The 72,089-nt window shown below is 43.9% G+C and overlaps 1 long non-coding RNA gene across 1 annotated transcript; it reads left to right on the top strand.

The window, feature by feature from the left end:
• Positions 1-14,194: 14,194 nt before the first annotated feature.
• Positions 14,195-50,738, top strand: LOC139032152 (uncharacterized). Its single transcript, XR_011484674.1, has 3 exons — positions 14,195-14,291; positions 21,641-21,717; positions 50,526-50,738. It is a non-coding gene; the product is annotated as an uncharacterized lncRNA (long non-coding RNA).
• The last annotated feature ends 21,351 nt before the right edge of the window (positions 50,739-72,089 follow it).

The raw sequence follows: 72,089 nt of genomic DNA, 5'->3' as shown, positions 1-72,089 counted from the left end.
CCTGGCCTCAAGGTCCCCTCACTGGCAGGTCTCCCCTTCCACCTCTGGATGCTGTCCTGCCCAGCTGAGCACCCATGTCTCCGATCAACTCTACTCTGAAGCCAGTGAACATGACCAAGGCCACAGTCAGCTACTGCCAGAAGACCCACGTGATGAGCACCATGGACCGGAGCTTCACGGACCAGAGCACCCTGCAGGAGGATGAGCGGCTGGGCCTCTCCTTCTTGGACGCCCATGGCTACAGCCCCCGGGGTGAGTGCCTGCCCCTTCCTCGTGGCCCCCAGGCGCTCCTGCCCCAGACTCGTGAGCCAACAGCACAGAGTCCCCATCAGCGGATTCTGTAACACCCCGAACCAACAGGACTAAGCATCCTGCTGGGTACCAGCACGGGCCCTGGGGATACAGAGAAGGCGCAGCTGGTGATCTGTACTGTGCACTGGAGAAGCTTGCAAAAGGCTCAACAAAGGGAAGAGGAATGCCAAGATCAAGTGTGACAACTGTCAAAGAGGAGATGTAAGGTGCTGCCGTTTGAACAAAGAGATCAGAGTGGGCTCACCTTTTACTGACTGTCCGCTGTGTGAGAGACAGAGGATCCAGGGGCTGAGAGGGACTGGGCTGCAGCTACACAGACCTGGATGTATCTCAGATGCCCCGAGCTGTGTGGCCCGGGGCAAATCACCTACCTTCTTTGAGTATCTGCTTCAGCCTCTGTAAAATGGGGTGGATATCACAGCGCTGAGAAAACTGGCACAGCGCATATAAATCCCTTGGTGCCAAGCCCATCCCAAAGGAAAAGCACAGGCATTATGTAGATGTGCTGGGCCCTGAGCTACTTGATAGGAGCTTGTCATATATTACTCCACTAACTCTCTTTGCTTTTATGATGTAGTATTTTATTTCTATAAAAATTCCCTATAGCAAATGTGTAAATTATGAAACATCATAATAAACTGCTGTGATTCAGAGCTTGGGAAGTAGGTTTCCAAGAGAGCTGAAGCTCTCGCCAAAAACATTCCCCTACTGTCTCTCAGAGGTGACCACTGTCCTGCATTTGGGGTTTAGCCTGTTCACTTTTTTTTTTTTTTTTGTAGTTTGACTACATATGTTTGTACCAGAAGCAAGGTGTCTTCTAGTTGTTCCCCATGGACCTTTATAAAAATGCTCTTGTTAGGTTTGAATTTTTTTGTGCCTTGATTGTTTTGCCCAAGATTGTTGCTATGCATAAATGTGTGGACCTGTGGTTCATTCGTTTTGCCAAGGTATGGTATTTCATTAAATGTATAAATCATAATTTGCGTATCCATCCTCTCTGTGGATAAGAGTTGTTTCTACCTTTTGTTTGGGGTTTTTTTTTTTTTTTGGTTGTTTTGTTTGCCTGTTCTTCTGCACAAAGCTTCTGAAAACATTTGTATGTCTCTTGATGCACCTGCACAGTAGATTCTCTGGGGTGTATCCTAGAGGGGAATTGCTGACTTGTGGAGTGTGTATTTGTTCAACTTTACAAGGCTGTGCCAAATGTTTTTCCAGAATGACTGTGGTTGTTTCCACTCCCAGCAGTGATGTGTCAGAGTTTCCATTGCTCTCCATCCAGGCCCAAATTTGTCAGGCTTCTAAATTTTTGCCAGAATAGTAGGAGTAAAATGGTGACTCTGTGTTCATAATTTTCATTTCCCTGATTACTAATGAAACTAAACATATTTTCAAATGATTATCGGCCTCCAGTTTTCTTCTGTGAAATGCTTATTTGTGTCTTTTATCTAATTTTCTACTCTTTGTTTGCTGCTATCCTAATGATTTTTAGGAGTTCTTTATCCACTTAGGTTAATAGCCATTTATTGATTCCATGTCGCAAATACTTCTCCCCATTTGAGACTTGTCTTTCCACTTACTTGTAGTCTCTGAGTGGACAGAAGGTCTTTTTTATAATTTAGACAAATTTTTCTGTCTTTCTATCTTTCAGTATGCACTTTTAGTGCTTTGGTGAAGAAATCCTCTCCTACCCAAGGTCATTTAAAAGTCTCTATTTTCTTCTGAAATATTTGAAGCTTTGCATTTCACATTCAAACCTTTATCCATCTGGAATTGATTTTTGTAGTGTTCTTAGATGGAATTTGATTTTCTTTTCCTGTATAGATCATCAATTCTTGTAGCATAGATCATTCCGGGCCTATAAGGACAATTTCATCATATGTTGACTTTCCACATGCATGTGGGTCTGTCCGTGAACACTCTGTTCTCTCCCAATGTGCTAGCACTAATCAGTGTGGCTTTATAAGTTTGATATATGAAATGCAAGTTCTCTGCGTTTGTTTCTCACATGTTTCTTGACAATTTTTCCCTTATTTTTTTTCCTTATGAAATTGTGTAATCAGCTTGTCAAGTTCCTTGAAATATGCCTTGGAATTTTGATTAGAATTTTATTAAATCTGTGGAACTGTTGTCTTTAGAACATTAAGTCTTCTCATTTATGGAGAGATATATCTCTTTACAGTTAGGTCTTGAACACCTTTCGATAATTTTCTCCAGAAACATTTTAAACTGTGAATTGTTATACACAGTCTTGCTTCTCTTATATTCCCAATTGTTATTGTAAGGGGTATCTTTTAAACTAGGAGTCCTAAATGTTGCTGGTAAATAAAAATATAAATGATGTTTCTGTGTTGACCTTATATCTCTACACTTTGTTTGAGTCTCTTGCTAATTTTTATAATTTGTCTGCATATTTATTTGGATTTACTATGAGTAGAGTCAAAACATCTTAGTTTGTTTCTTTTTTACTTATTCATTAGCCTTTCATTTCAAGCTCTTGTCTTATTGCACTGGCTCTGGTCAAGAGATTGGAACCTCCAATGCAATATTGAGTGAAAGAGGTGATAGGACCCATCTAGTCTGTCTTCCTGATTTTAAAGAAAATTCTACATTTCAACATATGCTGTAGGCTTTTGATAGAAACATTTTATCAGATTTTAAATGTTCCCTTCTATTTCTACTTAGCCAGGAATTATTTTGTTGATGCATGTTAAATTTCCCAGAGGCATATATTATTGATCTGTTATATGATAAAAATCAGGCTTACCTGGTGGTTCAGTGGTAAAGAACCTGCCTGTAATGCAGGAGACATGGGTTCAATCCCAGGGTTGGGAAGATCCCCTGGTGAAAGAAATAGCAACCTACTCCAGTATTCTTGCCTAGGAAATCCCATGGACAGAGGAGCTTGGTGGGATACAGTCCATGGGGTCACAAAAGAGTCAGACATGACTTAGCAACTAAACAACAACAATAATGATAAAAATAATTCACAGATTTTTCTAATGTTAATTGATACTTCTAATCCTGGAATAACTCAACTCAGTTATAATGTATTATTATGTTTTCAGTAACTTATTAGTATCTGGGATTCCCTGGTGATTCAGATGGCCTGCAATGCAGGAGACCCAGGATCAGTCCCTGGATCGAAAAGACACCCTGGAGAGGGGAATGGCAACCCAGTCTAGCATACTTGCCTGGAGAACCTCATGGACAAAGGAGCCTGGCAGGCTGCCGTCATGGGGTCGCAAAGAGTTGGACATGACTCAGCAACTAACACTTTAATAGGGTTTATGAATTTTACAGTTAAAATCATGAGAAGTATATGAATTTTAATCTTTCTTATAATACCCTTGTCCGATTTTTGGAATCAAGAGTATAACATTCTCAAAAAATTTATTAGGAACTGCCCCCCTTTTCCCAATTTCTGAAATTTTGGAATGGCATATTCTTGGAAAGTTTGGTGGAAGTCATCTGCAAAGCAATCCAGGCCTAGCAATTTTCTTTTTGGAAAGATTTTAAACTTATAAAATAATTTATTTAAATTAACACAAGGTTATGCAGACATTCTGTTTCTTCTTAGTTACTTTCAGCAACTTATTCTTTTCTAGGAAGATATCCATTTAATCTAAGTTTCACATGTATCGACACACACTAATTCACTCTATGGTGTTGTTATTTTTTTCAAACTCTCATTAAATCTTTCAGTAGCCTTTCACAATGGTTATTATCAACCCCTCATTTTACATGGGGGGAGAAAAAGGCTTGAGGAAAGGAAGTTACTTGCCCAGGCCACATGTCCTAAGAGTGACAGAGTCAGGGTTTAGAACTCGGTATTTCTAAGTTGCAAACACAGACCATTCCTACTACGATTTGGACAGACATCTGTGGGAAGGACAGCCATCACAGCTGAGAAATAGCTGCTCCAAGCATGCATGTGGCAAGTGAGAAAGACGTGGAGAGGCCTGGCTGGGCTGGGACAGGGCTGTGTTCTCAGGGGGTTGAGAAGGAGCCTAGGGGATGAGTGGCAAGGGGCAGCCTCGCTATAAATCTTGGTGAGGCGTTCAGAGAAGTAGGAGACGCAGGCTTTGCTTCCAGGAGTTCCAGCATCTCGCTGGAGAGACACGACTGTCTTCGGGGAGGCGAGACCAGGCTTGTTGCCACATGGGTGGTGTGAACAATTAACGCTATCAGGGTTCTGAGAAGGGATCCAGGGTGGTCAGGAAAGACTTTCCCAGTCAATTAGGATTTGAGCTGAGATCAGCAGGATTTGACTCACAATGAGGGGTAGAGGCACTGCATGTAGGCAGGATACAGAGCACAGCCAAACATATGGTAGCCGAGAAACCCAGGGATTTAGGCTGGAAAGAGCCTCAGCTCCTATATCTCCTTTCTCTATTTGCCACCCACTGCCCAGACTCGGTCTCTACCTTTTTTCCTCCCAGCAGTAGAGGCAAGGCTGTCTTCTCTGACATCTGCCCTGGCACAGGGCTCCATGCCCAGAAGGGCCTCATTCTTGGTTTACTGCCCTCTTATCATTGTTTCGAAATGCTTCATAATTTTATCTTGAACTTACATTTTATAAGAAAAGTTCACAGCGACAATGGAAGACATGAGTGAGCTGGGGAGATCCATGCTTAAACATGTGCCACTGACCCTTCCCTGTTTGCGTGAAGTATCCACAATGCCCCCTGAACACGGAATTCCACGGGACCTGCAATGAGTAAGTGGGCATTTAGCCACATGCAAGGTGAGTACAAGGTGCCCCTTCATACCCGCTAAGATGGCTATTATTTAAAAAATTAATGTTAAAAAGCAGAATAAACTGGGATGACCCAGAGGGATGGGATGGGGAGGGAGGTGGGAGAGGGGTTCAGGATGGGGAACACATGTAAATCCATGGCTGATTCATGTTAGTGTATGGCAAAAACCACTACAATATTGTAAAGTAATTAGCCTCCAACTAATAAAAAATAAATGAAAAAAAGTATGATGAAAAATAAGTTGGAAAAAAAAAAAGCAGCATAAAAGAAGAGTTGGTGAGGATATGGAGAAACTGGACCCCTTGCACATTACCGGTGTAAGAGTAAAATGGTGCAGACACTGTGCAAAAGAGTATGGCAGTTCCCAAAAAAAACTAAAATGGAATTACCATGTGATCCAGAAAGTTCACTTTTGAGTTCACTCAGAAGAATAGAAAGTGGGGACTTGAACAGATGTTTGTACAAGCATACCTTGCTTTATTGCACTTCACAGATATCGCATTTTTCACAACCCTGTGTCTACCAAGTCTGTTGGCACCGTTTTTCCAACAGCATTTGCTCACTTTGTATATCTATGTCACATTTTGGTAATTCTCATGACATTTCAAGATTCTTCATTATTACTACTTTTGCGATGGTGACCATGATCAGTGATCTTTGATGTTATTACTACAACTCCCTGAAGGCTCAGATGATGGTTAGCATATTTTAACAATGAAGTATTTTTTAATTAAAGTATGTATACTTTTTAGATATAATGCCATGGCATGCTTAACAGAGTAGAGTATAGCATAAATGTAACTTTTATATGAACTGGGAAACCAAAACATTTATGTGACACATTTTATAATGATAACACTTTTTTGCCCTGGTCTGGAACTGATCCTGCAATATTTCCAAGGTATGCTTGTGTATCCATGTTCATAGCAGCGTTATTCACAATAAACAAAGAGTGGGAGCCACCCGAAGGTCCATCAACAGAAGAATGAATGAGCAGAACATGATATATAATATACTGGAATATTATCCAAACTTTAAAAGGAAGGAAATTCTGACACATGCTACACATGTGTACATTATGCTACACATTAAACATTATGCTAAGTGAAATAAGCCAATCACAAAAAGACAAATATTGTATGATCCCACTTCTGTGAGGGTCCTGGAAGAATCAAACACAGAGAGATGGAGAGTAGAATGGTAGTTTCCAAGGGCTGAGGAGAGGGGAGCCCTGGGAGTTATTGTTTAACGGGTATTGGAGTTTCAGTTTTGAAAGTTGAAAGTTCTAAAGATGGATGGTGGTGATGGCACACAACAAATGTCACTGTATTTAATGTCAATGAAATGTACATTTCAAAATGGTTGGAAGGGTAAAATTTATGTATATTTTATCACAGTTCTTAACACCAGTACAAGGTAAGCATGTTACATCTGTGACTAAGTGGGGGCACTGATAGCTCCAAGAAAACTACGCTTTCCTTTAGGATTGACTAGAGAGACAGAACCAATAGGATATATAGACCTACAAAAGAAGATATACTACAAGAATTGGTCACACAATACTGAGGATTAGCAGTGCCATGATATGTTGTCTGCAGGCTGGAAAGCTGGTAGTATAATTTAAGCTGAGTCCAAAGGCCTAAGAACAGTAACGGGAAGAAGTGGGAACACTGCCATAAGTCCTGGAGTCCCAGTCCTGAGAACTAGGAGCCCCTATGTCCAAGGGCAGGAGAAGATGGACATCCTAGCTCAAGAAGAGAGAGAGAATTTGCGCTTCCCCCACCTTCTTGTCTTATTTGAGCCCTCAGTGGATTGGATGATGCACACCCACAGTGGTGAGGGTGGCTCTTCTCTACTCAGTATACTGATTTAAATGCTAATCTCTTTCAGAAACACTCTCACAGACATATCCAGAAGTAATGCTTTACCAGCTATCTGGGCATCCTTTAGCCCAGTCAGGTTGACACATAAAATTAACCAGCACACAGTGGAACCAGAATTTGATTCAATTGCAGAAAGGTCATAGCCTTCTAAGAAACATGAATGACCAAGAAATCCTAGTACATCCCTTTTCACTTGTTACTTCCTTGCATTAGACAACAACTGACGCAGAAAATGATGATGCAGAAGAAAAGGGAAAGTGTGGGATTTATGATTCCTTTACGTTGCAGCCCTTCTTTCTCATTGATAAGCTGAATGGGGAGAGCATTCGTAGAAAGTGTGAGTAATAAATGAAAAAAGCACAGCTCAATTAGCTTTGGATAGCGCTTCCACCATTCTAGTAAGAATGAAATACATGTTTATAGTGAACTACAAAATACAAATTGTGTGATTTCAAACTGTGTAAAATTGCTGAGTTAGGTGTTCCTTCAGTTTGGCTCAGTCTCTCAGTCATGTCCAACTCTCTCCAATCTGCAGCTGGTCAGGCTTCCCTGTCCATCACCAACTCCCAGAGCTTGCTCAAACTCATGTCCATCAAGTCGGTGATGCCAGCCAACCATCTCATCCTCTGTCATCCCCTTCTCCTCCCGCCTTCAATCTTCCCAGCCTCAGGGTCTTTTCCAATAAGTCAGTTGTTTGCATCAGGTGGCCAAAGTATTGAAGTTTCACCCTCAGCATCAGTCCTTCCAATAAATATTCAGGACTGATTTCCTTTAGGACGGACTGGTTGGATCTCCATGCTATCCAACGGACCCCCAAGAGTCTTCTCCAACACCACAGTTCAAAAGCATCAATTCTTTGGCACTCAGCTTTCTTTACAGTCCAACACTCATATCCATACATGACTATTGGAAAAAGTGTAGCTCTGCCTAGACTGACCTTTGTTGGCAAACTAATGTCTCTGCTTTGTAATATGCTATCTAGGTTGGTCATAGTTTTTCTTCCAAGGAGCAAGCGTCTCTTAATTTCATGGCTGCAGTCACCATCCACAATGATTTTAGAACCCCAAAAAATAAAATCTGTCACTGTTTCCATTGTTTCCCCATCCATTTGCCATGAAGTGATGGGACCAGATGTCATGATCTTAGTTTTCTGAATGTTGAGCTTTAAGCCAACTTTTTCACTCTCCTCTTTCACTTTCATCAAGAGGCCCTTTAGTTCTTCTTTATTTTTTGCCATAACAGTGGTGTCATCTATGTATCTGAGGTTATTGATATTTCTCCCAGCAATCTTGATTCCAGCTTGTGCTTCATCCAGCCCAGCGTTTCTCATGATGTACTCTGCATATCAGTTACATAAGCAAGGTGACAATATACAGCTTTGATGTACTCCTTTCCCAATTTGAAACCAGTCTGTTGTCCATGTTCAGTTCTAACTACTGCTTCTTGACCTGCATATGGATTTCTCAGGAGGCAGGTCAGGTGGTCTGGTATTCCCATCTCTTTAAGAATTTTCCACAGTTTGTTGTGATCCACACAGTCAAAGGCTTTGGCATAGTCAATAAATCAGAAGCAGATGTTTTTCTGGAACTCTCTTATTAGATGTTTCCATATTTGCATTAAATTAGCTTTATACAATATAAAGATGAATAGTGAAATTTATGTTAATAATTAAATATCTTAATTTTTTCTTTACTTAGTATGATGCTATATATGAAATAAAAATACCATGATGAGGCCAAAATTATTCTAATATCAAATACAGATAAAGACAATACAAAAAAGGAAAAGTATGCTAATATTTCTCATGAATATAACCACAAAAATCTTCATAATATCAGAAATCAAATCCAACAATGTTTAAAATGAATTATACCCCATAGACATTTTTCCAAAGACATACAGATGGCCATCATACACATGAAAAAAAAATGCTCTACATCACTAATCTACAGGGAAATGCAAATCAAAACCACAATGAGATATTACCTTACACCTGTCAAAAGGTAATCCTCAAAAAGAGAATAAATAGCAAATATTGGAGAGGATATGGAGAAAACGGAATACTCAAGCACTGTTTATGGGAATGTAAATCAAGTAATCACTATGGAAAACAGTATGGAGGTTCCTCAAAAAACTAAAAATAGAATTACTATATAATCGAGACCTCATGCCTCTGGGTGTTTTTCTAAAGAAAACAAAGGCACTGATTTGAAAAAAATATATGCACCCCATTATAAGATTATTGCATTACAGGTTAAGAAGTACATTATCTGAAGGTAGACTCTGATAAGCTAGTGATCAGTATTGTAAATGCTGGAGCAGCCACTATAAAAATATAAGAGGTGTTTCTAATAATCAACCAACCCAAAAAGGGAGGAAACGAGAAACAACAAAAAACAGGTATAACAAAAAGAAAACAAAAAGCAAGATGGGAAGTTTAAACTTAGACATTTAAGTAATTCCACCAAATGTAAATACTTTAATTCAGGAAAAGGCAAAATTAGGGAAATAGAAAATGGATTAATGGTTGTCAGGGGAAAGGGAAAGAGGTTGGCTACTAAAAAGAAAACATAGGGGAAATTTTTAGAGTGATAAATGGTTCTATATATTGATTATGGTGGTGGTTGTTTCACAGCTATATGCATTTGTCAAAATTCGTAAAATTGTAAAACAAAAAGGTGGAATTTTATGTATGTAAACTATGCCTCAATAAACCTGTTTTTCAAAGTTCTAATTATTCCAATACCTTAAATAAAAGAAAAAAGATTATCTCATTGTTAAGAAAAGTTAAAGAAGGTCTAAGTAAATTAAGAGATATATCATGTTCATGGGTGGGATGATTCAGCATTATTAAGATGATAATCCTCCCAGAATGTATCTACACAGTCAGTATAGTACAAATCAAAATCCCAGAAGGATTTTTGATGAAATCAACAAACTGGTTCTGAAATTCATATGAAAAGCAATAGACACAGAAAAGCCAAAAACATTTTGAAACAGAAGAATAAAGTTGGATATTATTACTATTTGATTTTAAGACTTACTCTAAAGTTACAGCAAGTGATAATAATAGGGCATTGGTGTTATAGACATAGAGGTCAACAGACCAGAATAGGATTCAGAAATAAATCCAGACACAAATGACCAAATGATTTTTCTTTTATGATATTTATTGTCTGATGGAAAAAAGAGGCATTTGTGAAACTTTAAGTTTGTCAGACAGTTTATATGACAGTGCAACTGATATTTTGACAAAGACGACATTGTAATTCAAAGAGAAAAAATATTCTTTTCAACGAATTGTGCTGAAGCAATTGGATTACCATGTGACAGAGAAAAAGGAATCTAAATCCACTTCACTCCTTTCACCACACACACAAAAATTAACTCTAAACAAATCGCAGACCTAAATATATGAGTTACAACCATAAAATATCTAGAAGAAAATGTAGGAGAACTCTTTGTGACCTAGAGTCAGGTAAATATTTCTTAAGGTAAAAACATACAAACCTTAAAAGAAAAAAAAAAAATTGACATCATCACAATTTTTAAATATTGGTTATTTGAAAGACATACTCAAGGAAGTGAAAGCTACAAACTAGGAGATGTTGTTTAGTTGTTAAGCTGTGCAGGGCTCTTTGCGACCTCATGGACTATAGCTGCCCCAGGCTGCTCTGTTCATGAGATTTCCCAAGCAAGAATACTGCAGTGAGTTTCCATTTTCTTTTCCAGAGGATCTTCCTGACCCGAGGATCAAACCCAAGTCTCCTGCTTGGCAGGTGGATTCTTTACCACTGTGCTGCCTGGGGAGCACACACAGACTAGGAGAAGTTATTTCCAAATCAAGTATCTGATAAAACACATAAAATTCTTGCATATTATATAAGAACTCATACATAAGATTCCTTCTACTCAATAATTAGAAAATAAATATCAATTAGCAGTGGACAAAAGTTTTGAATAGACACATCGCTGAAAAAGACGTGCAGATGTCAAATAAGCACCTGAATAATCCTTAACATTATTAGTCATTTAGAAAATGCAAATTATAACCACAATGAGACAGCATTACATACATACTAGAACTGCCAAAATGCAGGAGACTACAATACCAAGGAGAAGATGCAGGACCATCAGAAATCTTATACATTCCTCATAGATATGCAAAACGGGACAGTTGCTTTGAAAAACAGTGTGGCAGCTTCTTATATAGCTAAGCACACATTTTCCATGTAACCCAGTAATTCTGCTCCTAGGCATTTACCAAGGGGAAAAAATATGTATCTACACACAGACTTGTACGTGAATTTCATAACAGCTCTATTCATAGCAGTCATAGACCCGACAAATGAATAAACAAAACATGGTATAACCATACAACAGAATGCCAGCCAGCCATAAAAAGGAATCAACTGTGCTGATACTCAGAACTCACAGACGAATCTCTAAAGCATCATGGTAAGTGCAAAAGACCAGACACAAAAGGCTATGTACATTTATATGTTATTCTGGAGGAAGAAAACTATAGAGACAGAAATCAGGCCAGTGATTTCCTACGGCTGAAGATGAGAGGAGAAGATAGACTTCAAAGGGAGATGAAGGACTTTCATAGGATGATGGAACTATTCTATATCTTGATTGAGGTGGTGGTTATAGGGCTGTATACATTTGGCAGAATTCATTCAACCATGTAGTTTAAAAGGGTGATTTTTACTTTATGCAAATTATACTTCAGTAAAACTGATTGCCCCAAAAACAATTTGGTTGAAAGAACTTCCAATTCTATTAGGAAATTATTCTATTCATTTCTGGCCAAACCCTCCCCCATCTGGCTGACCTCCAAGCCTGCCTTGACGGCTCACGCCTGCATCACAGAAACGGGTCAGGCAAGAGTGCAGGGAGGGTCTGGTCAGATCTGTCCCCACGTAGGAAACCTCTGAGTGTGCAGGTCGTTCTGGCGGTGCTGAGTGTGCCCTGGGCCCGCATCCTGTGGGCTGGACAGGGTGACGGGGGCCATAACCTCTGCAGAGAAGTTGCAGGAACCAGGAAAGAGGGGGAGGGGTGCACAGCCCTTGTCCCTCCCAGTCAATGTCCTTCCAGCTCGGGAAGAAAATCCCCACCCCAGCTCCTCAGAGCTCAGAGTCTGGGCGCAGGCCCGGGGGCGCCTGTCTGCTAGTCAGCACCAGCTGGCACCCAGAGCCGCCACCTGTCAGCCAGGAGAGTGGGCACGCCAGGGGCTCCAGGCACACGCGTGCACCTGGGCACCTCCCTGCTGCCTGCTCTGCTCGCTGCCCTCCCCTCCCAGGCCGCCCCGTCAGGGACGTGTTCCCAGTGGGACCCTCACTGGGAAGAGGGTGGAGGGGGGGGTGACTGACAGTGATGGAGCCCTTAGCAGGGCCGGCAAGTTGGCACTATAAAGTGACACTCCCAACAGCCCTCGGACAGGGAGATGATGGCACGGAGCAGGGGAAGGGAGGCTCAGAGAGGGTGAACGGTTCGCCTCTGTCGCACAGCTAGAGGCAGCAGAGCCAGGACTCAAACCCAGGTCCACTCTTACCCCCTGCCCCACACAGCCATGTGACCACCAGGCCACCCAGACTTCGCTGGTGACATCACCTATTTTGCAGATGGTGAGTTTGCTGGCACTTTTGCCTGTATGGTCTGCTTCATTGCCCGCAGCGTCATCTGGGGTGGGGAGTGTTATTTCCATTGGACAGGTGAGGACAGAGCCTCAAAGAGGGGAGGGGACTCACCCTAAGTTGTCGTGTGTGTGCTGAGTCTCAGTCGTGTCTGACTCTTGGCGACCCTATGGACTGTAGCCTGCCAATCCCCTCTGTCCATGGGGATTCTCCAGGCAAGAATCCACTGAAGTGAATTGCCATGTCCTCTGGGACGGGGGAGAGGGCCTCTCTCTTAGCTCAGTCAGTAAATCATCTTCCTGCAATGCAGGAGACCCAGGTTCAATTCCTGGGTCGGGAAGATCCCCTAGAGAAGGAAATGTCCACCCACTCCAGTATTCTTGCCTAGAGAATCCCAAGGACAGAGGAGCCTAACAGGCTATACAGTCCGTGGGGTCGCACGAGTCGGATACAACTTAGCGACTAAAACCACCACCACCTCCAGGGGACCTTTCCAATCCAGGGATCAAACCCGCATCTCTTACATCTCCTGCATTTGCAGGCAGGTTCTTTACCACTAGCATCACCTGGAAAGCCCTGTAAAGGGCAGAGCTGGGATTTGGCCCAGGTCCCAGGTCTGTGTAACACCAGTGACGCCGGCTGGGACAGTGGGGGCTCATCCTCTGCGAGCCCTGCCACTCCCTGCCCTAATGAATGAAGGCCACAAAAGATAAAATCAGACATGAAACTAGATAATGAAGTTAACTTAAATATGAATAAAATCTCCAATAATTAAAAAAAAAAAGAAAAAGCCCAGCTCCTCACGTTGATGTTGCCACTTCCCACCAGCCCACGACCCTGGCGAGCCCTCTCTGATGGGCGCTCTTCAGCTCTAGGACAACGTCTATTGAATGTCAGCCACAGTTCCTGCCCTTCCTAGGGCGGAGCGGGGAGGAGGAGGACCCTGAGCGTTGTTACCATTAACTTCACTGGGGAGGCCTTTCTTCAGGTTCCAGATGACAGGGTCTTAGGGCAAGAGAAAGGGCTTTGGATGGCAGAACCTGGGTGGGAAGGAGATCCCCACAGGCTGGAGCTACTGAGGGAGACTCACGGGGAGCGACTCCACATGTAACTGTGCGTTTAGCATGCAGTACGAAGTTCTGAACTGAGATGAGAAAAACAAATCACTGGCTCAGGTTCAGAGGGCAGAGACTGGTTTTGATGGGTACTGACAGGAGCTCAATGCGAACCCATAGAAATCGGGTGTTTACTATGTATTAGATACTCACATGAGCTTTATCCTCCCAATACACTTTCAAGGTTGGTGACAATAGTATTCAGGGCAAGAGAAAACTGAAGTTCAAAAAGCTAAAAGTCACAGAGCTAGTAAGTAGAGAGATGAGATTTGAATTTTGATTTATTTGACTCTCCTTGGTGGCTCAGATGGTAAACAATCTGCCTGCAATGTGGGAGACCCAGGTTCGATCCCTGGGTCAGGAAGATGCCCTGCAGAAGGAAATGGCTACCCACTCCAGTATTTTTGCCTGGAGAATTCCATGGACAGAGGAGACTGGCAGGCTACAGTCCATGAAGTCACAAAGAGTCAGACATGACTGAGCAACTAACACTTTCACTTTATTTGACTCTGAAGTCAGCTCTCCTGTGCACGTTATTGCCTTTTAGGACATGTTAATAGAGGACAGGAATCTAGAAGAAGCGAGGTGAGAGTCCTGTTTAATTGGGAGACTGGGATCTACATGCCCTTCTGGACTTTGTTGAAATGCCTCCAGACTAAAAAGGGCATGGAAACAAGGTCACATGAATAAATTAATTCATTTGATAGCTTTCTTAGGTTGCTCTCATGTTCTAGGTTCTCTTGTAGGCACTGAAAATAAGGAGGTGAAGAAGACTGACAAAGTCCCTGTTCTCATGGGGTTTATATGCAATTTATCCATGAAATATTAGATTATATATATAATATACTAAAATATACTAAATATGTGTGTTAGTCAGTCAGTCATATCTGACTCTATGTGACCCCATATTAAATATGTGTATATAATATACTATGTAATGTATATGTAAGTATGTTTTGTATGTATATAGTATGCATGTATATATTTTATGACATGTGTGCTCAGTCCTATCCAACTCTTTGTGACCCACAGACTGTAGCCTACTAGGCTCCTCTGTCCATGAGGTTCTCCAGGCAAGAATACTGGAGTGGGTTGCCATTTCCTACTCCAGGGGATCGTCCCGACCCAGGGATTGAACCTGGGTCTCCCGCATTGCAGGCAGATTCTTCACCACTGTGCCACATGTATAAATCTCTCTATATGAAAATCTCTAGTACTTTTTGTTAGGTACCTGTAAATGAAGTTACTGGCCTATATGGTGGTTGATACAGAAACTGCCAAACTGTTTTCCAAAAGAGCTATACTATATAACACTCCTAATGTATGAGAATTCTAGTCACCCTATATCCTCATCAACACTTGGTATTGTCGGATTTTTAATTTTAGCTATGATTGATATCTCATGATATTTTTAATTTATATATCCTGGATAACTAATAACATCATATTTAATAAATTAATATGTGTGTATACATGGTTGTTATGGTTATTCTTCAGTCGCTAAGTCCTGTCTGACTTTGCCACCCGCTCATAGTGCAGACACTATGGTTTGCTGTCCTACACTATCTCCCAGTCTGCTCAAATTCATGTCCATTGAGTTGGTGATGTCATCTAATGATCTCATCCTCTCCCACCCTCTTCTCCTTTTGCCTTCAATCTTTCCCATGATCAAGGTCCTTTCCCATGAGTTAGCTCTTTGTATCAGGTGGCCAAGGTATTGGAGCTTCAGCTTCAACATCAGTCCTTCCAATGAATATTCAGGGTTGATTTCCTTTAGGATTGACTAGTATGATCTCCTTACAGTCCAAGAAAATCTCAAGAGTCCTCTCCAGCACCACATTCAAAAGCATCAATTCTTTAGGTTCCGCCTTCTTTATGGTCCAACTCTCACATCCGTACGTGACTACTGGAAAAAAAATCACAGCTTTGACTATGTGGACTTTTTGTTGGCAAAGTGATATCTCTGCTTTTTGGTATGCTGCCTAAGTTTGTCATAGTTTTTCTTCCAAGGAGCAAGTGTCTTTCAATTTCATGGCTGTAGTCACCGTCAACAGTGATTTTGGAGCCACCCCCAAAATAAAATCTGTCACTGCTTCCACTTTTTGCCCTTCTATTTGCCATGAAGTGATGGGACCAGATGCCATGATTTTAGATTTTTCAGTGTTGAGTTTAATCTAACTTTTCCACTCTCTTCTTTCTCCCTCATCAAGAAGCTCTTTAGTTCCTCTTCACTTTCTGCCATTTGAGTAGTATTATCTCCATATCTGAGGTTGTTGATACTTCTGACAACCTTATTCCTGCCTATGATTCATCTACCCCTTCAATTGACATGAGGCACTCTGCATATAATTTAAACAGAGTGACAATATACAGTAGGAAGTCAAAAAAATACCTGGAAATACCTGGAGTAACAGGTAAATTTGGCCTTGGAGTACAGAATGAAGCAGGGCAAAGGCTAATAGAGTTTTGCCAAGAGAATGCACTGGTCATCGCAAGTACCCTCTTCCAACAACACAAGAGAAGACTCTACACATGGGCATCACCATGTGGTCAACACCAAAATCAGATTGATTATATTCTTTGCAGCCAAAGATGGAGAAGCTCTATTCAGTCAGCAAAAACAAGACTGGGAGCTGACTGTGGCTCAGATCATGAACTCCTTATTGTCAAATTCAGACTTAAATTGAAGAAAGTGGAGAAAACCACTAGATCATTCAGGTATGACCTAAATCAAATCCCTTATGATTATACAGTGAAAATGACAAATAGATTCAAAGGATTAGATCTGATAGAGTGCCTGAAGAACTATGGATGGAGGTTCATGACATTGTACAGGAGGCAGGGATCAAGACCATCACCAAGAAAAAGAAATGCAAAAAGGCAAAATGGTTGTCTGAGGAGGCCTTACAAATAATTCTGAAAAGAAGAGACATGAAAGGCAAAGGAGAAAAGGAAAGATATACCCATTTGAATGCAGAGTTCCAAAGAACACCAAGGAGAGATAAGAAAGCCTTCCTCAATGATCAATGCAAAGAAATAGAGGAAAACAATAGAATGGGAAAGACTAGAGATCTCTTCAAGAAAATTAGAGATACCAAAGGAACATTTCATGCAAATATGGGCACAATAAAGGGCAGAAATGGTAGGGGCCTAACAGAAGCAGAAGATATTAAGAAGAGGTGGCAAGAATACACAGAAGAACTGTACAAAAAAGATCTTCATGACCCAGATAATCATGATGGTATGATTACTCACCTAGAGCCAGACATCCTGGAATGCGAAGTCAAGTGGGCCTTAGGAAGCATCACTATGAACAAAGCTAGTGGAGGTGATGGAATTCCAGTTGAGCTATTTGAAATCCTGAAAGATGATGCTGTGAAAGTGCTGCACTCAATATGCCAGCAAATTTGGAAAACTCAGCAGTGGCCACAGGACTAGAAAAGGTCAGTTTTCATTTCAATCCCAAAGAAATGCAATGCCAAAGAATGCTCAAACTACCTCACAATTAAACTCATCTCACATGCTAGCAAAATAATGCTCAAAATTCTCCAATCCAGGCTTCAATAGTAAGCCAACCATGAACTCCCAGATGTTCAAACTGGATTTAGAAAAGGCAGAGGAACCAGAGATCAAATTGGCAACATCTGTTGGCTCATTGAAAAAGCAAGAGGGTTCCAGAAAAACACCTACTTCTGCTTTATTGACTATACCAAAGCCTTTGAGTGTGTGGATCACAAGAAACCATGGAAAATTCTTCAAGACATGGGAATACCAGACCACCTGATCTGCCTCCTGAGAAATCTGTTTGCAGGTCAGGAAGCAACAGTTAGAACTGGACGTGGACAACAGACTGGTTCCAAATCAGGACAGGAGTATGTCAAGGCTGTATATTGTCACCCTGTTTGTTTAACTTACATGCAGAGTACATCATGAGAAATGCTGGGCTGAATGAAGCACAAGCTGGAATCAAGATTGCTGGGAGAAATATCAATAACCTCAGATATGCAGATGACACCACCTTTATGGCAGAAAGCAAAGAACTAAAGAGTTTCTTGATGAAAGTGAAAGAGAAGAGTGAAAACCTGGCTTAAAACTCAACATTTAGAAAGCAAAAACCATGGCATCTGGTCCCATCACTTCATGGCAAATAGATGGGGAAACAGTAGAAACAGTGGCTGACTTAATTTTCTTGGGCTCCAAAATCACTGCAGATGGTGACTGCAGCCATGAAATTAAAAGACACTTGCTCCTTGGAAGAAAAGTTATGACCAACCTAGATAGCATATAAAAAACAGAGAGAAAAAAAAAAAAAACAGAGACATTACTTTGCCAACAAAGGTCCGTCTAGTCAGAGCTATGGTTTTTCCAGTAGTCATGTATGGATATGAGAGTTGAACTATAAAGAAAGCTGAGCACTGAAGAATTCATGCTTTTGAAATGTGGTGGTGGAGAAGACTCTTGAGAGTCCCTTGGACTGAAAGGAGATCCAGTCAGTCCATCCTAAAGGAGATCAGTCCTGGGTGTTCTTTCGAAGGACTGATGTTGAAGCTGAAACTCCAATACTTTGGCCACCTGATACGAAGAACTGACTCATTGGAAAAGGCCCTAATGTTGCGAAAGATCGAAGGTGGAAGGAGAAGGAGACAACAGAGGATGAGATGGCTGGATGGCGTCACCAACTCAATGGACATGAGTTTGAGTAAACTCCGGGAGTTAGTGATGGACAAGGAGGCCTGGCGTGCTGCGATTCACGGGGTCGCAAAGAGTCGGACACGACTGAGCTACTGAACTGAACTGAACTGATACAGCCTTGTCTTAACTCCTTTCCCAATTTTGAACCAGTTAGTTGTTCCATGTGAGGTTTTCACTGTTGTTTCTTGACCTGCATACGGGTTTCTCAGGAGACAGGTAAGGTGGTTTGGAATTCCCATCTCTTTAAGAATATCCCACAATGTGTTGTGATCCACACAGCCAAAGGTTTTCATTTGGTCTATAAAGCAGACGTATATATTTTTCTTGAATTCTCTTGCTTTCTCTATGACACAAAAAATGTTGGCAATTTGATCTCTAATTCCTCTGCCTCTTTTAAATCCAGCTTGTGTATCTGAAAGTTCTTGGTTCACGTACTGTCAAAGCCTAGCTTGAAAGATTTTGAGCATAACCTTACTAGTATGCAAAATAAGTACAACTGTATGGTAGTTTGAAAATTTTTTGGCACTGTCCTTCCTTGAGATTGGAATGAAACTAACTTTTTCCTCCAGCCACTGCTGAGCTTTCCAAATTTACTGACATACTGAGTGCAGCACTTTAGCAATAGCATCTTTTAGGATTTGCAATAGCCCAGCTGGAATTCTATCACCTCCACTAGCTTTGTTCGTAGTAATGCTTCTTAAGGCCCACTTGACTTCACACTCCAGGATGTTTGGCTCTGGGTGTGTTCCCATACCACTGTGGTTATTCAGGTCATTAAGACCTCTTTTGTACAGTTATTCAGTGTATTCTTGCTCCCTCTTCTTAATCTCTCCTGCTTCTGTTAGGTTCTTACCATTTCTGTCCTTTATTGTGCCCATCTTTGCATGAAATTTTCCCTTTGTATCACAAACCATCTTGAAAAGATCTCTAGTCTTTTCCTTTCTAATGCTTTCCTCTATTTCTCTGCAATGTTCATTTAAGAAGGTCTTATTATCTCTCCTTGCTATTCTCTGCAACTCTGAATTCAATTAGGTATATCTTTCCCTCTCTCCCTTGCTTTTCACTTCTCTTCTTTCCTCAGCTATTTGTAAACCCTCCTCAGAAAACCCTTTTTCCTTCTTGCATTTCTTTTTCTTTGGGATGGTTTTGATCACTGCCCCCTATAAAATGTTATGAACCTCTGTCCATAGTTCTTCAGACACCCTGTGTACCAGATCTAATCTCTTGAAGTTATTCATCACCTCCACTATATAATCATAAGGGATTTGATTTAGGTTAGACCTGAATGGCCTAGTGTTTTTCTCTACTTTCTTCAGTTTAGCCTGAACTTTGCAATAAGGAGCTCATGATCTGAGCCACAGTCAGCTCCAGGTCTTGATTTTGCTGATGGTATAGAGCTTCTCCGTCTTTAGCTGTGAAGAATATTATCAGTCTGATTTCAGTATTGACCATTTGGTGATGCCATGTATAAAGTCATCTCCTGTGTCATTGAAAAATTGTGCTATGACCAGACTGTTCTCTTGACAAAACTCTGTCGTTGATATATTATACATAATATATCATACATATTAATATGCCATAGATATAAAGTAGTGATAAGTTTCATGAAGGAAAATGAGAAATGGGAAGGGACTAGTAGAGAGGGTGGTCAGGTAAAATCGTGGTGACTAGATGAAAGAAGTGTTTATGTCCAGGTGAGAGGTGGGAGTGACTTGGATGTAGACGTGGTATAGGAAGGCATGAGAAGTGGTCACTTACCCAGAAGCTCTTTAAAGGAATCAGATACTCATTCTAAAAAGATTTTCAGATGGACACAGTGCTGCCCTCCAACCTCAAAAAGGTTGTCATATGGACCGGAAGTTGGTTCTATTCTGGGGGCCACAAAGAACTAGGAACATGAGTAAAGCCAACAAAGATTCTGGTTTCACCCTGCAAAGACAAAGACCCTTCTGTCGCTTCTGCCCAAAGGTGGAACATGCTTGCTGGTGGAGGTGCACAAGTACAGATCAACTTTCACGACTGTAAGGTAGTGGGAAATTAACCTCTCTGATCAAAAGACATGGATGAAATCCTCCCTCTTCTATTATCTGTGCAACAGCCAGAACCAAAATACTTGAATATGAACAAAGTGATCCTGGGATCAGAGCTTCACCCCAGAGCTTAGTCCAGGAAGACTTCTCATGGGATAAGGAGATGGAGAGAGAATTTTTTACTGAAATCCATTTTTAAAAATTAAAAACAATACATTAGTAGTAGATGTTCATTACAGAAAATTTGGAAAGTATAAAAAGAAAATCAAAATCCCCTGTAACTGCCCTCCCCACCAGAGATAACGACTGTTATTTTTGCATGCATTCTTCTGGGTTTTATTAGTCCCATGTGTATATAAATGAAAGCTGAAATGTACTTTATATTCAGTTTTGTATGCCACTTTTTTCTCTAGCTCTTAATTTATAAGCATTTCCCAACGTAAATTTCTTGTGAAAGTTTCATTGTGAATGACAGCTCAATCAATATTCCATCATAATTATTTTTCATTCATAATTGATTCAGCCAATCTGCCATTGTTAGGCATTTAGATGGTTCCCAGCATCTGGCCATTAAAAATGATGCTGGATGACGAGCTCTGCACATACATCTTTGTGTCCATCTCTGTTTATTTCCTTATGACCAATTTCTGGCCTCACCAGGTCGAAGGGTATGGGCGTATTTAAAGCTTTTAGTACAAGCTGTGAAGTTGTCACTGGGGAGAGCTGACCTGGGTTCCACCCCCTACTCCAGGTCTAAGAGCATCCTCAAGCCCTCCTCCTTCAGCACTGACTTTCCTCCTTTAGCCTTCTCTCTTGACTCCCTTGGGACACACAATAGAAAAGGATTATCTTCTGAAATAACTTAATTATGTTTTTATCTGAAGGTATTTTAAAAAGTCAACATAATTACTCCAGTCCCATTAAGTTTAATTTGTAGCAAATTATGCATTTAGCATGAAGCTAGGGTTGCTTTGCTGGCTGCAGTAGAGATGGGGTTTGGCTGGCTTTTTGTTTGTTTTGGTTTTTTTTTAATTGTCTCAGTAAGTTCACTTCTTTTTTTACTGTTTTATTTATTTATTTTAATTGGAGGATAATTGCTTTACGGTATTGCCATGGTTTTTTCCACATATCAGTATGAGTCGGCCATAGGCATACATCTCTCCCCTCCATCCTGAACCCCCTGCAACCACCCTTTCCACTCTATCCCTTTAGGTTGTCACAGAGCATCAGTTTTGGGTGTCCTGCTTCATGCATTGAACTCGCACTGGTGGAGATAACAGCACAACTGGGTAAGCAACTCAAAGTCATTTCTTAGGAAAGGGTTATTTCCTGGTGGGAGCCTCAGTGCCTTGGAGCTCCAGAGTTATACCAATACCCCAGATGACCCAGAAGGCAGAGTGTTTTAGTTACCTATTGCTGCATAACAAATTACCCCAGGATGCTTAGTAGCTGAAAGCAACAGACATTTATCTCACATTTTCTACGGGTCAGGAATCTGGGAGTAGTTCTAGTTCAAAAGTCTCTCAGGAAGTTGCAATCAAGGTTGACCAAGCTGCAGTCAGAGGAAAATGCAAGATGCTCCAAGTTCACCCGCATGGGTCTCTCCAAAGAGCTGCATCTTGGTGCAACACCTGGCTACCCCCAGAGCAGCACTTGGCACAGCAGCTCCAAAGCTGAGCTAAACTCAGAAATGCCATCCCATCATTTTTGCTCTATTACACTTATTAGAACTGAGTCAGGAAGTCCAGCCAGCACTCAAGGGAAGTGAATACCTAGAGGCCAGGATCAGTTCAGTTCAGTACAGTTCAGTCGCTCAGTCGTGTCTGACTCTTTGCGATCCCATGAACCGCAGCATGCCAGGCCTCCCTGTCCATCACCAACCCCCGGAGTCCACCCAAACCCATGTCCATTGAGTCAGTGATGCCATCCAACCATCTCATCCTCTGTCGTCCCCTTCTCCTCCTGCCCTCAATCTTTCCCAGCATCAGGGTCTTTTCCAATGAATCAGCTCTTCACATCAGGTGGCCATAGTATTGGAGTTTCAGCTTCAACATCAGTCCTTCCAATGAACACCCAGGACTGATCTCCTTTAGGATGGACTGGTTGGATCTCCTTGCAGTCCAAGGGACTCTCAAGAGTCTTCTCCAACACCACAGTTCAAAAGCATCAATTTTTCAGTGCTTAGCTTTCTTTATAGTCCAACTTTCACATCCATACATGACCACTGGAAAAACCATAGCCTTGACTAGATGGATCTTTGTTGACAATGTCTCTGCTTTTTAATATGCTGTCTAGGTTGGTCATAACTTTCCTTCCAGAGTAAGCGTCTTTTAATTTCATGGCTGCAATCACCATCTGCAGTGATTTTGGAGCCCAGAAAAATAAAGTCTGTCACTGTTTCCACTGTTTCCCCATCTACTTGCCATGAAGTGATGGGACTGGATGCCATAATCTTAGTTTTCTGAATGTTGAGCTTTAAGCCAACTTTTTCACTCTCCTCTTTCACTTTCATCAAGAGGCTCTTTAGTTCCTCTTCACTTTCTGCCATAAGGGTGGTGTCATCTGCATATCTGAGGTTATTGATATTTCTCCCGGCAATCTTGATTCCAGCTTGTGCTTCCTCCAGCCCAGCATTTCTCATCATGTACTCTGCATATAAGTTAAATAAGCAGGGTGACAATATACAGCCTTGACATACTCCTTTCCCTCTTTGGAACCAGTCTGTTGTTCCATGTCCAATTCTAACTGCTGCTTCCTGAACTGCATACAGGTTTCTCAAAAGGCAGGTCAGGTGGTCTGGTATGCCCATCTCTTTCAGAATTTTCCAGTTTATTGTGATCCACACACTCAAAGGCTTTGGCATAGTCAATAAAGCAGAAGTAAATGTTTTTCTGGAACTCTCTTGCTTTTTCGATGATCCAGCAGATGTTGACAATTTGATCTCTGGTTCCTCCGCCTTTTCTAAAACCTGCTTGAACATATGGGAGTTCATGGTTCACATATTGCTGAAGCCTGGCTTGGAGAATTTTAAGCATTACTGACTTGCGTGTGAGATGAGTGCAATTGTGTGGTAGTTTGAGCATCCTTTGGCATTGCCTTTCTTTGGGATTGAAATGAAAACTGACCTTTTCCAGTCCTGTGGCCACTGCTGAGTTTTCCAAATTTGTTGGCATATTGAGTGCAGCACTTTCACAGCATCATCTTTCAGGATTTCAAATAGCTCAACTGGAATTCCATCACCTCCACTAGCTTTGTTCATCATGATGCTTCCTAAGGCCCACTTAACTTTGCATTCCAGGATGTCTGGCTCTAGGTGAGTGATCACACCATCATGATTATCTGGGTCATGAAGATCTTTTTTTGTACAGTTCTTCTGTGTATTCTTGCCACCTCTTAATATCTTCTGCTTCTGTTAGGTCCATACCATCTCTGTCCTTTACTGAACCCATCTTTGCGTGAAATGTTCCCTTGGTATCTCTAATTTTCTTGAAGAGATCTCTAGTCTTTCCCATTCTATTGTTTTCCTCTATTTCTTGGCATTGATCACTGAGGAAGGCTTTCTTATCTTTCCTTGCTATTCTTTGGAACTCTGCATTCAAATGGGTATATCTTTCCTTTTCTCCTTTGCTTTTCACTTCCCTTCTTTTCACAGCTATTTGTAAGGCCTCCTCAGACAGCCATTTTGCTTTTTTGCATTTCTTTTTCTTGGGGATGGTCTTGATTCCTATCTCCTGTACAATGTCACGAACCTCCATCCGTAGTTCATCAGGCACTCTGTCTATCAGATCTAGTCCCTTAAATCTATTTCTCACTTCCACTGTATAGTCATAAGGGATTTGATTTAGGTCACACCTGAATGGTCTAGTGGTTTTCTCCACTTTCTTCAATTTCAGTCTGAATTTGGCAATAAGGAGTTCATGATCCAAGCCACAGTCAGCTCCTGGTCTTGAGGCCAGGATCATTGGGAGCCATCTTCAGGGATACCTACCACCTTGGAAGTGGGAAAAAGGGAGGAGGAAGAATGACCTTTAGATCACTGGGCAAGCCAAGGTTCACATTTCAGCACGTCTGAAGAGCTGAAAAGCAGCTCTTAAACAGGCCAGCTGGGATGAGGAGGGCAGCAAAATCACACCCTGTCTAGAACGCCATGCCCCAACAGCCAAGAGTTGCAATTGAACTATTGTAGGCAGAAGTTTGATGTGGTCAGGAAACTGTGTAACTCAGATTGGGACCTGAGCCCACAATATTTTAATTGAGATCACATACCTGACTTCATGCAGCTCAGGTTCTTGATGTCTCATTACAGAAAGAAATCAGTGCAAGACAAAAATGATAGGTAAGAAGTAGATGTATTTAGAGAGAAACATATGCCACAGACAGAGTGTGTGGGGGCCATCTCAGAAGGTGAGAGTAGGACCAGGGTAAGGGGTTATCAGTTTGTATTGAAGTAGGTAATTTCATAGGCTAATGAATACAAGGACTATTCTAGCTATTAATATTTGGGGGAAGGGTGGGGATTTCTAAGAACTGAGCCCCTTTTTGCCCTTTATGGTCAGCCTTGGAACTCTCAAGCGCTAGAGTCCGTACTTGTGTGGTATTTCTTCCCAATGTGTGACTTGTGTTTTCATTTTCCCAACAGTAACTTTCAAAGAGCAAAACTTTTAAATATTGGTGAAGTACATTTTATCATTGTTTCTATTAGTGCTACTTTTGTGTGTCCTATCTACCTTTCTCACTCCAAAGTCTCAAATATATTATTCTTTTTTTTTTTTTAATTTATAGATTTGTAGTGTTAGCATTTAGGTCTAGGATCCACCTGAAGTTGATTTTTGAGTATGGTACAGTGTTAAGTAGGAGCCTAGATTTACTGTTTTTCTGTATGGCTTTTCAACTGGTACAGCATACTTTGTTGAAAACAGTATTCTTTTTACCACTGAATTAATTATTATAATCATTGCCTAAAACAAATTGATTATTTGTATGGGTCTATTTTTGATGTTTCCATTCTATTCCACTGATCTACTTGTCCATTCTTATTCTGTCTTGGCCATAATAGTCTTTAGTTAGTTTTGAGATCAAGCAACATGTTTCCTTTAAGTCTGATCATTCTTTTTGAAGAGGTTGTTTGTTTTTTGTTTTTGGGGTTTTTTTAGGCTTTGTAGGTCTTTTACAGTTCTGTATATCTTTCAAAAGTAGCTTATTCTAAAAGTGGGATATTTAGATTGAATCTGTGGATTAAGTTTTTAAGGATTCTTAACAATATTGATTCTTTCAATCCATGTATATGATATGTCTTTCCATATGTGAGTCTTTAATCTCTCTCTGCTCTGTCCACAGATTTCAACATCAGAGTTTTTGCACATTTAAAACAAATATTTCTGGGTGTTCATTATTTTGAATCGCTTTTTTATAGTTTCATTTAACCATTTTTTTGTTGCTACTGTATCAGTTGAACTGTGTACATCCACTGTAACTTGCAACCTTGTTAAGTTCTGTTATTATTTCTTGTCAGTTTTCTGTAGATTCCTTGGGATTTCTTATAAAAACAATTATGTTTTTCTGAAAGAGAATTTTATTTTATCCTTTCTAAACTTTAAGCCTTTCATTTCTGCCTTGCCTTATTAAAGTTACTAGAGCCTCTTGTAAAACATTGTTTATAAATGACTTAAATGAACATCCTGAAATAGCTCCTGAAAAGAGTTATGCATTCAGTCTTTAATTACTAAGAATAATGCTGTTATAGATTTTTCATAGCTATCTTTCATAAGATTGAGAAAATTCTCTAGTGTTATTAGTTTATAGAGAGGTTTTCCTAAAAGGATATTGAATTTATCAAATATATTTTCAACATCTCTTAAGATGATCCTATCTTCCCCTTTATTTTGTTAATGTAATAAATTAATTTGCTTGATTTTCAAATATTGAACTTACCTTGAATTCTTGAGATAAACTCAATTTGGTCATGATACATTATCTTGTTTATATATTTCTGAATTCAATTTGCTACTGTTTGATATTTTCATATCAATATTATTGTGCTACATTGATTTCTTAGTTTTTTTCCCTAATGTCATTTTTGAGTTTTGTATCAAGGTTATGATGGCCTCATACCAGTTGGGAAGTTTTCCCTCTTCAATTTTATGAAAGAATATGTGCAAAATTAGTATTTTTTTTCCCCTAAATATTAGCAAAAATTCAAAAGTGAAGCCACTTAAGTCTGGAACTTTCATTGTGAAAAAGTTTTCTATTGTAAATTCCATTTCTTTTATAGACATAGGGCTATTCAGTGTTTCTGTTTCTCCTTCTGTTAATTTTGATAAGCTGTGTTTTAAGAAATTTGCCCAGTCCATTGGAGTTGTTTTGAATTTATCTGCATAAAATGGTAACATTCTCTTATTACCATTTTAAGGAGCGTACTATCTTAGTGATGCCCCCTTTACCATTGCTGATCTTAAAAACTTTTAGTTTCTCTTCTTTTTTCCCCAACTAAGAGATTATTAACTTTATTAATTCTTTTAGTGAATCTGTTTCTGGTTTTTGTTTTTGTTTTTTTTTTTTTTTTTTGGTATTTTGAATTGTTTGTCTGTGTTCTATTATACTGGTTTCTGTTCTTTTCCCAGCTTCTTAAGATACTTAGATCATTGATTTTAAACTTGTCTTCTTTTCTAACATAAGAGTTTTAAACTCTTATAATTCACTCTCAGCACTCTTTTAGTTACATCCCACAAATTTTGAAATGTTACTATTTTCTTATAATTCAGTTTAAAATATTTTTTATCTTTCTTGTGATTTCTTCACTGACCCACAGGTTATTTAGGCATGTGTTGCTTAATTTCCAAATATATGTGAGATTTCCATATGCAATATTGCTATTAACTCCTAGTTTAATTCCCTTCTAAGGAGTAAAATTACTCTCTATGATCTCAACTCTTTTTAACTCATGATATGTGTTTTATAGTCCAACACATGATCTCTTTTGGTGAATATTCCATGTGCACTTGGAAAGAATGTGTAATCAGCAATTGTTGAATATAGCCTTCTATTCATGCAATTACTTCAAGAGCAAAACCTGGAGGTATAGGGCTTGGCCCCCAAGAGTTCAGCCCTCCTGAGCCTGTCATTGCCTATCACACAGTGAACAGCTCCTCCAAAGCCACAGAATGGGGAAAATGGGGCTTCTTTACTGGTCTGAGCAAGTAGCAGACACAGATCGACAGGGGTACCTGGACACAGATACACACAGCCACTTAGAGCAAGAAATATAGAGGTATACCCTTATAGAGAGAAGCACAGGAACAGATAAATAGTTCAACAGAACCCATGAACCAACACTATACAGACAGACAGACACATACAGAGTGTCAAAGCGGCATAGAGACAGACATGGATACTCAAACTCACACACAGATAATCAGAAACATCCGATCACACACACATAAGCACTACACCACCTGGGTTCAGGTAAGCCCCCAGGCTCAAACCTACTGACACAGACAGAGATATTCACATTGACAAAAACTGGTGACAAAATAGAAACACAAAGACCCAGAAGTCAGAAATAGACATAGAGCAGAAACACAGTCACACAAATACACACTTGTTTATAGACCCAGAAATGGATGCTGAAACAGACACAGCTCTGCAACCACAGAGAACCTGCCTGTAGAACATTCAGAATGATACTCACAACAGACAGATACAGATATACAGGCACATGGAAGAAAGTGTGAGCCCAGGGAGATATACAAAAGAATGTGGGTGCATGCATGGACACACACAAACACACATAGACACGATCATGAACCCCCAGACACACCGAGGCTCAGGATCCCATGCCACAGATGCAAGTTCATGCATGTCCACATGATGGACCAGGCACAGACACACACAAGGACGTGCACTCAGCTCTGCCATGGGCCCAGGGACCATAAATTCACGCACACGCAGACATGCAGACTCCAGAGCAGGTCTCCACCCAGACACAGAGGCAGTCTCGGGCCGTGGAACCCCCAGGGCTAGGTAGGGATCTAGGCAAGCAGAGGCATTAGTGGTGGGGTAAGGGAGAGCCCCAGCCTGGTGGGTTTAGAATGAAATGAGCAGCTGTCCAGCCCTGCCCTGGCCTCTGAGTGGGACTGACCTGAGGTTGAGACCAGTCATCTGGGGCTCCCTTGACTGTGCCTGGAGAACCCTGTGCAGTCTGGGCTCTCAACGAAGAGGACACCTCTGCCATTCAGGTGCAGTGACCACACTCACAGCCCCACACTGCTCTGCTCGCTCACCTGCCCACAGGCCACCCCCCGCTCTGCCTCCCCTAACCAGCTTTGGCCACTACCCCCACCCATCCCCCACCCTTGCCCTCTGACCCATCATTTTGTTGACTGCTTCACGGCCCTCACCCACACATGTTTATTTGATTACTGTCTCCCCACAACTCTGAACACAGGGGCCAGTGCCCAGTGTCCAGAACCATGTTTGACACCGAGCAGGTCTGTCTAGTCAAGGCTATGGCTTTTCCAGTAGTCATGTATGGATGTGAGAGTTGGACTATAAAGAAAGCTGAGCACTGAAGAATTGATGCTTTTGAACTGTGGTGTTGGAGAAGACTCTTGAGAGTCCCTTGGACAGCAAGGAGATCCAAGCAGTCCATCCTAAAGGAAATCAGGCCTGAATATTCATCAGAAGGACTGATGCTGAAGCTGAAACTCCAATACTTTGGCCACCTGATGCGGAGCACTGACTCGTTGGAAAAGACCCTGATGCTGGGAAAGATTGAAGGTGGGAGGAGAAGGGGATGACAGAGGATGACATGGTTGGATGGCATCACCGACTCAATGGACATGAGTTTGAGTAAACTCCGGGAGTTGGTGATGGACAGGGAGGCCTGGCGTGCTGCCCTCCATGGGGTCGCAGAGTCGGGCACGACTGAGCATCTGAACTGACTGACTGACTGACTGACTGACTGAGGGACCCACTAGTTGGCTGACGGAGTGAATATGCAGGTCTCCACTGCGGCTGTGCATTTACACTCAGCCACTGCTCACGCATCCAGCAGCCTTGGTGATCTGGAACAGACATCAAATTCTAAACACCTTGAAGCTACCCAGGGTCATGATCCAAGGCACAATGGTAATAGTGAGCATTATCAGTTATTGCTATTTTCATCAGAAGTGCTCCCTTCACATCCTCAACCACAGAGCAGAAACTCCTACTGCAGACACAACTTGCGATCTAGTTCCACTGCAGCAGGACATTGGAGGGGTGGGGGGACTGCTAGAACAGAAACAGTGACACCCGCAAGAAGAAACATGTGGAGCCTGGAAAACTCTGTAAAGCAGACTGGAGAATGCTGGGGAGAGCAGGCTGGGCCTAAGTGCAGGGCAAAGGTCTCCAGGGACGTCCTGGGGTTAGGACTCATAAAGGACCAGAGGAGGACACTAGGCCACGGAGCAAACTTAAAGTGTGCTCCACAGTCCATTTTCTATAATTGCAGGGGCCGGGCTCGGAGGTGCATTTTATAGATCGTTTTTTATAACCCACTTGGCTTTAGTGCGGAAAAATTACAGAAGAAACCAGAAATCACTTGTCATTTTACCTGCAGAGATTCCTCCACTTTGCACTTGTGGTAGAGACAGGTGTTGATTCTCTGCTCTATTCCGATGTCATCAAATATGCTTCATTGTTATTGGCTACATTCCATCCTGTGGGTACCCAATAGATTTACCTATCTATTCTTCTCCTGAGTTGTTTCCAATTGTCAACTGCCGTCTTCAACCTTAAAATGATCATCCTTATTAGTAAAACCTGGATACTCAGTCTTCACTGTGTTTTATGATGGTAGAATCACGGCGGGGCGGGGGATGTAAGTGTTGTTAAGATTGATGACCCACGGTGTGGGTGGAATTGATATAAGCTGAGCATCAGGGAATTTTCACATTTTAGATGTTAAAGTAACCTAAGAATGGAAGGTAAATAGTTAACTGTGATTTAGAAGACCCAGTGAGTTTGAAAGCTTTCTCCTGGACTGTTACCAACTAGTAACCAGGATCCTGGGTGGTTAAACTTCTGCATGCGGGCATGTGTATATGCATGAGGGTGTGTGTGCACATGTGTGCGTGTGTCCAACACCCCTTCCAGGTGCATGGTGCACTTCTTATCCATCATTTCACTAGTACTATCCAACCCTCCGTCAGGTATACAGAGTATGCTGGGCTGTGCCTAGTTGCTCAGTTGTGTCCAAATCTTTGCAATCCCATGGACTGTATCTTGCCAGGCTCCTCTGTCCATGGGATTCTCCAGGCAAGAATACTGGAGTGGGTTGCCATTCTCTTCTCCAGGGGATCTTCCCAACCCAGGGATTGAACCCAGGTCTTCTGTATTGCAGGCAGATTCTTTACCATCTGAGCTACCAGAGAAGCCCAAGAATACTGGAGTAGGCAGCCCATCCCTTCTCCGGGGGATCTTCCCCACACAGGAATCAAAATGGGGTCTCCTGCACTGCAGGCATATTCTTTACCAGCTGAACTACCAGGGAAGTCCATACAGAGTATAGTGTTCCCATTTTACAGATGACAAAACTGAAGCACAGGGGTCGTATATCATATAAGAGAGAAGAGCATGAGCTTTGGGGGCCGACACATGGACTCCCATCCTATCCTGCCTCTGAGTGACCTGGGCCTGTATCTTCCCCCATATCTCTGAGCTTGCCCTCTTGTGGATAGAATGGATGCAGAAACACTGTTGTGAAGATAAAATGAGAGGTTGGATGGAAGCTCCTGTGCCTATAGCTGGGCATCACGTAATGGGAGCTGTGGTCGTCGTTAGGAGAACCTCTTTTTCCAAGTCCCAGAGGCAAGATATGGACCCCTGTCTCCCACCCCCAAGTACAATTCAGTTCAGTTCAGTTCAGTCGCTCAGTCATGTCCGACTCTTTGTGACCCCATGAATCGTAGCACGCCAGGCCTCCCGGTCCATCACCAACTCCCGGAGTTTACTCAAACTCATGCCCATCGAGTTGGTGATGTCCAAGTACAGTACATATTCTAATCACTTGAACCTTTGGACCTGAGGAGGAGAAAGCTTAGATAACTCTATATATGAGGTTTTCTGTGCTGGGCCCCCAGAGGCTCACCTTGCTGCCTATGAAAGGAGACAGCTTTCCTGCCTAAGCCAACTTTTAATATAATACAGCCCAAGAAGGTCAATGGTTGTTGCCTTGTGGCCCATTAAGACTGGAAGATAGTTTTCCATGCTGAATTGAGCCTCAGACTGTCTCAATGTCCTCCCAACTTGGTACTTGGTGTCCTGCATTCCCCCAGATTTGGGGCCAGAGGGACCGGGCAGAAACTGCTTTTGGAGGGAAGAGAAGACTCCTCCATCCTGGTCTTTGGGAATGTATTCCAGCTGCCCGCCCAGGCCATGCAGGGTAATGGACAGCCTTTCTTTCATGCTCTCTGGGAGATGGACTCCTCCTTAATCTGCTGCTGTGTCATTAAGTCAGAAAACATTTGCTTGTGGGGCTCCTGATGGCCTTTAGAAACTGCAACTTAAACATCAACCAGGTCTTAACCCTTCGCTTCCCAACACAGACCCAGATCTCTGCCAGAGGAGTCGGATCACTGGCCTTGACTCCCAGGGAGACTCCAGGTCCTGTTTCCAGCTCTCCTCAGTCCAGTGAGAGAGTCAGCGTGAGGGCAGAGGAAGGATGAGGGGAGAAGAGGAACCCGCGACACCTGAGCCGCTCGGTTCAGCTGTTTGTGCTCAGAGGACCCTCTCCCCGGCTGGGTAGAGAGCAGAGAACTGGGAGGGGCGGAGGTGGTCCTTCCTGGGGGCTGGGTGACTTTGGGACACTCTCTTAACCTCTCTGTGCTGGATTTCCACAGGGCAGAGGGGCTCTCCACGCCCCCACCCAGGTCCTTACTCCTTGCTGGGACCACATGTCACAGGTGATGAGGTGGGGAGGTTGCCCCTGGGGACAGTAGGTTATCTGAATGAGCTGACTGAGGACAGAAAACCCTTTTACCAAGAATCCCTTAGCAGACCAGCGCTGTGCCAGGATCCCCCAACTTTAAACAAACACATACACACACACAATTTCTGGTGCCAGTCTCACAACAGCCTTGTGAGGATGGAATGTGGTTACCCCCACTTCACAGCTGACAATATTGAGGCCCCAAGTGCTGGAATGACCTTGCCCAGGGGCACACCAAAAGCAGGTTGTGCAAAGTCTGTCTGATTCCAAAACCCAAACTCTTACCCATCAAACTACCGGCAGGAGTGCACAAGACACAGGTCTCACCTTGATCCTCCCCTTCCCACCTCCCTGATTTTGCACATGCAGTACCCTCCTCCTCGCACACCCTCCCTCCTCTATCCAAGCACCGCCCAGCCCAAGGCCTGCCTCTTCTAGGAAGTCCTCCCTGAAGACTGACAGCTAAACCCCGATGCCTTCACCCACCTGGCTCTCTGGTTGTTCAGTTTCCTATCATCATTTTAGACGTTGGTGCCATAAGGCCCAGACATAGACATTAGCTCATTTCCTCATCTCACCAGGTTAATCGATATTTACTGGGAGTTGACTCGGAGCCAGGTGCTGCAGGGTCATAGAAGGGATGGGAACAAAACCCACTGAGCTCCTATGGATCCCCCTGCCCTCATGCTCCGGGGCCCCATGTGGGTTCCCCATAGGCCCCTCATCCTGTTGATACGGAACCTGAGGCCCAGAGATTGGGGTGGGGTGCTGCCCGGGTCCCACAGTGAGTCAACGGCTAGGATTCAAAACCGCCAGACTCCAGATCTACCTCTACCCCCTTACCTGCCCCCAGGTCTCCTTAAACCCCTTGGCTGGGGCAGGATTGGCCAGTAGCCTCTGGCCACAAAGTGGGCTCAGGCAACCACAGCTGTGCAGAGAGGAGGTGGGGTGCGGGCAGCGAGGGAGGACCCTACATCACCCTCCGGGACACCCAGGGCCCTGTCACCCTCAGGGACAAGCTCCCCTCCCCTGTAGACTCCAGGCTGTGGCTCCCCCCGGGAACCCTGCCCACCCCTTCCCCCAGCTGTCCCCAGGGCCCAGCTCCGGCTGAGAAGACTCAGGAGGTAAATTAATCTATCTCTAGGCTTTGGACTCCAGATGCTCTTTCCTCTTGCCTCTTCGGGCTGGTCCCCCTCCAGCTTGATTCTTGGAGAAATATTCCAGGAGCAGATGGTGCTGCTGGTCCGGGGCCCTGGGAGGCTGAGGCCTGGCCTGGAACTGGTGCTGGGTGGGAATCCCACCCTTGAACTGGTAACGATGCATCCCAGTATGAGAGGGGGTGGCCTCTGTGCATCACAGACGTGTCTGTGGGTGGAGATAGTGAAGCCCTCATTCCCTTCTGGCCCTGAACTTTGCTCTGGGGCCAGGAAGGGTACCTGGAGCATGTTCCTGTTTTGCTGATGGAGGACTCGCCTGGTGGGAAGCATCAACTCATGAACCTCTCTGGGTAAACCCCCAGACATTTTGTTCTCCATCAGCCTGCGTTTGAAAGAAGAAGAGAGAGGCTGAAAGAGAAAAAATTGAATTCCGAACTGCAACAGCCAGAAGGCGTCCTCCAGATCAACTATAACTCTTATTGTTATAGGTGGAGAAACTGAGGCCTAGAGAAAATGGCAAAGGTTGACACAGCCAGCTAGTGGCAGAGCTGGGACGCCCCCAGGCCCTGTGCCTGCACCCCTGTGAGACAGCGTGTGTGCACGTGTGTGTGTGTGTTGGGGGGAGCCCACCGCTATCCAGTCACTGTGCAGGTTCTGTTTGACCCTCTGTCTGAGCTGGCGCCCCCTCCCAGGGAGCTCTTTGATCCTCAGCCCCTGCAAAGCAGGGAGACAGGGCTAGGATGAGGGTAGGAAGCCCATTCTTCTTTATTTGGTCTTCAGATTATAGAATGAGAATTAGATCTAAACTCTTTGCGGGAAGGTAATTTCTCCTAATCACTCACCCTATTGCACAGATCTCCACAACTTGATTATGTCTAATTAGATTAATTGGACAGAAAGTGATTTCTTTTCTCTGAGATTATGAACTATGGAGAAGGGGGGGATATTGGAGGCCTGGGGACTCCCTGCACCCCACCTGGTCCAGCCTAGTGGGGAGGGCCTCTGGGGCCATGTCCAAGGCCTCACTCTGGTGTCCACTTTCTCTGCTTTTCTCTCCTTGTCACTGGCTCTGTCACCGTGCCCCTTTTCGCATCTCTGTCTGTCCCTGTCCCCCACTCTCTCCTGGTTTGGGTTTCAAGGGTTCCAGATTTGAGTCCTGACCAGGCTGGGGTTCTCCCTCCTCCTAGGAGAGAACCCGGGGCTCCCCTTGCGTTACCGAGAGGTGTGACAAGGACAGAGGCTCAGCAGGACTAGCTCAAGGTCACCTTCCGCAGCAGCTGTGCCCAGGGGCCGGCCTGCAGGGCCAGGGTGGGCCGTGCCTGCTGAGGGGCTCAGGGAGGTTCCGGCTGGAGAATGGGCTCCAGGAGGTTCTGAGGGCCGTGGGGCTGGCTGTGCTGGGGCAGAGGGTGATTGAAGGGTCTGGTCGCCCCATCATCCCATAGCCCAGGCTGGCCACTGCCACCTGCAGGGGCTTGTGGCAGAGAGCCCCTGGCCCCAGACACTGCTCCTTCCCTGGATCCTGGCCCCAGCTCAGCACCCGCCTTCCCACCCCCTGGAGCAGCCAGAAAACTGGGCTGTCCTCAGCTGCTGCCTCCCTACAATCCAATCCAGGGAGTCTACCTGCCCCGTCCCCTTGCTATCTCTCCCCACCTCTGTCCACTGTCCACAGTCCTGACCTAGCCCAGGGCATCATCTTCTTCTCACAGGTGCTGCACAGGCACCTGCTGTCCTGGACCAAGCCTCCCCCTGCTACTCCAGGGCACAATCTACAGCAGAAATGAACATGCCATGCCCCCTCTCAAACACCATCCATGGCTCCTGTGCTCTGAGAACTAAAATCCCAATAATGTTTACAGATTGCAGGGCTCTTGTAAACTGGCCACATGGACCCCCAGCCCGATCTCTCACCAGTGGGAACCCCTAGTTCCCACTCTGACCCAACAGACCCAGCTGAGTGCACGTCTTTGCACATGCTGGTCTGTCTTCCCAGAACCCTGTTCCCCAGGCTCTGCCTGACACCGACTTCCTTCTTGGCTTTGCTCAGTGGACAGCACTAACAGCTGGTGTGTATTGAACTGGTGTGTGTGCTCCAGGATATGGGCGTTGCATGATTATTTCACTTAAGACTCACAGCAACAACCCTGTGGGGATCATTGTTAGCCCTGTTTTACAAGGAGTAAACCGAGGTTCAGCAACATGAAGTGCCAGTCTTGGAAGTGATGGAGCTGGAATTTGAACCTAGTTCATCTGCATGAACTCTTCCCATTCCACCTCTAAGTTTAGGGGCCCCCTCCCTCACATCCCTGTGTTTCCCCTATAAAAGCATTTTCCTGTTTCTGCAACTCCTCCCAGAGCCTCAATTGTGAGCATGCCATGGCCACCCTGAGCCACACCAGCCTCTGATTCCCCGGAGCCCAGCAGGGGACAGGCCTGCGGTGGACACTTGGCCAGAGACTGCTGACTTAGGAACTCCCGTGGCAGCCTTGCTGGCTTTAGAGCCCCTTCCTCTCATAACCTTCGTTCCCGCCTGCTACCTACATCCTCATTTTCAAGGCCTTTAAGCCAAAATAGAGTTTTACAGTTCATTTGAGTTAATCGCAGCTGCCCTTTCTGGAAAGCTCTTCCACAAATTGCCTTCAAAAAGGCAGGCATCCAGTTAGCAGCTCTCCCCCCACCCCAAGACCTCACGGCAGCTTCATGCTCTGGACCTCCAGGAGTGGGCAGGAGGGGAACGTAGAACTGGCTTGAACAGCAGGCTTATCCCAGGCCCAGGACCCTACTGGATCAGGAGGCTGTGACACTTCTTGCCTCTTGAGTCACATGGTGGAGTCTCCAAGGCAGAGAGGATGGCTTAGTCCCTGAGCACAAGCCCAGAGCACACCGCAGCTCTGGAAGGAGCACGGTGAAGCCCCTGCTCTCATCTTCACCCTCACTTCCTGCCCACATCCCCAGGCTCCAGGCACTCAGGCTCGCTCCCACTCCTTTTCCTCATGCTGGCCCTTTCCCCTGGAACCCCCTTCCTCTACCTGTCACTTGTTTGATTCCAGCTCATACTTTAAGGCTCTGTGCAGGTATCACCTCCTCCCAGAAGCATTTTCTCATCCCCAGGTGCGGTGAGGGGCTCCTCCTCAGGACCCCCAATGTCTGGGCTTCCCCTACTCTTGACACTTCGCAGCTTGTGCTGACGGCAGCAGCAGTGATGGTGATGGCAGGTCTGCCTTCACCCCCAGCCTCCACTCCTCTAGACTGTGAGCTCCTCAAAGGCAGAGATAACCCAAGACAGCCCGGGTGCAGGCCTCCCAGAGGAGCACCTTGGCAAAGCGTTACAGCCACACTACCCCAGGGTCATGGGGGGGTGAGGGGGTGGGTCAGCATCTAGAGACATGGAGGAGCCTAAACCTAGTAAGTAAAGCCACGTGTCAGCCTCCCAAACGACCACTTTACTCATCTCTCTTTCTCTTCTTATGTGTCCTAAATCACTCAGTTCCTTACACCATAAAAGGGATGGTGGAGGCAAGGATAATTCCAGGAAACCTAAGCTCTGGCCAAGGAATTCAGAGGCTGTAGGAGGGACTGGTGCCTGGCCCTCTGCCCAGACCCATCTGGGCATCTTTATGGATGTAGGTCACCATCAGACCAGATCGGACACTGCCCACATAGCGTCAGCAGGCCGTTTCTCCCCCTTACTGCTGCTGACATGACCCGGCCCCACTGGTAGGCACGTTGTCCAAGCCTGGATCAACCCTGACCCACAGCGTGATAGATTCAGCCCCAACTCCTGCGGTTCCTCACCAATTTCTGTACCTTAAGCTTTGTCCTCTGTATTCACTAAATACACCCTGTATTCACTAAAACCAGTCTCCCCACTCCAGCCCTCCCTACACTCAACAAACATCCATTAGTCCGCTGTCCTGTATGTGACACTGTCAGGGATATGGTGGTAAATAAGGCAGACAAAGTCCCTGGTTTCTTGTTCCTGGTATTTCATCGAAAGGGGCAGACAAGCAATAATAAGTAGGGGACAGCTAGGAAATTTAGAGCATGATGGATACTGGGGAGGAAATAGGACAGGGGCATGTGATGGAAAGTCACTTCTTCTGTCCTCAGTCAGCCTCCATCATCTCTCACCTGAGCTTTCCAACCACCTCCTGGATGGTCTCCCAGCCTCCAGCCTTGTCCCCATAAATCCACATCTAATTGTGCCAATTTCTCACTTAAAACTTGTCAATAGCTTTCCACAGCCTTCAGGAGAAAAATCAAGACTCTTCAACAAGGCTCATAAGGCCCTGATCTTGCCCCTGCCCAACTCCTGCACCGCCCCCCTCCCTCCCTGAGACTCAGTGATAACATCTGTGTTTCAACTGTGCCCTCCAGCCTTAGGTCAGATACAGCAACACATGAGTGGTCCCAGGGGTTAGACTTACATCCTGTGTCCCGGGAACTGCAGGCACACAGGTGATGTGAGAGGCCAGCTGCTGTTGTTGTTGTTGTTTAGTCGCTAAGTTGGGTCTGACTCTTTGTGGCCTCATGAACTGTAACCCACTAGGCTCCTCTGTCCATGGGATTTCCCAGGCAAGGGTATTGGAGTGGGTTGCCATTTCCTTCTCCAGGGGGTCTTCCTGAGTCAGGGGTCAAACATGCATCTCCCACTTCTCCTGCACTGCAGGCGAATTCTTTACCACTAAGGCACCAGGGAAGCCCTGGTAAGAGGCCAGAAATGTCATTAAATCCTGCAGGATTTTGTATGCTGTGTTAAGATATTTAGGCCTTATCTAGTACATCCCTTGCCTGTCTTATCTCCCTGCATTGACTGTAGCTCCTGGGAGGCAGGTACAGTTTTCTTCTCTCTTCTTTTATGCTCAGGGATGATGAAAAATTTGCTCAGGAGAAAAGACAAGTAGAGATGTGATCTTGCAACAGTGCTGTTGATCCAAAAACCAGCTGAGGTAACTGATCTGATGTCAATTTATATAATGGAGGGGTTAGTAAAGTAGCCAGAACCAAGGAGGGGCAAGTTTGAGGAAGACAAATACTAAAATGAAGGAGAAACTTAGCGGAAGCTGAGTTTCAGCACCATGGAGAGCTCTAAGGGCCAATGGAAGAATTTCCCCTTCAGCATTCTGGAGCCATTCATTTTTTTCTGTCTTTGGGTGGAATTATCTGGCTGCTAAAGGAAATTTGCTCTTGAAAACTGTACTTTGTGGTCAGAAATGAGGGCCGAGACTCTGGATCCAGGCTACATGTTTTCAAATTCTGCATCTATCACTTATCAGTTTTATGTACTGGGTCTCATTTCTTAATTTCTTTGCTATGCCTAGCAAATGGAACAACAGACTGGTTCTAAATTGGGAAAAGAGTACATCAAGGTTATATTCTCACCCTAATTATTTAACTTATATGCAGAGTACATCATGAGAAATGCTGTGCTGGAGGAAGAACAAGCTGGAATCAAGATTGCTGGGAGAAATATCAATAACCTCAGATATGCAGATGACACCACACTTATGGCAGAAAGCAAAGAAGAACTAAAGAGCCTCCTGATGAAAGTGAAAGAGGAGAGTGAAAAAGTTGGCTTAAAACTCAACATTCAGAAAACTAAAATCATGGCTTCTGGTCCCATCACTTCATGGCAAATAGATGGGGAAACAATGGAAAACAATGAGAGACGTTATTTTGGGGGGCTCCAAAATCACTGCAGATGGTGACTGCAGCCATGAAATTAAAAGACACTTACTCCTTGGAAGGAAAGTTATGACTGACCCAGACAACATATTAAAAAGCAGAGATATTACTCTGCCAACAAAGTTCCATCTAGTCAAAGCTATGGTTTTTCCAGTAGTCATGTATGGATGTGAGAGTTGGACCATAAAAAAGCTGAGTGCCAAAGAATAGATGCTTTTGAACTGTGGTGTTGGAGAAGACTCTTGAGAGTCCCTTGGACTGCAATGAGGAGATCAAACCAGTCCATCCTAGAGGAAATCAGTCCTGAATATTCATTGGAAGGACTGATGTTGAAGCTGAAACTCCAATACTTTGGCCACCTGATCGAAGAACTGACTCATTTGAAAAGACCCTCATGCTGGGAAAGATTGAAGGTGGGAGGAGAAGGGGATGACAGAGGATGAGATGGTTGGATGGCATCACCGACTCAATGGACATGAGTTTGAGTAAGCTCTGGGAGTTGGTGATGGACAGGGGGACCTGGCACACTGCAGTCCATGGGGTGGCAAAGAGTCAGACACAACAGAGACTGAACTGAACTGAAGAATACTTACATTTAGGGTTGTGATGAGGATTGAATGAAACAATGAAAAAAAAATTAACATAGAGATTGATACATGGTAAGAGCTTTAAAAATTGTTGTTGAACATATTTTAAAAAATCATAGGCCATGACCAAGTGGGCTTTATCCCAGGAATGAAAAGATTCTTTAATATCCACAAATCAATGTAATACACCACATTAACAAATTGAAAGATAAAAACCATATGATTATCTCAATAGATGCAGAGAAAGCCTTTGACAAAATTCAACACCCGTTTATGATTAAAACTCTCCAGAAAGCAGGAATAGAAGGAACATACCTCAACATAATAAAAGCTATATATGACAAACCCACAGCAAGCATCACCCTCAATGGTGAAAAATTGAAAGCATTTCCCCTAAAATCAAGAACAAGACAAGGGTGCCCACTCTCGCCACTACTATTCAACATAGTTTTGGAAGTTTGGGCCACAGCAATCAGAGCAGAAAAAGAAGTAAAAGGAATCCAGATAGGAAAAGAAGAAGTGAAACTCTCACTGTTTGCAGATGACATGATCCTCTACATAGAAAACCCTAAAGACTCTACCAGAAAATTACTAGAGCTAATCAATGAATATAGTAAAGTTGCAGGATATAAAATTAACACACAGAAATCCCTTGCATTACTATACACTAACAATGAAAAAACAGAAAGAGAAATTAAGGAAACAATACCATTCACCATTGCAACAAAAAGAATAAAATACTTTGGAATATATCTACCTAAAGAAACAAAAGACCTATACATAGAAAACTATAAAACACTGATGAAAGAAATCAAAGAGGACACAAACAGATGGAGAAACATACCGTGTTCATGGATTGGAAGAATCAATATTGTCAAAATGGCTATTCTACCCAAAGCAATCTATAGATTCAATGCAATCCCTATCAAGCTACCAATGGTATTTTTCACAGAATTGGAACAAATAATTTCACAATTTGTATGGAAATACAAAAAACCTCGAATAGCCAAAGTAATCTTGAGAAAGAAGAACGGAACTGGAGGAATCAACCTGCCTGACTTCAGACTCTACTACAAAGCCACAGTCATCAAGACAATATGGTACTGGCACAAAGACAGAAATATAGATCAATGGAACAAGAATAGAAATCCCAGAGATAAATCCATGAACCTATGGACACCTTATCTTCAACAAAGGAGGCAAGGATATACAATGGAAAAAAGACAACCTCTTTAACAAGTGGTGCTGGGAAAACCGGTCAACCACCTGTAAAAGAATGAAACTAGAACACTTTCTAACACCATACACAAAAATAAACTCAACATGGATTAAAGATCTAAATGTAAGACCAGAAACTATAAAACTCCTAGAGGAGAACATAGGGAAAACACTCTCCGACATAAATCACAGCAGGATCCTCTGTGACCCACCTCCCAGAATATTGGAAATAAAAGCAAAAATAAACAAATGGGACCTAATGAAACTTAAAAGCTTTTGCACAACAAAGGAAACTATAAGCAAGGTGAAAAGACAGCCCTCAGGTTGGGAGAAAATAATAGCAAACGAAGCAATGGACAAAGGATTAATCTCAAAAATATACAAGCCACACCTGCAGCTCAATTCCAGAAAAATGACCCAATCAAAAAATGGGCCAAAGAACTAAACAGACATTTCTCCAAAGAAGACATACAGAGGGCTAACAAACACATGAAAAGATGCTCAACATCATTCATCATCAGAGAAATGCAAATCAAAACCACAATGAGTACCATTACACGCCAGTCAGGATGGCTGCTATCCAAAAGTCTACAAGCAATAAATGCTGGAGAGGGTGTGGAGAAAAGGGAACCCTCTTACACTGTTGGTGGGAATGCAAACTAGTACAGCTGCTATGGAGAACAGTGTGGAGATTTCTTAAAAAACTGGAAATAGAACTGCCATATGACCCAGCAATCCCACTTCTGGGCATACACACTGAGGAAACCAGATCTGAAAGAGACACGTGCACCCCAATGTTCATCACAGCACTGTTTATAATAGCTAGGACATGGAAGCAACCTAGATGCCCATCAGCAGATGAATGGATAAGGAAGCTGTGGTACATATACACCATGGAATATTACTCAGCCATTAAAAAGAATTCATTTGAATCAGTTCTAATGAGATGGATGAAACTGGAGCCCATTATACAGAGTGAAGTAAGCCAGAAAAATAAAGAACATTATAGCATACTAACACATATATATGGAATTTAGAAAGATGGTAATGATAACCCTATATGCAAAACAGAAAAAGAGACACAGATGTACAGAACAGAATTTTGGACTCTGGGAGAAGGCGAGGGTGGGATGTTTCGAGAGAACAGCATCAAAACATGTATATTATCTATAGTGAAACAGATCACCAGCCCAGGTTGGATGCATGAGACAAGTGCTCGGGCCTGGTGCACTGGGAAGACCCAGAGGAATCGGGTGGAGAGGGAGGTGGGAGGGGGGGTCGGGATGGGGAATACATGTAAATCCATGGCTGATTCATGTCAATGTATGACAAAACCCACTACAATATTGTAAAGTAATTAGCCTCCAACTAATAAAAATAAATGAAAAAAAATTGTTGTTGATTTTATTATTATTATTCTTCCCAAGAGCTTTTCTGTATAATTAGAAGGGGCAATGCCTAAGAGGGTATTCATATCCTTGGAGGTCTAACAAACTTACTGCGGGATGTGTTTTTTGGGAGGAGGGATATTGAGATATGTCTTAGCTCAGGCTGTTATAACAAATACCATAGACTGGGTGGCTATAACAACAAACTTTATTTCTCATAGTTCTGGAGGCTGAGAAGTCCAAGGTCAAGGCACTAGCAGAGCTGGTGTTTGGTGACAGCCTGTTTTGTGGCTTGTAGATGGCTGTCTTCTCTTTGTACATTCGTACAGCAGGAGGGAGAGAAAAAAAAGGAAGATCTCTTCTTATAAGGGTATTAATCCCATAACAAGGGCTCCACCTTCATGATCTGATTATCTCCCAAAGGTCTTACCTCAATATACACCACAATGAGGATTGGGGTATCAATATATGAATGGGGTGGGGGACAGGGAGGACATAAACTTCTAGTCCATAGCAAGATACTTGATGGAGTAAGAAATGACAAGCCAGGACCCTGATACTAACTACATTTAATGAACTGCCTTACTTCAGATGAGTCACATGACCTTTTGAGACTATTCCCCATAGTAAGATGAGAATTCTTAATCCATTTGGTGAGAATTTCCTTTTTACTTTTCTTTTTCTTTTTTATTTTCCCCCTTCATTCTCTCCCTCCTTTTATCCTTTTCTTCTATAATATAGTATTCACAGATCAAGTAACCAGAGCAAATTGCACATTTTCTTTATTTCTTACTATCAAATAATCTAGTGATTTGATTATCCATTCAGACATATCACTCATTCTATTTTATTAAATATCCATGTAGTGCATAAAGGCATAAATTGATTCAGCAAATAAAGACACTCCATTATCAGAAAAATAAAGTAAATAAAACTTACCTCGACAAATAACACAAGAAAAGGATTCAAGTACTCTTGATCAAGTGAAAGTGACAGTTACTCGGTCGTGTCCTACTCTTTGAGACCCTGTGGACTATACAGTCCATGGAATTCTCCATGCCAGAATACTGGAGTGGATAGCCCTTCCCTTCTCCAGGGGACCTTCCCAACGCTGGGATTGAACCCAGGTCTCCCACATTGCAGGCAGATTCTTTACCAGCTGAGCCACAAGGGGAGCCCAAGAACACTGGAGTGGATAGCCTATCCCTTCCCCAGCAGATCTTCCCGACCCAGGAACCAAACCGGGGTCTCCCACATTGCAGGCAGATTCTTTACCAGCTGAGCTCTCAGGGAAGCCCCAATTAGAAGCAAACTAATATAAATGAGTGCTATGGATAGCATGTTTACAATTTTGCATGTTGAAACACTAGCCTCCACTTGGATAGTACTAGAAAGTAGGGCCTTTGGAGGTAGTTAGGTTTAGATGATGTCATAAGAGTAGAACCCCAAGAACTCATAGCCAAGTGAGGGTACAACAAGAAGGCAGCTGTCTGTAAACTAGGAAGATGCTCTCACTAGGACCCAACCAAGCTAGCCAAGTGAGGGTACAACAAGAAGGCAGCTGTCTGTAAACTAGGAAGATGCTCTCACTAGGACCCAACCAAGCTAGCACCCTGCCTTGGACTTTCAGCCTCCAGAACTGTGGGAAATAAATTTCTGTTGTCAAGCCACCCAATAGATTATATTTTTGTTATAGCAGCTCAAGCCAACAAAGACAATGGGGATATTAGACTATGTGGTATTTGAAGGCTTCTCTAGTCCTAACTGATCTTAGATCATTGGTTCTGCCCTTTCAAGTGTGCACAAAGCTATGATGAGAAGTGATGCCTTTGGGAAGGCCATGAAGGCGCTTACTGAAAGGAGTTGGATGTCTTTGTTTTGGGTGCATCCAATCTCTTAATCCAACATTGGACTTCCCCTCTTTTCTGATGAATGCTTTGGATCCTCTGAACTTTGATACACAGTCATCACTTTCCCCTTGCTCAACAAGCTTCAGCTATGTCAGTATCTTTCATAGATTTTGATTCTCCTGCTGGGGTTTATCACATGCCCTTCCTTTTGACAGGAATGTTGATTGTCACATACTTTTCCTTCCGTTATAAGAGATAGGAACCAAATATAACTAAATAAATATAGATTGGGAAAAGGACAGTTTGACTGGCTCCTTCTCCTGAAAATTCCAACTCAGGCAAAGCTAGGTACAGAGAGTCAGGGTGATATTGTCAGGACCCTCCTTTCAATTTCTTGCCTGGATTTTCTTTTGCACTGCCTTCATCTCAGGCAGTAGTTGGCCACAGGTAACTCCAAATTTATATCACACAGGCTCACCACACTCCTTTGCTGCTAATTTAAACAAAAGCCCCTGGTATTTTCTCTCACTTGTTCAGCCTGGATCATTTGCCCACCTCTGAACAGGAGGTTCAAATTCAATTTTAACGAGGCTTAGGGGTTAAATGTCCACCCTGAACAAGAGCTTGAGGCCAGCCATACCTATGAGGACTGAAAGAGAAGCAAAAAAATGTTTCTCAAAAGAAAATCAGAGGGTGTTAACATAGGAAGGGATAAAGGATGCTGGGTAGTCAAAAGCAAAAAATTAGATACCCACTGCTTCTCTTCTCTGTTCCCTTGGCTGATTTCTACTCGTCCCTTCAGATCTCAGTTTATACGGCATTTATTCCGGCATGACCTCTCTGACTTACTGATCTAAAACAGGATCCTCCAATGTTTTTCTTTCCCACTTTAGTTCTTAATATTGTGGTTGTTGTTGCTGCTGTTCAGTCACTCAGTAGTGTCTGACTCTTTGCGACCCCATGGACCACAGCACACCAGGCTTCCCTGTCCTTCACTATCTCTCGGCGTTTGCTCAAACTCATGTCCATTGAGTCAGTGATGCCATGCAACCATCTTATCCTCTGTCACCCTCAATCGTTCCCAACATCAAGGTCTTTCCCAATGAGTCAGCTCTTTGCATCAGGTGGCCAAACTGGAAGGCCAAAGTCCTTCCAATGAATAATCAGGTTTGATTTCCTTTAGGATTGATTTTGATCTCCTTGCTGTCCAAAGGACTCTCAAGAGTCTTCTCCAGCACTGCAGTTTGAAAGCATCGCTTTTTCAGCACTCAACTTTCTTTGTGGTTCAACTCTCACATCCTTACATGACTACTGGGATAACCCTATTGAACACCTACTACATAGCAGACACTATTCTGAGTATTTTACATGTATTAACAAATTCAATTCTCATGACAACCCTAATCATAAAGTAGTTATTTTATGATTCCACTTTTCTAGATGAGGACCTGAAGGCCAGTAAGGTTAAGCAGCTTATTCAAGGTCTCATAGCCAGGACATGGGTTCAGACCTCAGCAGGCACTCTTCAGAGCCCATGCTCTGAGAAGCCTGTCCACGTCCTCACAGTAGCTGTGCAGCCATCAGACCATAATCACACAGCCTACTTGTGGTTACAGGTATTATTGATGTGATGACTTGCTCAGTGCCTGACTGTTCCACCAGATCGTGAACCCCACATAGTCAGGACACTGTCCGTCTAGTCCATTGTGGTACCCCCACCCAGCACCCATCACAATGTACAGAGCAGGACTAGGTGCCTTCACTTCTCCAATGGGAAGAATGAGTCTGCCCAATGCTGTTTTCCATCGAAGCGTGCCCTGTCTCTCTTCTGCCCCCTCCCTTGCTCACTCCTTCTGTCCTTCCCTCACTGTCTCTCCTCCTTCGTGCCCTCTCTCTCTCTGCCCCTCCCTGACACCGTCTCTCTCTCACCAGCTCCCATTTTTCTGTTTATATCTCATACTATCTCCTCCTCCCCCGCCTGCTCCCCCAGCTAATTAAATGATACTATAGAACAGGTTTCATTTGTATTTGGCTCAGAGGCTTTAGTGCCGTTGGCTGCATGTTCATTAAATGGCTCTGTGTAGAGGGCTGTAATGAACCTATTTTATTACAATCATCATCTCTACCCATCCTAGGAGGTGATTATGTATTCATCAGGAAGAAAGAGAACCACAAAGCCCAGCTACTAGAGCATGGAGTCTGGGGATGAGTAAGGAGAAGATAGTCTGGTTCTGACTCAGGGAAGGGTTTGAGCTCTGCTCATAGTGGGGGGAGAGAAGGCTAGGTGAGTGTAGTCATAACCCTTATTACTTCAGCATCCCCATAACTGTGAAGGCAAAAAAAAAAAAAAAATCCCATTGACTTTGACTAGGGTTCAAAATTTCTGGGCGTGGTTTTCCCTAGGTGGTCCCCAAATTCATCTCTACCAGGCACCATCTGTAGACAAGATAATTGGCTTGGCACACTAGGATCACTGTTTTACTATGTGTGTGCGCTACTGTTATCAAGAGAAAAATTCTTTGAAAAGCATCATGAGAAAGGATCACAAAGAGCATTTTTCTGTTACATCTTTCCTCACTGAATCACAGATGAGCGATGTTAGTGATAACGATAGCATCAGCCATATTGAGACGATTTACCTGGACCACCTCATTTAACTCTCATAACAATAGATGAGTCAGGCATGGTTATCAACCCCGTTTTATGCATGAGGGAATTGAGGTGCAGAAAAATAATATGTCAAAGACCACATAGCCAGGATTCTGTGGATTCTGAGTTTGAACCTAGGTCTGCCCACACCAGAGTCCTCAGCACTGCTCTCCCCTGCCTGCAATTTAAAAGGACTGCCCATATCAGATAGGAGTTCCACATTTTATTTTATTAATGCTAAGAAATGATCCTAAAAGTCAAATACCATCAAATACCATAGTGGTAAGCGGTGGTTTCTGCAGAAGGCTCAACTTCTTTTCTGGGGTCAAATTGGATTGAGCCTTAAGAGCCTCTGAGAAGGAAATGGCCACCCACTCCAGTATTCTTGCCTGGAGAATTCCATGGACAGGGGAACCTGGTGGGCTACAGTCCATGGGGTCACAAGAGTTGGACATGACTGAGTGATTAACACTTTAAGAGCATCTGAGTTGAGGCACTGAGTATGTGTATGGGGGTGACCTGGTGGTAAGAGAGGGGGATGCACATCAATGTGAGGGGTATGCCTTGGGATCTGAGAGTCTGGGGGAAAAGAGTGTTGGGCTGGAATTGGTTTCACCCTGGCTCTGCCTAAAATTTGCTGGGTGACATTCAGAAATTCTAACACATCAAAGACTTACTGAGCATCTACTACATACCAGGAGTTTCCCTAGGCTTTGGCGATACAGCAGTGAATGAAACAGATGAGTCTTCCCTTCAGTAGGTGGTAATCAGGGTAGAGTGGACACACGACATGTGTAGGGAAGGAGCAACTGGCCAAGATGGCGGTGGTCAGGCTCTCTTGCCCCATGGCCTCTCACTCTCACCCCATTTTTGTAAATAATGTAAATAATGATGTAACAACTGAGATCATTTTTATGTAGTACTGTGCATCCATGTCACCTATATAAGCACCATCTGAAAAGCTCTTATAGGCAGGTTGCATTGAGTAGCATGTTGCATACAATGTGGCTGTGTCCACTTGGTCAACCACGAGAAAATACAGCATGTCTGCCTCTGATGCCTTGCTGCTGTGCCAGCCAGGAGAAAATAATCCTGTTTGCAGTTCCCACAGCTCCTCACATCTTCTTCCAGCTTCCCCGTTCTCACCTTGCCTATCCCTGGATTCAGCGAACAGTGAGACAACACACTACGCCTTCTTAGGTTTAGCTTACCCATCTGTAAGCTGGGTCTCTGCAGTGAGGTCACAAGCTCAGATAATGCCAGGGTCCAAGCTGGGGACGCAGATGACAGAGATAAACCGATGGGGACCATGGACAGCTAGGGTGTCCCGAAGCGGCTGCTGCATCTCAGCTCCAGTGACTGTGGCTGGGGCCAGCGCAGGCCCAGTTTGTCAGCTTCTCTGATGTTGTTTTGTGTGAAATCTTCAGATTTTTAAGTGTTTGCTATCTAGTTCAAAACAAACAAGAAAATAAAACCCACTGTGTAGGCAAAAATCGTACCATCTGCGGGTGGGTCTGGTGGAAGGGCCACTGTTACGCTGTGGTTGTCCCTCAGTGACAGATGTGGAGGGTCTTGCAGGGAATCTGGCGCACAGCAGACAGTAACAGTCACAAGGCCCCCTTCCTTAATTCAGCTGCAAAGTGGGCTGTTCTAGGGCACGCTCCATGAGCAGATGGGGCAGTTCTGGGGGAGGGAGGGGGAACCCAGCCCCACAAGCCCTGGCATCATGTCCACACCGCTGAGGATGGTGTCCCGCCCTGGGCAGGGAGAGGCCTTCTTGTACTTTGTAAAAAATGGATGAATCTGAGATGATCCTGGGCCCCCTGAGTCATAAGGTCAAGGGAGTGGTATGCGGAGTGTGTGTGTGTGTGTGTGTGTGTGTGTGTGTGTATGAGAAAAAGTAAGAGAGAGGGATAGGGAGTTAGGATCTGGAGCAGGAGGGCAGGGCAGACCCCAGAGGACACCATGAGATTTTTAACCTCAGGGGACAAAGGCCTGTGCAGGTCTAGAGCGGCCCTTTCAGAAGAAGGTTGAACAGTGACCACTGCAACAGCCACCGACCAAGAAGTCAGAGGCCAGCTCTCTTCTGACCACTTTACGTGTATTATCTCCTTTAATCCTCACTACAACTCTATGAGGAATACACTATCATTACCCCATTTTACAGATGAGAACACTGAGGTGCAGAAAGCTTAGGCTGCTTCTTTAAGTCACAGCCAGGTGCCAGTCAGACAGGTATTGAGTCCAGCGGTGAGGCTCCCAAGTTCACACCTGTCCCAACTCCACCTCCCATGGGGCCACAGTATGGTTTCAGGTAACCGCAGCTGTCCCCCAGGGAGGACCCACTATGTGTCAGGCACCACACAGGGGCTTTGCTCACATTATTTAACCTGCACGGCCAGGGGAGGGAGGGATCACCACTCCCATTTTACAGATGAGAAGGCTGAGGCTCAGAAGACAGAGAGGCTTCTGGCATGTGCCCAGGGTCAGCCCTGGGACTTAGGTTCTGGCAGATTCTGGAGGGTCTGACTATGGAGCCCTACTTCTCCAGATGCTAACACATAACAGTGCAGGGCTATTCCTGGGTTTCTGAGCAAAACCAAGGTGCCCCTTTAGGAGGCTGTGGAGCTCTCTGAGGTCCTTTGGCCCAGGCTTGGCTCTTCCCCTTCATTCTCACCAATGTCCTGAGACCAGCCCTGCCCCAGTTCTGGACCAGACCAGTGAGGCTCTGAGTTATTTAACAAGGCCAGAGCCCCTGCCAGTCCCTCTTTTCCTAATAGAAAGCAAACATGTTAAATAATTCTGCTGACCCCTTAGATCAAGCGGAACCTTAGGCCGCAGAGACCCCTTACTCTGCCAAGGGCCTGTTCTAACAGTGAGATTTGTTAACTCATTAGCAGAGAAGCGGCTACACTCTAAATAATTCCTGGGCATATGAGCCACCATCTGTGGCCGGCATCCTGGGCACACTGCAGCCAGGTCAGTCTGCTCTGGTCAATAGAGCCTTAGAGGCAGGGTCTTTCCTGCCAGCCACGCTGGGGGCTGAACCTTTGAGAAGAACAAGGTACAGAACCCTGGAAGCAGAAGGACCTGTGCAGGGAAGCAAATTCAGAGGAAATGTAGCGGGGAGGCCTGGAGGTGATCAGGTCAGGAAAGACTTGAGTGGGCTGGAGGGGAGAATTCAAATTCACTGAGCACTCGTTATATGTGCTGTATTTAGTTGCTAAGTCATGTCCAACTCTTTGTGACTCCATGGACTGAAGCCCACCAGGCTCCTCTGTCCATGGGGATTCTCCAGGCAAGAGTACTGAAGTGAGTTGCCATTTCCTTCTCCAGAGGATCTTCCCAACCCAGGGATCAAACCCAGGTCTCCCTCACTGCAGGAGGATTCTTTAGCATCTGGGCCACCAGGGAAGCCCTTCTAAGCCTGATCACTTAATGGGACAAATGTTCCCATTTTGCAGATGAGAAATTCAGGGCTCAGAGAGATTGTGACCTGCCCAGGGTCACATATCTTGGCTATGGTGGGGCAAGGACTCAAACTCAGGACCCTAGTGACCCCTAATTCCATCTTCTTCCTCCCAACCATACTCTCCAGGTTTGCTCATCACTGCAGGGGAATCCTCGTGGCTCCTCCACCTCTGTTGTCCCCTAAAGCCACCAGGAGACTCTCCGATGAGGGGAGACCTAATTAAATCTGTCTTCAACCAGGAAGGGCTGAGATGGTCCCTCTGGAGGAGCAGCATTTCCTGGCAGAGACGCCATCTTCCATCCCCAAAAGTTAGCAAACCAAACATTAGACCTGGATTTGAACAATCTGCTGGGGAAGGTGAGTGAGGCAGGAAGCAGGGGGAGGGATGCTGGGAGAAGAAGTGAAAAGTGAAGGTGTTAGTCATTCAATCGTGTCTGATTCTTTGTGACCCCATGGACTGTAGCCCTCCAGGCTCCTCTGTCCATGGAATTCTGCAGGCTAGAATACTGGAGTGGATAGCCATTCCCTGGGTAGCACCCCAAGTCAGGCCCTGGGTGGCTTCATGGAGGGGAGGGGCCAGTGTGGTCCCGAGGGACCACTGGTCCCAACTGAGTCTCCAGGGGTGGGCCAGATACTCCTGGGGCCCCTGCCAGCCCTGATATTCTGTGGGTCTCTGATGCAGTGTTTGGAAGCAAATGGAACAAAGGGTCTGGGGCTCAGGGATGGAGGCTGGACAGGGGGCTTGGGAGTGGGCAACAGCTCTGAGCTAATCCCTGGGTGGGGGCATTTGTAGGGGAAGGGGGCTGATCATCATGAAGGACAGCCCCAGGGTAGGGGTGCCCAGGACAGCCCTGAACCAGGGCAGCCAGGAGGAAGCCAGAGGGGCAAGACTCAGCACTTGGGCTGGGAGTCAGGGCCTGGCTCAGTTCTGGCGCTACTGACTGGCTGTGTGACCTGGGTGTCTTGTTATTCCATCCCTGAATGCAGGGCTGCTGAGAGGAGTGAGAGAGGTCAAGAAAGGAAAAGCCAGGGAGGAGGATCCGTCCTAAACAAAGAGGGTGGGGCCTGACTGCTGACCTGCATCAGGCCCTGTTCTGCTCCACCTTCCTCTGCTCACAGCCTCCTAGTGACTGATTGGCCAGACGCTGGTGGTCCTGCCCCCAAAAGCCCAGCTGATTGGAGGAGGCAGGTCTTTCTGCAAATAAGGCTGCTGCCTCCCTCCTCCCCCTTCTCCCCTAAGGGAGATCTCACTTACTCACCATCACTGGGACCTCACACACACCGGCTTAATTTTCCCCAGGAGTGGCTGGCGACTTGTAAAGCATGTGATTTACTGTCTAAATGCAGGACAGCTCGAGCTGTCTTTCCCTATGATCCATACTGCTCCCACAGCCCTATCCTACTTCCTATCCCTTCCTAGAATCCATACTGCTCCCCCTTCCTATCCACATTTGTGTGGCTTTGGGCAAGCACTTCTCTGAGCACCAGGCTCCTCTACCATTAAATGGGGGTGCGAATGCTTACTTCATGGATTTGTCCTGATTATTTACACATTCTCTGAAACATACTGATATTTCTCAGGAGCCTCCTGTGTGTCAGATCCTGTTCTGGGTGCTGAGGACATGAAATGGGCAGTGAAGATAAGGGCGCTGCTCCTTCCTGGTTCTCTTGAGAGGGTTATCAGGTGGCTGCATTGAGGACCTGGCTGGAAAGGTGTCGCTGAAGTGGCTGACAGCCATGACAATGCAGAGTAGACAAGTGACTCACTTGGGGGCATGTGGAAAGTCAACAGCAACACTCAGGCCAGGCTGGCCCCAGAGCCTGTAAGTGAGTCTAGCCTGCAATGGTACCTACCATGCAACCCTGCTGATTTCCATACCTGCAACCCAGAGAGGTCAACTACTTCTCCGGGAACATCCAGCTCTTTTCCCAAGCATCAGGTCGCTGGAGGTAGCCATGCGGGCTCCTTTTGTCATCAGGGTCCTGATCAGGGGCTCGTGGCTCAGACAGATAAGGGTCACTTGTCAGGTGCGTCCTCCTGGACTGGTAGCCCCTTGGCTGCCTGGCTTGAACTCCCCATCTGTCCCTGCTCTCTCCCACCCCTGGTGCTTCCTGCAGGATTACCTGGGACTGCAGGTGGGGAAGGGGGTGGTGAGAGGCTCTGAGCCTTATCAGACACTCCCCTGCGCTTTGTCCTGAAGCCAGCAGTGAGTCTCCTTCTCACCATTCTGATCACAGACATTTTAATCATTATAATCATCACCTGAGAAATTGGGTTTCTGCTCTAGACAATTAAAATGAAATTCAGCTCTGCTTTCTCTCTCTCAGCTTTAAATCTGATGGTGAATTCTGTAACACGTCTGGAAACAGGAGGTGGAGGAGATCCTGAGGGGCTGAAAAGGAGCCTGGGGTGAATGTGGACCTGACAACATGTCTGGGATGATGTGCATGTGTGTGCAGGTGTGCACAAGAGTGGGGATGTGTATGTGTTTGTACCTGTGAGTATAGGATCAGGCGGGCTTCCTAGGTGGCGCTAGTGGTAAAGAATCCGCCTTCCAACGTAGGAGAGGCCAGAGACAAGAGTTCCATACCTGGGTTGAAAAGATTGCCCAGAGGAGGGCATGGTAAACCACTCCAGTATTCTTGCCTGGAAATTCTCATGGACAGAGGAGCCTGATAGGCTACGGTCCATAGGGTTGCAAAGAGTTGGACACAACTTAGCGCACATGCACATAGGATCTGCAGGTGTCATGTGGATATGTGTGTGTGTACATGTGTGTTTGAGCAGGTGTAGGCGTGGACCTTGGCTTCCCTGGTAGCTCAGCTGGTAAAGAATCAGCCTGCAATGCAGGAGACCTGGGCTCGATTCCTCAGTTGGGAAGATCCCCTGGAGAAGGAAACAGCTACCCACTCCAGTACTCTGGCCTAGAGAATCCCATCGATTTTTTTAGTCCATGGGGTCACAAAGAGCTGGACTCAACTGAGCAACTTTCACTTTCAAGTGTGGACATTGTGTGTGCGTGTGAATGCATGAATGCACCTGAGGAGCATGTGCTCTGTGCCTGGGTAGTAAGGGAGAGGGGACAGTGACAAGATGCAAGCAGCAGCTATGGACAGAGGAGCCTGGTGGACTACGGGCCACAGGGTTGCAAACAGACGTAACTGAAGCGGCTTAGCATAGCACAGCACACAAGGAGGTTAGAGAGGGGAGAAAACAACAATTATACACACAAACACATTCAAAACAAAATGAGGAAACTCATGGTAATTAGTCTTTATTTCTATAAATGATTGTGTGGTCAGAGCTGTTATTTGTAACTGTCTTCCTTCACTACTCATTCCATATTCCCTTTGCCTTCAGTAATGACCTCAAATGATCATAGTTCTTTATGTTATGGGACCCAAGCCTTCATTCCTGAGAGTGTGAGCCATTTGTAGTCCTACCTGGATTGGGTAGCTCTGGTTTTCCACTGGCTTTAATCACAAGGCATGATAATACTAAGAGACACCCAAGGGGCTTTCCTGTATTCCAGACACACACTCCCTTACCTCTTTTGCCCAATTTCTCCTCGCTAGTCAAGATCAGTCACCCCAGTGAGCACCATAACTCCCTTCATTACCTGTTGATTCAGGTCCCAAGGAACTTAAAGTAGGTAGCACTGAACTATTGAACTTTCAGTTCAATAGAATTGTTGCCATGTTTCCCGGTGGAAGCATTCCTCTCTGGCACTGCCCCTGGCCAGCAGGGCATAAGGTTGACTAATACTCTCTGAACTTGGCACCCACACACATCTCTGTAAAACATACTTAATCTTGAAATAAAGACATTAACAAGGTAATAATTTCTCCTAACATAATATATCACCAACTCAATGGACATGAGTTTGAGCAAACTCCAGGAGATAGTGAAGGACAGGGGAGCCTGGCATGCTGCCGTCCTTGGAGTTACAAAGAGTTGGACACAACTTAGCAACTCAACAACAACAACAACAAAATACAACTATTCTATTTACAACCAAAGATTTTGCTAGTGAGTCACTAGGGATGATAGTAGGTAGATCTACTCACACTTCTTCCTCTTGATTCTTGGCTTTGGGAAAAATAGTACCATACAAAGTAGTTATCCAGATAAGATGACAAGGTTTTTCTCTCAAACTCTAAGGGTCTGCACTGCACTTCATCTATAAGGGCCTGTCCTAGGCTGCTCACAGAAACCCTATCTGCCGCTGACACCTGATGAACCATTGGATCTGCTGGAACCAAATGTCAGCACCAATTACACAGCAGCCTGGAACTGTTGCAGAGCCTTCTCTCGTTACAAGTCCAAAACTTTCAGCTTTTCAGATCACTTGATAGATAAGTCAGAGTAATATACCTGAAATGAGGAATATGTTGCCTCCAAAATCCAGAAGGCCTATTTTACATTGTGCCTTATTCTGGTTGTAAGAAGGGCCAGATGCAATATCTTATCCTTCACTTTAGTAGGGATATCTCAACATGCCTCACTTCCCTGGAACTCTAGAAATTTCATTGAAAGGGAACACTCCTGAATTGTCATTGGATTTATTTCCCACCCCCTGGCATATAAATGCCTTAATGATAAGTCTATCATAGTTGCTATTTCTTTCTCACTAGGTCCAATCAGCATAATGTCACCAGTGTAACAGATCAGTGTGATATCTTGTGGGAGGAAGATCCAGATCCCTGAGAACTAAGCGATGACATAAAGCTGAAGAGTCAACACCCTACTGAGGCAGGGCAATAAAGGCGTGTGCCTGGCCTTGTCATCTGAAAGCAAACTGTTTCTGGTGATCCTTATTGACAGGCATGATTTTTACAAAGCGTTTGACAGATCAATAGCTGCGTCCCAGGTACCGGGGAATATGTTAATTTGCTCAAGTCATAAAAGGACATCTGGTACAGCAGCTGCAATTGGAGTCACCAACTAATTAAGCCGATGATAATCCACCGTCATTCTCCAAAATCCATCTGTCTGCCGCACAGGCCAAGTAGGTGAGTTGAATGAGGATGTGGTGGGAATCACTACCACTGCATCTCTCAAGTCTTCAGTGATGGCAGTGATCTTTGCAACCCCTCTAGGAATGTGGTACTGCTTTTGGTTTACCACTTTTCTAGGTAGAGAAAGTTCTAGTAGTTTCCGTATGGTTTTTCACATCATAGTAGCCCTCATTCCACAAGTCAAAGATTCAGTGTGGGGATTCTGCCAACTGCTGAGTGTATCTCTTCCAGTTTATGCATTCTGGAACCGGGGAGACTCAGGCCCAACACTGGGCCCACTATGAGACAGACCTGAGCTAAACTTCCGTGGATCATAAGCCCCTTGTCTGCCTGGAGGGTCACGGTGTCCTTTCGGGTTTCCTGGAATTAGGGTCAGTTCAGAGCCAATGGGGAGTAGTTCCCTTAAAGTCTGATAATTTCCTTTCCCCCAGCACACAGTTACCCTAGTAGAAAGGCCAGAGTTCCATTAGGGAAGGCTAGGAGGAAGTCTAACGTATGAATTTTCAGCAATGTCCAGGGTCCTTCCCCAAGGAGACCCAGTCTCATCTTCATTCAAACCCCTCTGTAAACTAACTCAGGTCTGGGCATTGACTGAGAAGCTGTGACTCTGTTTTCGTACTGCGAAAGGTTGTGAAAGTGAAAGTCGCTCAGTTGTGTCCAACTCTTTGCAACTCCCTGGACTATATAGTCCGTGGAATTCTCCAGGCCAGAATACTGGAGTGGGTAGCCTTTCCCTTCTCCAGGGGATCTTCCCAACCCAGGGATCGAACCCAGGTCTCCCACATTGCAGGCGGATTCTTTGCCAGCTGAGCCACAAGGAAGCCGGAGAACACTGCAGTGGGCAGCCTGTCCCTTCTCCAGAGGATCGACCTGGGCTCTCCTGCATTGTAGGCAGATTCTTTACCAACTGAGCTGTGAGGGAAGCCCTGTTTTCATATTGGGTTGGCCAAAAATTTAGTCTGGATTTTTTACAGAAGAATCCGAACAAACTTTTGGCCAACCTAATAATTTAGAATGTTGCTCACTTGACCTAAAACTTCTGTACTTACACAAACGAAGCCAGAATTCAGTAGGCTTCCCCTTTCACTTCTAGGAACACAATGGTCTGTGAGAATCGGACTTTTCTGATTGCTGTCTTGGCTCTGCGCCCATTATGAGAAGCATGCTTACCTTGCCTTGGGTGGTTGAGTGCTGCCACTTGGCCTCTGCCCACCCTGGGATCCAATTACTCCCACTGCATTTAAGTTTCCCAATTCAGTGATCACAATACCCACTGTGAATTCTGACCTGCAGAGAAGAGCAATCACAGAGCTTTTCAAGGATGCTGGGGCTCCCCTTACAACTTCATTTCTCTCAACTGTGGTGACCGATGTGTCTTCTGGACCCTCGCAGGGTGGGTGAGTAGATCTTAAATGACAAATCCACTCTAACATTCCAATCTCTTTAAGCCTTTGAATCTCTTTAAGCCCTGTGCAATAAACCTGTGCAGGTCAGCATTTCTAACTCACTCACTGTGGGCCACCTTTTAGTCCATGTTTCAGCCAACAAACCAGACAAACTGTTAGAGCCCTTTCTAACTTCCTGAGCTGTACCTTTAAATGCAGAATCTTTGCTTAGTGGGCACATATGAATGAACTTGGCCTGATCCAACTTTATGTTCCTTCCATCATTATCCTGCACCCTTAATATCCCACACACATTCCTCAGATTTCTATCTGTATAAATTGAAAATTCAAGTAGTTCTTTCACAGTATAGCATACCTCTTTGTGGGTCACCTTGTACTCCACTTTGGGGGCTTCAGAGACTTGAGTCCAGTTATAGGTCTAGAAGCAAAAGAACGAAGGGTACCGAGAATAATCAGTATTGTCCTGCAAGGCAATTGGAGGATATTGCAGCTTCTTCAGTGGCAATACAGAGTTAATCCTCTCAGGTGGGGATGCTGAGGCTTCTTATCCTGGAGGTGGAGAGGCTCCTTCTATCAGCAAAGAAGACTCACCAGAATTTAGAAACTCGATATCCTCATCTTCATCAAGGTCTTCCCACAAGCCCCTTTTCCTCCTTAATCAATACTTTTACCATAACACTAGGCACCCTGAGAGGCAGGAGATTCCATCTGCTTGTAAATCAGCCACTTGCATGATGTGGTTCTGGGTTTGGTTTTTAGCAATCTCAGTCCTGTGACTACCGGAGATTAAGGGTCTCTTTCAGAGCATACATAGAGGCCTTCAGATCACTTTTCCCCTTTTAAGTTAGAAATTCATATTCCTGAGCTCATCTTTTTCTTTCCCCTCTTTGACCAGCGACGTTAGAAGCCACCATCCAATCTCATTAAACTCACTAGTTTGACAAAAATGTTTAAATGTATTGTAAATATGGTCACTCAAATCTTCGTTTCTTATAAGTGTTTGGTTAGGAGTATCCAATAGTGATATTTTGGATATATCTATTGCCAGGTTATACCATGGACTTTCAGCACTCTTTTTATTACTAGGAGTAGAGTGTTTTAAAATCTAAACAGAGATAGAGAGTCAATTCAAAACCCTAGAATTAATTCAGAAAATAATTCATTCTTAAGATTCTGTACATCTAGAGCCACTCTCCGTACCAATATTCATATTAGTCAGGACTCTCTAGAGAAACAGAACCACCCAGATATAGATAAAGATATAGATATAGATATAGGTAGAATTATTAGAAGGAACTGGCTATGGAGACCGGCAAGTCCAAATCTATTGTGTGGGCCAGCAGGCAGAGTCCCAGGATAGCTGCTGGGTAAGATGGAGCTGAAAGCAGCCTGACGGGGAATCTCCCCTTGCTCAAGGAAACCAGTCTTTTTGTTCCATTCAGGAGTTCAACTGATTGGATGGGGCTCACCCACATGATGGAGGGCAATCTGCTTACTCAAACTTCATGGATTTAAATGTTAATCTTATTCCAAAACACTCTTTGGGTTGACACAAAAGTTAACCATCACAAAGCCTGATCATAAAAGTATAAGCTAATATTTGTGAGCACATATTGAGCACATACTGTTTAGCTCTGTACTCAGCACTTCAAACACTTCACTTCATTTCACTATCACGACCTCCCCGTAAGTTCTACGAATGGCCACTCTTTTGTTTCCAGGAAACCAAGCCTTGGAGAGATGAAGCTACTCATCCAAAGTCACGCAACTGTTAAGTGGGAGACTCCAACAAGCATGAATCCAGTGCTACCTGCCCCACAGCCCAGGAGCCAAACCACCTTGCAGGACTGATATATTTAGGACCGTGGCCACAGGGGTGGTAAGAAAGGACTGGGATAGAGATCTGAGAGTCTGGGCTCATAGAAGAGGGTGACCGCAGAGTTTGCCAGGACTCAGAGTTGAGTATGAAAAGAGACTGAAGGCCGGTTTGGGGAGGAAAGATAGTGAGCCATTCATGTTAAAGATAGAAAAGCAAGGAGCATTTCTTCCCCTACTCTCTCTCCCAGTCATCTAGCCTGAAAAAGAAATGTGGCTTTCTGTCAATTCCTGATGACTTCCGAGTTTACATCTCCAACCCCAGACACTGTTCTTTGTAGCAGTCAGACTAGGATATCTACAGTGTAGTAACAAGCAGCCCCAAATCTCAGTGGCTTAAATTTATTAAGGCTTATTATTCACTCACACCACTTGCCCTTTCCAGCTACCTGGGGCCCTGATGCATATTATTCTCACTCCAGTCTTGCTGGTCCTCAAGGCAGAGAGGAAAAATGAATGAGTATAATTGTGCACAGGCACTTAAGTACTCATTAACTCTGAAGAGAGACTACAGTTCTTCCTTTCGGGTCTCAGAAGAGAGATTTCTCTCTGAGGTCTCTCTCAGGAGAGAGATAAGCACGTTTTCAGGAGTCCTCATATAGATGGGGAAACAGCATGCCTTTAGAAATATCCAGTCTGATGAAAGAGTTTCAGTTCTCACTTGTATTAGGGGCCTCCTGGGATGAGACTTGATACTACTAAAGATAACTCATAACTGAAAACTCATATACACACATTGTAACAAAGCAGACTATTAGCATCAGTGCGGTGTGGCTTCTTTGGTAGATGGGTACCACCGCCATCACCTCTGAACTTGAGACAGAGGGACAGAATGGGGGAGGTGGCTGGGACAGAATTGCCAAGGCCAACGGCTTCCTCCTCCTACCCCGCTGTGCCACCATGAAGAGGCCCCTATCCCTCTCCAGCATATCACCCCACCTGTGACTCAGGGGTGGGGCTGGATGATACTTAATGCTGCCTCTGCCTTCACACTGGAATCTTTCTCCTCCTAATCTTGCTCAGGCCCCGCCCTGTGCCCACTCCTGTCACCCCATCATCCCTGAATCTTAATCTTAAATAATGGAACCAGTAACCTGGCTAATTGTGTGAGTCTGAAAATCACCCAATGGGGAAGCTGCGTGGGCAGCCCCTGCTTCCACTCCATCACCCTCCCTAATGCATTGTCTGACACTTTCCATTTATTTTTCAATTCCTCTACCATCAGAAATGACAATTAAATTTTCAGTGTAAATACTGCTTTACCAAACTGAATTAATTATGGGTGAGGAGACAGGTTCCATCAGCATGATCAGAGCATCTCAGGCATTAACACTTCTGTCTTCAGCAAGGCCCCACAGTAAGCGGCAAGAGGCTCGGAGTTTATCCCTGGAAAACACTGCTTGGAACCTCAGTGGTAGTCACCTAACTCCTGGCCCCATGCCCTCTTGCAGCCTTCTCCTATCAGAGAGAGCCTGAGGGCAGCAAACGTGTTTCTCCTTGGTAGGGCTTTAAAGTTGGAAGGAACTTGCTAATTTGCAGATGAATAAACCAGGTCCACAGAGTGGAGAGTCTCACTTTCTGTGGCCTATCAGAGAACTGATATCACAATACAAACAGATAGTCTGAATTTGAGAAAAGACAGAAGTCTGCAAGGAGAAATAGAACCTGAGCATTCACCTACCTGGGATAGATGGAAGAATATGAACCTACAAAAATAAACAAACTTAAAACAGAAAACTGGTTTGTTTGTTTTTTTCTTCTCAAATCCCAGGCACTCACAGGAAGATCAGGAAGACTACTGAGGAAGCATTCATGTGGTACTGGCAAAGGAGGGGCCCTGCCCACTGCTAAAGCCACCTAGAGCAGTCCCCTCTAAGAGCCGTAAGATTTAATCTGCAGAGCCAAGAGAAACAGAAGCTGTTGTCTTAGGGACAGAGTATACCCAAGACTGAAAACTAATCACATCATAAGAAATATACCCTCCCACACTCCTCCTACACAGGCTAGCAAGTACTGAGCAAAAATAACAATGGATTATGTCTGAGAGAGGTTTCAGAGACAGGTTATCACCAGCTTACAGCACAAAGAAAAGATCCAAAAGTGAAGGATTGGGGAACAGACGCTGGAAATTAACCTCTGACAAACCATCCAAAATTTTAACCTTAATTATCACCAGAAGAATTTAAAGCTTGTGGTATACCAAGGATAACCATAGCAACCACAGACCTCAAACCTAGTCTGACTAGTCAAGTGCTGACTAGATTAACACGTACTCCCACATTAAAGGTCTTACAAAGCAAAGGTGTGCATATCTCCAAGCATAAAAAGTATTTACCTCACTATCTGTCATCCTACAAAAGATATCCAACTTTAAACAAAAAGTCATAAAATATATGAAAAGGCAAGAAAAAAGATATTAAGCAATTATCAACACCAAATTAGACATGGCACAGATATTGGAACTATCAGACAAAGAATTTCAAATTACTATGATAATATATTAAAGATTCTAATGAAATGTTTGACAACATGTAATATCAAATGATTAGTCTCATCAGAGACAGAAATGCTAAGAGTCAAGTGACAACATTAAAAAGAAAAAACCACAGTTACAGAGATGAGAAATACCTCCCATGCTCTCATCCATAGACTTGAGATAACGGAGGCAAGAATCAGTGAACTTGTAGATAGATCAGTGATTCACCCTATCTGAATCCAAATGAAACACAAATATATGAAAAACTGTAGCACTTCCAAGAACCGTTGAGCAATGCAAAATAGTATAATATACAAGTAATTGCCCTCTTAAAAGGACAAAATAGAAAAGAAGTATTTGAAGAACTAATGTCCAAGAATTTTCTAAAATTAAACATCAACCTACAGGTTCAAAAAGCTTTGAAAACATCAAACAGGGTCAATAACAAAAATCTAAATGAATATAAAAGTTTAAAAAAAAAGAATCTAGGCAAATAAATTCAAACTCAAATTGCTGGAAACCATAAATGAAATTATAAAAAGAGTCAAAGAAATAAGACGTACTTACAGAGGAACAAAGATAAGAATGTCAGCAGACTCCTTATCAGAAAACATTCCAACAAGAAGGCAATGGAATGGGAAAATAAAACATTAAAAATGTGTCAACAAAATTCTACACCCAATGAGAATATCCTTGGAAATGATGAGCAATAAATATTTTTCAAGACAAACAAAAACTAAAGAAATTCATTACTGGCAGACGTACTCTGATTGAGAATTATTAAAGGAAGTTCCTCAGGCCGAAGGACTGCATCAGTGCAAACTTAGAACTACAAAAAGAAAGAGTTTAAGTGAAATAAAAAAGATAAAATCAATTTTTCATTATTTTTAACTTCTTTAAAACATAAATGCCTAAAGAAAAAATAGTAACAATGTGTCATGTGATTATAACATATGTAAAATGGAAATAGATGGCAAAAAAATGGTACAAAGATAGGAATAAGGAATATATTGTTGACAGGTCATGAAGTGGCATGAGGTTGCATATTATTATTTTAAAGTATACTAATATTAATTAAAATGTAAATTATAAGCACTTTGGGGATATGTAAATTATAAGCACTTTGGGGATCACTAAAACTTTTGAAAAATGAAAAATAAGAGAGATAAAATAGAATCACAAAATAAATTCTCACTTACCTCAAGAGAAGGCAGAAAAAAAGAAACAAATAAATGTAGCAGCTAGAAAGCAGCTAACAAAATGGTAGATTTCAAATCAACTATGTAAAATCAGCATAAATGTAAATGGATTAAGCACACCAACTACCAGGCAGAGATTTTTCTAATTAAACAAAAAAGCAATATGCAACTATATGTTGTCTACAACAACCTCTCTATAAACTTAAAAATTTCAGTGGTCAAAATTAAAAGAATGGAGAAACATACACTAACTAAAAGAAAGCTGAAGTGGCTATATACATGTCAGAGAAGATCTACTTCAGAACAAGAAACATCATCAGCTATAAAGGACATTACATAATGATAAGTGGAAGAGTTCTACAAGAATACATAGAAATCCTAAACGTGTACCCATCTAACAACAAAACTTCAAAATATTTAAAGAAAAAAAAAACTGATGAAACAGAAAGGAGAATTTTTTTTAATTCACAATTACAGCCGGAAATATCAACAGTACTCTCTCTGTAATTGATAGACTGAAAAGGCAGAAAATCAGAAAACCTGTAAGGATACATATGACCTGAAGAGTATTATCAACCAACTTGACCTGGCTGATAGTTATAGACCACCCAACAACAGCAGAGTATACATCCTCAAGTGCACATGGAAACTTCATCAACATAGTGTACATTCTGGGCCATAAAACAACCCTTAGCACCTTTAAAAGAATAATGTCAATAATAATAAAAATTGCATTCTCAAATAATAATAGAATTAAACTAGAAATCAACAAGAAAAATATCATCTGGGAAATAGCCAAATATTTGAAAATTAAACAATAAGTAGATCAGGAAAGAAATCTTAAGGGAAGTAGAAAAATTTTTTTGAATGAATCAAAATTTGGGGGATACAGCAGCATGTAGAGGAAAATTCTAGCATTAAATGCAGGTATTTGCCTACTTACACTGCCATAACAGAGGACTACAGATGGTGTTGTAAAGAACAAAAGTTTATTTTCTCACAATTCTAGAGGCTAGAAATTAAAGATCAAGATATATTAGCAGAAGTGGTTTCTGGTGAGCCCTTTCTTCCAGACTTGCAGATAGCTACCTTCTTCCTGTGTCCTCACATGCTTTTCCTCTGTGCATGCACACACCTGGTGTTTCTTCCTATTCTTATAAAAACACCAGCTCTTGGATAAATGTCTCACTTCTGTGACTTCATTTAACTTTAGTTACCCCTTGAGGGCCCTATCTCCAAAAATAGTCCATTGAGGACTAGAGTGTCAACATAAGGATTTGAAGAGGACACAATTTAGCCCATAACAATGCATAGAGTAGAAAAAATGAAGGGTCTAAAATTAATATCATAAGTTCACACTATAAACAAATTAAACTCAAGATAAACAGGAGAAAAGATAAAGATAAAACAGAAACCAACAAGACTGAAAATGGAAAAAGGTAGATAAATTTTAGAAACTAAAGCTGATTTTTAGAAAAAATCAATGTAACTTACATTGATATATCTAGCCAGTCTCACCAAGAAAAAGAAGAGAAAAAAATTACTTACCAAAATCAAAAATGAAAGAGAAGAAATCATTACTGACCCCACAGATTTTTAAAAGATAATAAATGCCACAAAAAGTCTAAGAAAAATAGATGTACACACAATTACGGTTGTAAATTTCAATACCCCTCACTCAGTAACTAATGAAATAAATAAATATGAAATAATCAAGGATTTAAAAGACTTGAACAACACAACCAACCAATGTGACCTAAATGACATTTGTAGAACACTCCACCCCACAACTGCAGAACACACATTATTTTCAAATATGTATTGAACATTTACCAATATAAGCTATATTTTAGGTCATAAAAATGTCTTGATAAATTTAAGGTTCAACAGCATTGAAACATGTATATTATCTAGGGTGAAACAGATAACCAGCCCAGGTTGGGTACATGAGACAAGTGCTCGGGCCTAGTGCACTGGGAAGACCCAGAGGGATCGGGTGGAGAGGGAGGTGGGAGGGGGGACTGGGATGGGGAATACATGTAAATCCATGGCTAATTCATTTCAATGTATAACAAAAACTACTGTAATGATGTAAAGTAATTAGCCTCCAACTAATAAAAAAAAAAAATTAAAAAAAAAAAAAATTTAAGGTTCAAGTCATATAATGTATGTTTCCTGACTACAATGGATTTCAGTTAGAAATCAATAACAGAAAGATTTCTGGAAAATTCTCAAATATATGGAAATCAAATGACATACTTCTAAATAAACCACCAACCAGAGAAAAAAGTTAAAAAGAAATTGGAAAGTATTTTTAACTTAGTAAAAATAAATATATATAGCACGTCATAAAAATCATGTTTTCTAATGACCTGAAATTTTTGAAAAGAGAGAATTGAATATTAATACATACTGCAATATGGATAAATCACAGAATAATTATGCAGATTGAAAGAAACCAGGCCAAAAAGAAAACATTCTATCTGGCTTCATTTATATACAATTCTATATTCTCTATAACAAGAGCAAGATTATCAGCAATTGCCTGGGGCTGGTGGGGGAGGAAATGTTGTAAAGGAGGGATTACAGAGAAGTAGGTGGAAACTTGGGAACGTGATGTTATATTCATTATCTTGACTGTAGTGATGATTTCACAGGTGTATAAATCTCTCAAAACTTATCAAGTTGTATGCTTTTTAAACTGTAGTTTGTTATATCTCAATTATACCTCAATAAAAATGTATGTTAAAATCCTATCAAGTTGTACACTTAAAATATAAGCATCTTATAACTTGTGGTTGCCGCGGAGGCAGAATGAGGGGAGGAGACAGGGAGTTTGGGATTGACATGTACGCTCTGCTACGTATGAAATGGATAACAAGCTCCCGCTACACAGCACAGGAAGCTCTGCTCAATGCTATGTGGCAGCCGGACCAGAGGGGAGTTTGGGGGAGAATGGATACATGTGTATGTGTGGCGGAGTACCTTTGTGTCCACCTGAAACCATCACCACGTTCTCCAAGCTAGGCGTCAACAGTTCGTGAACCAATAACTTCCAGATGTCCAAGTTGGATCTAGAAAAAGCTGAGATCAAACTGCCAATATCCCTTGGCTCATAGAAAAAACAAGAGAATTCCAGAAAAAACACCTACTTCTGCTTCATTGACTCCGCTAAAGCCTTTGACTGTGTGAATCACAACAAACTGTGGAAAACTCTTCAAGAGATGAGAATACCAGACCACCTGACCTGCCTCCTGAGAAATCTATACGCAGGTCAAGAAGCAACAGTTAGAACCAGACATGGAACAACAGGCTGGTTCCAAATTGGGAAAGGAGTACGTCAAGGCTATATATGGTCACCTCACTTATTTAACTTATATGCAGTGTACATCGTGCAAAATGCTGAAATGGATGAAGCACAAGCTGGAATCAAGACTGCCGAGAGAAATATCAGGAACCTCAGATACACAGATGACACCACCCTTATGGCAGAAAGCGAAGAGGAACTAAAGAGCCTTCTGATTAAAGTGAAAGAGGAGAGTGAAAAAGTTGGCTTAAAACTCAACATTCAAAAAACAAAGATCATGGCATCCAGTCCCATCACTTCATGGCAAATAGATGGGGAAACAATGGAAACAGTGACAGACTTTATTTTCTTGGGTTGCAAAATCATTGTAGATGGTAACTGCAGCCGTGAAATTAAAAGACGCTTGCTCCTTGGAAGAAAAGCTATGACAAACCTAGACAGCATATTTAAAAAGAAGAGACATTACTTTACCAACAAAGGTCTGTCTAATCAAAGCTATGGTTTTTCCAGTAGTCGTATATGGATGTGAGAGTTGCACCATAAAGAAAGCTGAGCACCAAAGAATTGATGCTTTTGAACTGTGGTGTTGGAAAAGACTCTTGAGAGTACCTTGGACTGCAATGAGGAGATCAAAACAGTCCATCCTAGAGGAAATCAGCCCTGAATATTCAGTGGAAGGACTGATGCTGAAGCTCCAATACTTTGGCCACCTGATGCGAAGAACTGACTCATTGGAAAAGACCCTGATGCTGGGAAAGATTGAGGGCAGGAGGAGAAGGGGATGACAGAGGATGAGATGGTTGGATGGCATCACCGACTCAATGGACATGAGTTTGAGCAAGCTCCGGGAGTTGGTGAAGAACAGGAAAGCCTGGCATGCTGCAGTCCATAGGGTCACAATGAGTCAGACATAACTGAGTGACTGAACTGAACTGAACTGATTGTGTTAATCAGCTATTCTCCAATGTAAAATAAAAAGTTAAAGAAATAATAAAAATAAAAGTTATACAAAAATTCAAAAAATGAGTTACTTATTGTAAGTTGATTGTTCTTCAGTAAAGCTGCTTACAATCGATAAATAAGAAGCTATTCAGCAGTTGGTGCCTTCTCTAAGTACCATCATTCCCTCCTGTCAGATGTGGAGTATTGCCATCACCCTGGAGATGTTAAGTCACTTCAGTCGTGCCCAACTCTTTACGACCCCATGGAATGTAACCTCCCAGGCTCCTCTGTCCATGGGATTCTCCAGGCAAGAATATTAGATTGGATTGACATGCCCTTCCCCAGATCTTCCCGACCCAGGATTGAACCTGAGTCTATTATGTCTACTACATTGGCAGTCAGGTTCTTTACCACTAGTGCCACCTGAAAAGCCCTGGTGAGTCAGGCTATAAAGAATCTTCTGCAACGTGGGAAACCCAATTTCAGTTCCTAGGTTGGGAAGATCCCCTGGAGAAGGGAATGACTCCAGCATTCTTGGCAGGAAAGTTCCATGGACAGAGGAGCCTGGCAGGCTATAGTCCATGGGCTTACGAAGAGTGACAGGACTGAGAGCCTAACACTTTCATTTTCACTGGGCATGTTAGAGTTGGGTTCTTGTGGAGATTAGGATACCTCCAGTAATTTTCCAATAAGACAAGGGCTTCCTAGGAAATGCACATATTTGCTGTTGGACCCTCTCCAAGTGAACTCTCCCTTTACTTGTCCCAAAGACTCCGGATAGGCACCAGGTGTGGCTGCCATTGACTTTAGAGGCCCTGCCCACTACTGAGCCCCTACAAATGTCAATCACATTTTATCCACACAACAACCCTGCAACATTACTCCTATTCTATAGATGATGAACCTAAGGACCAAAGAAGTGAAGGAACACATTGAGGCTCACAGCCAGGACAAGGTGGATTCAGGACTGCAACACTGATTCATGCAAAAGTGACTTTGGGGGGCTTAACACATCCTGTAATCTCCATCACACCCCCGACATCTTCCTTAGACACGTTATCTACCTAGGAGAAACCAAGGCAGCCCACTTCAGTCATCTCTTAACCCAGAAAGTAGATTTGGGGTCCTGGTACTTCTAATGAATTCCACTCCCATACCTTCTCCACAGCCCAGTGAGCAAAGAACACAAGGGCATGGGTCATCAGGCTCCCAGTCCTTGAGGTCTGGGACAGGGTCCAAGTTAAGGGGAATTTAGGGTGGAGTGCAAAAAGGAAGAACATGGTTTGCACCTTCGTTTTATTGTGGGACACAGGTAGAAAATGAGGCTAAGTGTAGTTCATCACACACTTAATTCTGTTCAACTATGAAGTTTACCTTGGCTGCACCTGGATGATTACTTCAGCTCCTCATCCTGTTTTCCTGCAGTTGAGAAAAAGGAGAGATGCCATCCTATTCTGATTGGATTCTGGCATCAGCAAATTCTCTGGAGCGAGGGTATCTGGTGGGACCTGGATGCTCCTGGAACTTATGTAAACTAGAGCAGTTAAAAAGCATACTAATTCAGATTCATGGAGGTTTACAGTACCACATACATCCATACAGACTGCCTCCTCCAACCCTCACCACCATAGTCACATTTCTGGAACTTTGTCCTGCCCCACTGACTGCTGGCCGTGGGACCCCGGGCACGCTTCTGCCCTTTCTGAGCCTCTGTTTCGTCATCTGCAAGCTGTGGTGAGGATTCAGTGAGATAATTCTTATAAGGCACCTGGCCCAGGGCTGGCCCAGAAGGCACACTGGATCAGAGGCAGCAGGTGTCGCCCGAGATGGGGGTTCTGCAGAGGAGTTTCCGACAATAAAGCCCTGAACCTGAAGCTTGCTATTCCCATACTATTATTTGCCCTGAGTGTCCTCCCCAGAATCCCACATGGGGGTCCCTGCCTGTCCCTCTCTTGTCACCCTGCCATCTTGTATGTCCCAGTCCAGCTTTGATGGGGGTAAGGGGCATCTCGCCTGAACTCAGTCTATAGAGATTGATTCTCTGTGATCAAGAAAACTGGCAATTTACTCCAAGAATCACAGAAAACTGTTTTCTTTTCCATGTAATGACAGGAGCCCAGTCATGTCAGGGTCCCACTTTGTGCCTCTACAAGCAATTCAAGGTGCACACACCTTCCCCAACTCCCTCCTCCCCAGCCAGAGGCTCATCACTGGCAATTTGGAAAATGTAGCCAATCTTTTTAAGATCCATTATGTATAAAGCAGTTTGCACTGAGCAAGCTGTTACCTTTTCTTCTTTCTTTCTTTAAGTGACAATATCTGTTGTTCATGCTTCTGTCTGGGAAAAGGTCTACAAAGGACGACGAATCTATGAAATTCATGAACTCCTGGAATCTGTGGCTCTTAAAATCATACTCACTTGGAATGTGAAATACTGCCAAGTGCAAATGTGTAAACTTAGGCAATTTCACAGTACAGGTTGAATTGTTTGGCTGTAGATCTGTCTATAAATACCTGCTCTTAGCTGGTGCTCATGATTTCCCTTTCTAGCTGTGATGCTCGGAGTAGAGATGCAGGTCTGGCTGGGTCTGCCAGCCCTGCCTAAGCCATGCCAGGAAGGCAGGAAAGGCCGCACCTGTATCCTCTCACATCTAGGTGGACTCAGGAGGAGATCGGTGTTGGGGTGGGGGTGAGGGGTGCTGGGCCTCGGTGTGGATGCTCCTCTCTGAGCCCTACTCCTTTTCTGGCCAGAACCGTCAGTGAGGCTCCATGATCCAGCAGGGGCACTGTCTCAGCTCACGGCCTTAGCATGGGCTCTGTGATCTTCCCTGCCGAAGGGCTTGGTCCAGCCTCTTGGGTCCTTCCCACTGTAGAACCAGGCAAGCAGTGTGGCAGGTGGAAGAGGGCTGGAGTTCAGACCTCAGACCCGGGAAAACACCCCGGAGGTCCTCCACCTGACCAAGCGTACACTCTGGTTCATAGAACCCTGGGAGAACAGGCCTTCCTGATACGACTCTAGCTCCCTTAGGCCTACCCAAGCTGAGAGTGGGGTCCCTTGCCCTGGTGGCTCATTTCCAAAGTCTCAGGAGAGAAGCCTTGTGAAAAACTTTGTCAAGTCAGCTTCCCTGGCTCTTTACTTGTTAGTGGGAAGAGACAACAATTCTGGAGGTAGTTGAGTCCAGGACTGGATCTCCCATCGCAGTACCACTGGACCCTGGAAGAGCCAAATACCCCAGATGCTTCTAGGGCTGTGGTCTCTGCACCCTGCCTTGTGGGCTACAGGCTGAATGAATACACAGTGGACAGGAGGATGCCTTACAATTTACCAGGTTACTATCAAACAAGTGGGACACAGGAGGAGCCAATCAGCTACTGCTTGCTGTTAGCTCAACCAATCAGATGAATCCACTTGCTTGACCAACAAGGGTTGAGTACTGTCATGAGCTCCTATGAAGAGACAGGTGGGGTTTCTTCCTTAGTGGTCCAGTGACTAGGAGTCCACCTTGAAACGCAGAGGACAATCAGCTCTCCTGATTGGAGAGCTAAGATCCCACGTGCCAAGGAGCAGCTAAGCCATGGCCACAACCACTGAGCCTGAGGCCTCACGCCACAATGAAGAGTCCAGTGAGCTGCAAAGAAAGATCCCACATGCCACACCTAAGACCCAGTGCAGCCAAATAAACACGTGGTTTTCAAAGAGAGAGAGAGACAGGTGGGCTAGCATTGGTGGTGCCTCTGGATTCTCAGTGACCTTCAAGGTCTCCCAACCTCCCTCGCCCCACATCCTGTCTGACATGTTAAGGACATAATGGCCTTCCATTGGATGGGAGTCTTTCAAGGCAGGCAGGGAATGGGAGTTTTGCCTGACATTTCACTGGCAATTTGATGCACTTACATCTTCGGTCCCCTGATAATGTCAAATGTTATGCTCTTTCCAAGAGTAGTGAGTGGAATCAAGTGGAATTAAATGCAGTCCTGAAATGGGATATGGGTTCCTGAGTGTGTAGCTATGATGAGCCATCCTTGCTCGCTTCCCCACTCACCAAAGAGAAAACAAGCAGTTGGGGGAGAAGATGCCCATCAGGCTTTCCTGGGACTGTGCTTCCAGATGTTGCATCTCACTCAGGACCTGAGGGCCTCCCGCCTGTGCTTCAGTGTATTCATTCTTTCAACATGTTCGCTTAGGTACTGCTTTGTACTAGGCAGTGTGAATAGTAACATGGTCTCTGCTCTCACTGAACTTATATCTAGCGGGTGGAAGAGATAACCAGACTTTCAAGCAGACAAATGTACAAACTGAAACTGGGATGCATCTTCTTAAGGGAATGAACGAGACAATATGTGAGACTGAACAATGGAGCCTGAATTGGCAGGAAAAGGCCTCCCTGGGGAACCATTTGGACTGAGACTAGTAGGGTCAGAAGAAGCCAGTAAAGCAAAAAGTAAGAGGAGAAGCTTTTCTCATGCCAGGAACTGCTTAGGCAAAAGCCCTGAGGCAGGTGGGAGCTTGGAGCATCCTGGTACCAAGGGCCACCAGTGGCTAGAACGAGACTGGAAACTGACAATGACCAGGTCAGGAGGGAACACGTGGGCTGTGCCAATGTCTAGAGGCTTATCCCAGAGCAGTAGCAGGGATGGGAGAGACTTAAGCTGGGTTATGATGCCACAAGGCTGATGTTTTTGACAAAACATGTTTTGACAGCTCTTTTGTCTTCTCTGTGGAGAGTGGACTGAGAAAGGGTTAGCAAAGAAGAAAGGCATTCCAGGAGCTTCCAGGAGCAGGTGGAAGGAGGAGGGGAAGGTGTTTGAGATGAGGGTGCGGTTGGGCAGGGCCAGATTTCTATCTTAGATAGGCCAGAGGCAAAATAAGCAAAGGGAGACTGGAATGAGTATTAACTGACTTTAGGGGGGTGAAAATGCTGGGAAGATCCATTTGGACATTTGATCACTGCCTCACCCCTCCTTTCATTTATTAATGCATGTACCCATGGTGTTAGGAGTTAAGCTAGTTTCTTGGCTATGTTCAGCGCATTGATACGATAGGAGTTGATGGAGATGGAGTAGAAGACAGAATGACAGAACTGGACCTGGGAGAAATTCTCTGTCTGCCATGGCCTCAGTTCTTCAAGATCCATGCCTGGAAGTTTCGTGGATGGCAAGAGGTGAACCCACTCTGAGGAGAACCTGGGCAGTAAGTGAGCAAGGGACCATAAAGTCTCCAGTGACCCTAAAGAGGAAGGGAGAGAAAGGGATCCAGCATGGATGAGGTTTGTCCTCAGTACTTGGCTCAGGCGCTCAGGGTCCAGGCATTCATTCAGAGGACTCCCTTAAGAACACAAAAGACAAGAAGGGACTTAACCATTTTCACTTCTAGCCCCCAAATCCCAGGAAGATTTTATTTGTCCATCTTGGATCAGAGCCTATGTCCAGGGAGTGGGTCGCTACACATCCATATACCACATACTA

The sequence above is a fragment of the Odocoileus virginianus genome, chromosome 30 (genome assembly GCF_023699985.2).
Source record: "Odocoileus virginianus isolate 20LAN1187 ecotype Illinois chromosome 30, Ovbor_1.2, whole genome shotgun sequence".
Lineage (NCBI taxonomy): Eukaryota > Metazoa > Chordata > Mammalia > Artiodactyla > Cervidae > Odocoileus > Odocoileus virginianus.
The sequence above is the reverse complement of the archived record's forward strand: the minus strand, read 5'-3'. Positions and strand labels throughout refer to the sequence as shown.